Genomic DNA, 72,089 nt, shown 5'->3' on the forward strand with positions numbered 1-72,089 from the left:
AATATGATAAATAGTTTTTTAACTGTAAATATGGTGTTGTAACTGTACTTGTTTTCACATATAAATGTTTGAAATATAGTTTTTATTTGTTAATTTTATTTATTATTTCCAATTAAACTATGAATTCTATTGTTTTACGCCTTTTTGTCATCGTATTGAATAGATTTCTGTAGAATTATCGTTGGATTATTTCCAAATCAGTATAATAGAACGAAGATCGTGTTGCAGTGAATTGAATGAGAGAGTTTTGTTGTTTCGAAAAAGTCATGAATTTAATTAGGGTTTTGATTTGTTTCGGCATATTAAAGAATCGGGTAATATGTTTTGAATATTCACGAAATTGCCACCGTGTTTTTATTGCTTAAATGATACATAGTAAACCTTCTATTTCGTGAGAATTACAGCGTATATCATTTTGTGTTTTGACAAGAATTTACATTAATTAATTGGTTCTTAGGTTCTTAATCTTTTTTTATTCTTATTTGAACATATATATATATATATATATATATATATATATATATATATATATATATATATATATATATATATATATATATTCAGGGCGAGGGCGAGACGGGTTGGGACGGGCATCCCCACTCCCTAACCCGAACCCGAAAAATACCCGAAACTCCGATAAGTTCGCCCCAACAAGCCCTGAAATTTTCAGGAATCGGGTTTTCCTGTCAGCATCGGGTTTTTTTGCCATTGCTACACTAAAACGCTGTCTATCCGCCGTCTCGGGCTCCGAGTGGTTCATTGATGTAATAGTATGGCCCGAACCCATGGATAAGCTTGGCCGGGTCTTAAAGATACATGAGTTGTGAGTTGTGACCCGACTCCATTGCTTTCTAACGGAGTCATATACAAACACTACTGTTATGTCGTTACAGGTCACGTGGACATTCCCGCGTTTGTATATACGTAAGCGAAGCCCTTTCCAATTCAAAATTTTCATTTGACGCTTCGATTTGAATTTCAACAACAAAATGGGGAAACGATTGCGCGGAGCCAAATCGATTTGCTGCTGTGCGTCTCCTCGTTTCACTTCGTCATTCATCTCTTCATTTTCATGGTATAATTTCATCTTGACTGCATAGCTCTGTGTGTAATTTTGAGCTAATGTACGCCTAATTTTGGTCTATTCGAAGAGTTTTTTTATGTGTACAAAGTTTGTATATGTATATTTGAAGTTCATGTGTTTGGTTGTTGATTTACAGTGGTTCCGGATGTTCATTTCCAGTTAATTTTTAGTCCTAGTTAAGCTAATTCAGTAGATTTTCAAGTTGTAGTTGAAATTTTGGATCGAAGTTTGTTTGATTATTCGATGAGCGTGAATCCATGTCAATGTACTCTGATTTGATTGCTTGTTCGTGAGTTTATGATTTACGTAAGTGTGTTTTCATCGTAGTAGGTACATTTGAAACAATTGTTTTAGCATCTGTTGATTTACGAATTTGATGTGAACTTATTACACGTTTATCTCTGTTTGTGCGTGTGTTCCATTGATAAATTGAAGGAACTTCATCTGTGTTATGTTGCTTTTGATCTCAATGCAATGGAACTAGGCATGAAGAGGACATATGGACAGAAATTGCCAAGTATTTGGACGGGAAGTCTTTGGTGATGTTGGCAGCAACCAGCAAATGGTTCCTCCGTGTTGTAATGGATGAGAGTGTTTGGAAATTTGCTTGTCTGCGTGATCTTCAGGTCCCTGATTGCTCTGAAACAGCATTTAAATGGATCAATCTTTATGCTTCAGCTTTTGGTAAACATAGAGCCTCCTACTAATAGCTTTACATTGTCTATCCAGTAGATTTACTAGTGCATTATGATTGAGAATTGAACGTACTGCATATCTCATATCAATGATTGATTATGCAGGTGGAAGCCATTCTTATGATTTTCGTCAGAAGGAGAAGCATATTGGTAACCTATGCGTTTAATTACAACTTTAATTTGCTGCATGAACTTGGTTAATCTTAAAAAACTTGGTTAATCAAAGATTTAAATGGCAAATTCGTTTAATCTGTTCGGCATGGATTTATGCTATGGTACAAAGTATCTCCCGGTTGGTCACCATGTTTGGTTTCTGAGAATACATGATTAGAAACTGTAACTTGTAAGCCATAAGAGGATTAGAACTTAATAATGCATTAGGTTCTTCCTGTAGGTTGTTACCAGTGTTTTGATAAACTATAGGAAAGTAAAAACCATGGTCTATTGGAAAGTATGTAGAAAGAAGAATAGGAAAAAGTAAGGAATTCCCTAAATAGTAAATAGTATATGTGGATATGAAAGAAGGGTGCATATATATGAATGACACTTTGAACTTGCATATCAGACTGGATGAGAATAGGTGCATTTTGCATCAACTCATCAGATGCATTCCTGATGGAGAATCTCATCTGCCCTTCAAAGCTTCCAAAAGAAGATACCATGCAAAATATGTTGAACTCTTATGGGTCCTGTGTATTGCACAACATCAAAACTGGAATATGGATAGCGGGTAATATCTTGAAAACTATTCAAAGCATGATCCTTATTCACACCAACTCAATTATGTCCTTTTTTTTTTTTTTTTTTTTTTTTCCAGATTTACAGCTTGTTCGGTGCCCTGTCTGTGACCTGAATACATGTGATGGTGAGAAAACAGTTGCATTACATGCTTGAAGTTAAAAAATCAACCAAAGCTAGGTCTTACATTATATATGGGATAGAGATGTATTGTATTTTGTTGCTTGCAGGAACAATGCAGGTACTGGATGTGAGACACGTGGAGCTGTTCCTGACTGAAGGGTACCAGACAGGAAGCTGGGAGTACAAGTTGATAGGATCTCATGATATCAGAAAACATTCAGACAGTGCTTCTGGTGGCATTTTTGACATCAAGTATCTCAAGAGTCCATCTACAGCTGGTATATATAAACAGTGTTTCTTACCAAAACTAATTCAATATACTTACCACAAACAGAGAGCCTACAAATTAGTCTTTTTTTTTTTTTTTTTTTCTGAGCAGAGCTGTTCAATCTCAAGTCATGGGTGGGTAGTCCCAATGATTGGCAGCCGAAAGCCATGGTAACTTACCATGCAGTTGCTATCAACACCAATTTACAAGAAAATGAAGGTAAAATAAGCATCTTTTTTTTTTTTTTTTTTTTTTTTTTTTTTTTTAAATCAATATTCAGTCTGATTGCCAATTTCCTATCATATTTTTGTTTTTATATATGTTGCCCCAAAAGTTACATACACCAACAACCTAAATTAAACTAGCTATTTTGTATTGGGAAGCAGGCCTTCACATCAAATACCATGTAATGACATCTGGAGACACTGGTGAAATTGTCTCCATCCGTATCTCACAGCAACTGCTGTAAATACCAATTTCAAAGAAACCCACTTCTTATCCTTAGCTCTCATATAAAGGTCAGTATAGGCCATAAGTAATAAACACACACACCATCAGAAAAAAAATGTTTTGAAAAATGTATGATGCTCACTACTCGTATTTGCTATTAGGATTACCACGTAAGCCTCTTGAGAGGACACCAATTAGTTTCTAGAGGAAGGATTTTTAGTATATGAGGATTTGTAAATTGTTATGCAAATAACTCTAGACATTTTATATTTCTTATTTGACATTTAAGGAAAGTATACTGAATTAACATAGTATGGTTTGTGATACTGTTTGTGATGGTGAAAGTGACGAGGGGAGAAGCTAATATAATGTTTAACACATCTTGAGAAAATTTATAATATTCCATATTTAATCATAGCTTAGAAGAGGATGCTAGCTTTATATTTTGTAGCAGACAAAAAATTCAACATATATAAACCTTATATGGCTAGGCTATAATTCACTTCCTTAATTGGGATTTACACAAAAAAAAAATAATAATAAAATAAATTTGAAAATATTGAAATTTAGGAAAACTCATATACCTGAGCTTCAAATAATGGGTTCTGGGCCAAACTATCACAAAGTTGTCCTGACCTTTCCATGGGCCGTTGGAGGTCAAGGAATCAAAAGTTATGTTCTTATTCTTCCGTATGCAAACAAGCATTTTTTTCGTCATATAATGCACTAGTGGAATCACATGCATTTGCTTTTTCATGGTTCAAACACAAGCCAAGTCTATGTATTTCAGTATTTGGCATCAATTTTGTTTTCGTTTCTACTTTTCATGGTTACTAGTGTCAATTTTGACTCACTTATAGGTAAATGAATTGATTTTGATTTTTTAACTGGCCAAATAGATAAGACTAAAAGTACAGTTGAAATGAGTCAAAAGCCTGCCCAAAATATGTTCAACTCACAAAACCTCCTAAATTGTTTTGTTTGAAAAGTTCAAGTGTTATTGTGTTCAGATTCATAAACCTCCTAAATCGTTAACTTTATTAAGTAATAACATAGTTTTGTGGTCATATTAATGAATAGATTCGTTTTAATATCTTAAAAAATGGGTAAAAAAATACTGACAAATCCAATATCTTTTGACTGGTAGTAAAATATTCCATGCTATCTAAACTTATTTTGATATGTTAGTCAACAACTGTCAACCTGTAAAAACATGTTACTTTTTTACCTCTAGACATGGCAATGTTTATACCATACCTTGGCATGTAGGAGATGATGGTGGAGGCCAAATTCAAAACTAAACAAACACAGTCTCAAACCAAAGTCCTTGTAAATTCCATCCAAACTATTTACAATTATTTTTTGTTATAATTTATAAAGACAATCACGAATTGAATGATTATTGACTTTATGTTGTAATGAACGATTCAACAAAATCGATCACCTTTTTAAATGAAAAAAGAAAGAAAGATATATTTATATAATTATTTTTGTCAATGGGTTTAAATCTATGTTTTTGGACAAATTGTAGGTAATATCAATCTATATAATAATAACAACAACAACAACAACAATAATAATAATAATAATAATAATAATAATAATAATAATAATAATATATGTATATGTTTTATCGATAGTATCATTATGTAGGATTGAACTTATAAAATATGCTTTATTTCTCACAATAATTTTAATTTATTTTGAATGTCATAGTAGTCACACGGATAGCTTGAAATTTCTAGTGCAACTCCATTAAAAGGGAATTCTATGAGCGATAGATAGATAGCGATAAATTTAAACATCTTATTATTTTGAGTTATATGTCACTAATAATTATGACTGCTAACTTTAATTTAATTAAAACGTTATTAGGCTTGTAAAGAGAAACTATAATAGGCGATGGAGATTCACTTTTAGCATTAAAGGAGTATGAACTTGATAAATCAAAACATGTCATGCAGATCTTAAATTATTGGTTACTATATATAGTTATTTTTACTTTAAGATCCGGTTTGGCCTTGTAAGGTAAAATATGTGAACCCAGGCCATCATGGGTATGGAAGATTTTGGTACTTTAGGCGCTTCAATCTGTTTGATGTTTCTTGAGAATTGTGTGTGAGATGTTCAACTTGGTGAAAAAAAAAATCTTTCAATTTCAACATCAACTTATTACACACACTTGTTTATTAAACTTTAAAGTAGGTCTCCAAACTATGAGATTATGTTATACACAACATGAGGGATTGTTATTAAGAACTTTTAAATTGTGGTGTTCTTCTAGCTACTTCCAAAGATATAAAGGCCTAAAAGGAGTGGCCATTGACCATTGACTTTTGTTAGTTAATTCTAAACAAATGTAGGTTAGCTGTTTATAGGCTCAAAACGCTACAAACATTTGACATAGAAAAGTCAAATATGCTGACATAGTAGTAGTACAAGGGTAATAGCCTTGTATCTTTTGCAGGAAAAGAAAAAGAACATCGATGGAGGATCTGAATTACATCTTCTCCCATCTCCTATTCCTGATCCTAATCCTAGTTCATAGTCATCCCTCATCAGCATCATCATCATCATCATCATACAACTGCCCAACTTCCTTCTGTGGCGCTGGCGCAACTCCATACTCTGTTCACTTTCCCTTTCGTATGATCGACCAACAAGCAGACGTGTGTGGCTATCCGGGATTCGATCTTGAATGTAACAGCCAAAACAGGGTGACATTAAACCTTCCGAATTCAGGAGAGTTTTTGGTACGAAACATCGATTATGGATCTCAAATTGTGCAAGTTTATGATCCATCAGGCTGTTCTGCCTCCAGGCTTTTGAGTTTGGACCTGTCGGGTTCACCATTTTCAGTCTCCCCAATCCGAAACTACACTCTTTTGAGCTGCCCGGTTGAGCTCACAACCTCCCGTTTCCCTACTGTCAGTTGCCTCAGCAATTCTACATATTCTACTGTAGCCACTTCTTCTGTTAGTTTTGCTATGTTAATGGCTAACCGCAGCTCTTGCCAGATCATTGGTTCTTTATGGAGTCCGGTGTCGAGGTATCAAGGTCAAGAAGGGCTCACATCGAACCTAAATATGGATATATTTTTGACATGGGATTCGCCTAATTGTCAAGATTGTGTAACTCAGGGCGGGGCTTGTGGTTACACAAATACCACTATGGAAGAAGTTGCATGCTTCGATATTACCAAAAAGGGTAAGTAGATTTTTTTTTTTTTTTTGTTACTTAATGGATTAAGCACTTAATCATTTTTACCCAAAAAAAAAAAACACAGCTTAGTACATTAAGACGCTGGCTTCTTTTCTGGAATGTAATGTTAAATTTTATTTACAATTTATTTCGAAATAATGAATCACATTTGCAATTTCAGGAAGTAAAAAAGCAATGGTGGCATTAATAATGGTCTCCATGGGCCTAGCTCTACCAGCGATAGGAATCTCCATTGTGATGATATACTACATCTGCATTGACTACAGAAGTGTAACCACGTGGATTTCAAGAAACAATGCAACAGCAGCTACCGCCATGGTGACGCCAGAAACCACCACCGCCATTAGCAGTTTGGTGGCGGGTCTGGAGCAGTCGACAATAGAGTCGTACACAAAAGTGGTTTTAGGGGAAAGCATGCGTCTTCCAGGATATGGAGATGAAGATGCAACATGCTCGATATGCTTATCTGAATATGATGTTAAAGACATGGTTAGATGTATACCAGAGTGTAGACATTGCTTCCATGCTGACTGTATTGATGAGTGGCTAAGGATGAAAGGGAATTGCCCTGTTTGCAGGAATTCACCTTCTCCCCCTCCCTCACTTATTATAACAACTTAACATAATCAATATCTCAACTGAAACCAACATCACAAGTTAAAAAAGAATTGTAGGATGGATTAAATTTAGGAAATTAAAATATAACCAATATTTTGGTACATGTTTTTTTTAGCTAATTTGACATCATTATAAATTAAAATCCTTGGATACTTGTTTGTTTCTAATCTGTCATCATCAAATACTCTGACTTGTGATAATATCAAAGCCTTAGTCCTGTTAAAGGATATATATACATACATAACATATCTTTGCTTCCAACTCAAATTAATGCAGCTTTTCCTGTTACAGATCAAAACTTTGAGGCACAAAACAAGTATTATCATGTACCTATGATATCAACACTAAAACCAAACTCATCCACAAGTAGGGGAATTTATAGATTTATTTTTTTCTGAGCATATCACTTGTATATTAAGAAGCTTTAATACATCATTTCATAAACATAACAAACAGGATCAGGAAACATTCCAATATTAAGAAGCTATAAAAACAAGTACAAGTAGAAATTAAAAAAGAGCATCTTCTCGAATCACTTTTTAGCAAGCAGCTTCTTTGGTAACCTCTCAATTGGTGTGGTTTTCAGAAGGAAAAGTCTGGCTGCACGTTCTTGCAAGGTGCCCCCACACTTTAATCCCCTTTCTTGAAGCTCAGATTTAAGCCTTTCCATACCAACAACCTAAAAGTCAAGAAAATTTTTGATGAAAACAAATTGGAAAAAAAAAAAAAACACAAATGCAATATAAAACAGATTGAAGCATACCTCCATTTCTACTGCTGAGTTGAAATCCTCAAAATTTATTGGCTTCTCCAAGACAGGAGGAGACTTGACTCCTAATTTAGAATCAGAAATTTTCTCTTCTGCATCATTTTGCACATTTGAAGCACTTGGAGGTTCACACTCTTTTTCTTCCAAGTCACCAAACTCAGCTTTGGTGGATTTCTCAGATTCAACTCCCAATACTGTTGTTTCATTTACAATGCTCTCTTCATGTATCATTGATGCATCAACCCCTTCATGATGAGGAAGTTCATCATTGGAATCTTTAATGGATCCCACTTGTCCTTCTGCAACACTCTCCTTTTCTTCCTCTGATGATGAACAACCAACTGATGCTTCTCCTTCAAGTTTCCCACCAGTAACAGATGCTAAACTTCCATCTGCTTCCTTATTGGAATCTGATTGGTTCTCATTGTTTGTAACCACGGATTTCTCATTCTCATCATCACTATCTTCCTCATCCATCTCATCACTGTCACTCTCACTGTCATCCACTTTTCGCTTTCCCATCCTACAAAATGCAAATGCATGTTATCGAGGGCTTAAAATGGTGTGTTTAATAATAACAAGAAGAAGCAATCAACTCTTACCAGATCTTAAGTTTCTTAGATTTCGAACCACTGCCATCCTCCACGTCTATCCCAGCAACCGTTCTCTTCGATTTTCGAAATCCACCAGCAAGTGATTCCCTAACCGACTTATCAACATCCTCCATACATTTGGCTGAATCCTTTCGATACTTCTCCACATACTTCTCCGCCCCATCGCCACCGCCGGCTTTTTTCACCGTCTTAACTTTCTTTTTAATGAATTCCTCCGCCACCTTCTCAAGCTTCCGCTCTTTCTCTTCAGCCAACCATTCCTCCATCTTCTTCTCCGCGTTCACGTGCCTTAGCCTCCGACCACTCATATCCCGACACGCATCGAAGTTATTCGTCTTCTTCTGACCAGCTTTCGTCGCCGCTCCACGAAGTAACGACCCAAACCCACCCTTACCTCCACGGAGACGAAGCAGGAGGTGCACCGTTGATGGTGCAGAATTCCCGTGGTACAATACGCCATCGTCGAAAAGTGTTTTGCCGTTGGATAAGAGGAGTTGATAATGTACCGGGATCGATGTAAGATTTTGGATTTGTACTTTGATTGATGAAACTGGGATTCTTGGGGTTTCGAAATTTAGGGTTCTTGATTTACCATCCAAGAGTTTTGCAATTACCTGATAGATTTTGGATTGACATTGCTCCATCAGAATCAATCACTCCAATTCCAACCGGAAAACGATCTGGTAGATGTGAATTCCAACTGAAAACGCTTTGATCGAATATGAGTAAAAGGGCCTGTAAATGATAACTATTGCGATATCTATAATCTATATTGAGCCCTAATTTGGTTTAACCGGGTCTTTACCGTTGACCCGGATAAATTCTTGTTGTTATTTGGCCCCTTCTTATTAAAGTGTAACCAATTTTGATCTACCAACTTAAATAATTTCCATTAAAAAAAATAACAAAAGTAGTCATTTTCTTAACTATTTAACAAAAATTAAAGATTCATTATCAGTTTTCGTAAAAGTAATTGTTAGTTTTAAAATTAGTTATAAAGTAAAAGCTAAAACCTTTCAAAAGAAGATTTGAAGTTGGAGTTAAAGTTTTATGTTTAATATTAAAGCTAAAAGTTTTTGCTCACAAATAAAGTTTTTTTTTTCAACTTTTCACTTTAAAGGTTAAAACAAAATTATGTTTGGGGTACTGAGTGATAGCTGAAACATTGTGAAAGTTAGTTATTAGTTTATATGTTAGCTTATAAAAAGATAATGTTTGGTAGAAACTAGTTGATAAGCTACTTAAAGTATATAAAACGATATTTAGAAGAACATTTTTTTATAATTACTTAAGGATATATTTAGTAATTTAAAAAAAGTCCTAAAAAACTCATCTAAGTATATTTTTAAAAAAGTAGTCTGTAAGTTACTTTTTGGTTTGTAAGTTACTTTTTGGTTTGTCAAACATGAAAAGTAAAAAAACATAAAAAAATCAAATAAAAAAACTTTAAAAACAAGTTAGCTTATCAGCTAATTGTGATGTCAAACACAACCTAAAACTCTTAAAACCTCTGACGCACTTAGGCTATGCACCATAATTACCCACAATAGCAGAAAGTCAAATCTTAAATAAAAACAAATTTAACACTAAATCATACACATTCCCTTAGTGATTCTTTAAACAAATGAATTTCAACTTCTAGAAACAAAAAATGTCATAAAATGTGTATATACCTTTAGAATCTTAACTATCTCTCAACACGCGACACAACCTTTTATATAGAAATAGTGAACTAGGGACACTACTAAACGCTAATAAACACTTTAAATTCTAAGTCTATGCTCCTAGTAACCTAATAAATAAAAAATATGATCCAATATAAACCAGCATTATAATATCCATACAAACACTAGCTCAACGATGATGCTCCAAGTTAAATGATTTGTTAAGCTAAAGGAAATGGTTTATGCATGCGTCATAATTTGTCTCCACAAGAGAGATGAACCTTGATATGCATGGATCGCCTAAGTTAGAGGAAACCTAAATGTGATAATGAAGGCAAACATTTGTCACAACAAGAAACGAGACCTATGGTGACGACAAATATCATCAATATGGGTTCAAAAGTCATCCCTATAAGTGCCTAAGACAATAAGTCATCGCATCGTCATCGCCCTTGTCACCACAACTTTGTCGTAATAGATCTCTTTTTTCATTGACATAGGTACACTTTTAGCGACGACAAATTGTCGATGTAGGTTCGTAGCTATATGTTTCTAAGAAAATTATTTAAAAAAAAAAAACTATACAACAACAAGTCATCCCTGTAGGTGGCCCTATATCGATGACTTTTTGTTCTGCTATTGAAATATCTATATGCCTAAGAGTCATTATAGATTGATATGTGCTAATGACACATGATCCTATGGGGTCAAACCTTATTGCAAATTATCACTAATTGATTATTTATTAAAGTAATTTGATTATTAATGAATATTATCAACACTTGTACTTAATTAGAAAATTATTAGTTTATGAAAATAATATTTTAACAACTAATTGAGAATTATTGTTTATATAAAATAAAATAAAAAAGAACAAAGAAAAACTAGTTATATTCACATGGTATAAATATATATGTTATATACAATTTATTTGGACACTTTGTATAATCATCTAGTTGGCATGCAACTAGCTAGTTAGTAAGGTAGAATGTAACACACTCATGCTCCATACCTCCTTATGGAGTCGTGGATTCTCTTTCCATGTGAGGAGAATGTGTGTTGCTTTTGTTCTTACATGTCATGCTTGTAAGAAGAGACCACACCTTACTTTATTACTATCTTTGACTTTATTACATATGTGTATGTATATAAAGAGAGCATAAGCTAGTTTAGGGTTGATCTTTGCATCTTTTTCTTCTCTTCTTTGGCTGCCAAAACCGAGAGAATTCTAATGATCATACCCTCTCCTCTTTTGCAATGTGTAGTGTAGAGTTTGAGTGCTTATTAGATATTTGGTTTGTTTTGGAACAACATTTGTTTTGGAACAATGTATGTTTTGAGTTTAGTTTGTCTAAATACACGTCTCAGTTAATTTATTAGATAATTGGTTATTTACGTAATCGTTTTTCATAACGATTACATTCATATTTTGAAATGATGAAATTTTGTTTTTGAGAACTAGATCTCTTAATTGAGTTATAAAGTAAATATCAATGTTTTCTAAATAATAAGTTCTATATGAAAACACTTTTGACTCAAAGATGTTTCGAATCAAACTTATCTATGACATTGTTATCTTTTATTATACAAATAAATACACATATTTTAACTTCAAGGTATCGATTTTTGAAGGCAAATAATGTAATTTATTTGATATATATGAATCTTATTTATATATAAAAAATTAATAATTATTAAGAAACTATACATAGTGATATATGACTTCCCTTCTAATGAACTTTTATATTTAATGCAAGATACATAATCAAATTTATTAACAATTATAGTTGTTGTAATTATATTGTATATGGTAAAAGATAAATATGAAATCGTTTGAAGTTTTTAAGAATGAAGTTGAGAAACAAATCGATAATACCATATGGTTTACTTTCTAATCGGTAGAAATCATTTTCCTTTATCTTTTTGGGATTATGACTTAATCACTATCATTGGTATTTTTAATACTAACTCCAAATAAGAAGTAGATAAAACACTTTAAAAAATTTAGTATGAAAATGTTTCATCCTTATCTTAATTAATGTTTTGAGGATTAGAAGCTTATGCTAGACTAAAACTTCTAAACCTAGAATCTATTGAATACATATTTGTAGAATATTCTAAAAGGTTGTTTAGATTATATATACAAACCCACCAAGAATAAGTTCTCTTCTTTCTCTTAAAGTTGAGTTATCAGAAAACAAGATTCTAATAACAAAGCAAGTGGGAGCCACATGGAACTTTAACTTGCTCAAGAACCATAGCCCGACGTTGTAACAGTTGGTACTAGTTTCAACAAGGAATTGTTAACATGAATAATAGTTATTCATAAACACAAATTGTTCGCATATATATATGGTAGAAATCATTTATAACATGAGAAATATGGATCTCTCATTGATGAGGTCCTCTTGATGGTTTCTGGTAAATCCATCAACTACCAAAATGTTATATCAGACATTGAACCTGATTAATGACTTAAAGTAATGAGCACTAAGATGTTATCCATATCTAATAATCAAGCATGGGCTTGATTGATCTTCCTCCCTATAACAAGGCTGGAATGAGTAAGTAATTCTTTTAGAAAGAATACAAACAAGGAGATCAATACACATTTAGCAAAACTAGTTGTAAAAGGCTTTAATCATACTCATGTTAATGACTACGATTAAATATTTTCCTAAGTAGCTATTATTAGATCTACAAGGATATTATTTACCATAACTACATATTATGATTATGAGATATGACAAATGGATTTCAAGAAAAATCATTTTTCTTAATAGACACCTACTTAGAGATGTCTATATAGCTTAGCATGAAGGTTTTCTTAATTTTAAGTTATCCTAACAAACTGTGTAAGTTTCAGATCCATTTATGGATATAAATTAAACATCTCAAGGTTGGAATTATCATTTTAATATAAAAATACACAATATGTTTTTACATCAAAATAAAGATAACATTTATGTTTACTAAGAACTAGTGAGTGAAGGGTTTTTGTTGCATAAAATAGATAGTTTTTCACAAAAACCGGCAACGGAAGCTTTAAAATTTCTTATAAATTTCGAGTGTGAAAACAAAACAAACCATCAAGGATCCTTTTAAAGAGGTTGGAATGATGTTACAACAACCATAGGGTGTTTATAAATAACAACCTTTGATGCCTTTGGACCTTCTTGGATTTGGCCTTTGGGGTGTTGAAGTGGACGACAAGAACAAGAAGCTTGATCTTCTCTACAAGTAATCCACCAACAAGAATATGGTACCAAAATTGATAGATTTCTTCTTGTACAAATTTGTTCTTTAAGCCTTAAGTTCTCAATCAATTAAGCGCTAAAGGAAGACACAAATAACACCAAAATCAAGTAATGTCTTCAAAAGAAGAGAGAGCTCCAAGCTCTTAAGTGATTACGGTTTTTGAGAGAAAAGGGAGGAAGTTCAAGACTATAAAACTTAAAATTTTCCATGTATTAGACCCTGTTTATATATCCCATGCAAGCATGGCCTCTTGAATATAATATTCTAAAATATAGGCTGCAAAGGAGAGGCATGGAGAACATGATGATGGGGGTTGACAAGTACTTCTTACAATATTGTTTTCATAGAACAATTATTTTTCTATAATTAAATACAGGAATTGAATTTATTTATTAATAACAAATTACTTAATAAATATTCAATAAGTACCAACTTGATTAAGGTGTGACCCTATAGGATCATATGTCATTAGAAATGTCATTCAATAATTATTCTTAAGCATATAGGTCCAACAATCTCCTACTTGCGCACGATTCATTAAAGACTGACATAGATAGGAGTTGGCGTCTGGAAACAGGCTACTTCCCCTAACAATATATGAAGGGGTTCCATCAATCAACTTCCAATTTTAGGAGCTCACTAACTATAATTGAGGTATAAGGTAAGTGTATCAATATTCTCTTTGTTACAAACATCATGTTAGATATGAGACATGGAACGTGATCATCCTCATTTTCCATCTAACTTATAAGTAAGGCGCCTTAGATGTCTAACTCTCAACACATAAGAGGAACGAATCCCATCTTGACTACATGCATACTCTCATATAGTTTATGCTCTTGCCAACGAAGGCTTTTCTAACTGAACAGTTGCGAACAACGTTTAACCATGCCAAAGTATAACAATATCCATATTTGAGTTCTTCAATATGCATCTCAAGTCAAAAGACATAAATATATTTACCTTTGATCAAGATTCACTTATGATATCGATCCATGAAGTGACTCTTGATGCGGGTCATTTCTAGTAGTTATTCTCAAACAAGTAGATATGAATTTAGATACAACACTTTGCTATTTCACCTCTTGAAATCAACCAAGCTGATTCATATTAGTCTTAATTCACAATTGCTCCCGCAACAATGACTGACTATGGACAATTTTGAATAATTACATTATTCAAGGATTAAATAACATGATAATATAGAATACAATAATATTCAACACAAAAGAGATATCTCATACATCAAAGGAGATTACATATCATTGCTATATAGTTCTGAATATCCAGATATCAGTAAATTACATATTTAAATGCAATCACTAGCTAATCGTAGACCGATTCCTTTTGCATGACTCTCAAACTTGCTTTGAGGTAGAGCCTTTGTGAATGGATCTGCTAGATTATCATCTGTATGAATCTTATCAATGCGTACATTCCCCAATTCTAATTTCTAACGAATGAAATTGAATTTCCGTTGAATGTGTCTAGTCTTGTTGGAAACCATCGGGTCTCTTCTGATAGCGATGGCACCAGTGTTGTCACAAAGCATCTCAATGGAATTTTTTATGCTTAGAACAACATCTAGATCACCGATGAATTTCTTCGTCCAATCAACTTCTTGATTTGCTTCACACGCAGCTATGTAGTCTGATTTTGTTGTAGAAAGTGCAACCACTTCTTGCTTTGAACTTTTCCAGGAAATGGCTCCTCCATTAAGCGTGAACACACATCCCGACTGTAATCGTGAGATATCTCGATTAGTGTTGAAACTAGCTTTAGTGTAACATTTTACAGTAAGATCTTCTTTAACTCCTCCATAGACCAGAAACATATCTTTAGTCCTTCTTAAGTACTTAAGTATGTTCTTAACATCCACCCAATGTTTTTCGCCAGGATTAGCTTGATACCTACTAGTTATACTAATAGCATAAGCTACATCCGGCCTTGTACATGTCATAGCATATATAATTAAACCTAATGTTAAAGCATACAATATGCATCTCATTCTTTTGATCTCATCTTCAGTACTAGGGTTGTCAGCCTTAGAAAGAATGGTACCAGGCAGTATGGGTACAATTCCTTGTTTCGAGTTATCCATTGAAAAATGTTTTAAGATTTTGTCAATGTATTTACTCTAACTCAAACGAATGATTCTTTGGGATCTATCTCTATAGATCCTAATACCGAGTATGTATGCCGCATCCCCTGGATCTTTCATTTGAAAGAACTTACTAAGGTAGGCCTTAGTCTCCTTCAATGTTGGGATATCTATCCCGATCAGTAATATGTCATCAACATATAGAATTAGAAAAACAATATGCCTACCACTTGCTTTGATGTATACACATGGTTCATCGGGACTTTCTGAGAAACCAAACTTTTTGATGTTTTCTTCAAAACGATGATACCAGGCCCTAAATGCTTGTTTCAATCCATAAATGGACTTCTTCAATTTACACACCTTCTTTAGGTTATCCGGTTTGACAAAACCTTCAAGTTGTTCCATATAAACATCTTCCTCAAGATATTTGTTAAGGAAAGTAGTTTTAATATCCATTTTCCATATTTCATAGTCATAATATGCAACTATTAATCTTAGCAACTGGCAAGAAAGTGTCTTCATAGTCAACACCTTGAATTTCAGTATATCTTTTCGTGACAATTCGTTCTTTGAAAGTTTATACATTTCCGTCCATGTCGATCTTCTTCTTGAAGATCCACTTGTTTCAAACAGCCCTGATGTCAGGAGGTAAGTCAACCACGTCCCATACTTGATTGCCATTCATTGACTGGATTTTAGTTCTCATGGCTTCAAGCCATTTTTCAGACTATAGGTTTGTAGTAGCAACCTTGTTATTTATGGGCTCACATTGATCCATCAAGAAGACTTCCTCTTCAGGAATGACAAATATAAATATGTCAGGTTCATGACGAGTTATACCGGAGCATCGTACAGTTGGGGTTGTTTCCAGCATCTGAACGATAATTTCAAGTTCAACAATGTTTTGTTGATTATCATTCTCAACTAAAGATTGCGTCTCTCGAATTTCTTCGAGGGCAGTGGGGCTCCTACTTACTTTATGCGAGATAAAGTCAGTTTAAAGAAACATTGCTTTACGTGCTATGAACACCCAATTTTCTTCTTTCTGGAAGAAGTAATAACCCATGGTTTCTTTTGGGTATCCCACAAAGATACACTTTTGAGATCTAGGGCCAAGCTTGTCAAAAGTTTTTCTTTTAACATATGCTTCACAACCCCATATCTTTAAGTAAGATATTGATGGAACGTTACCTTTCCATGACATAAATCGTAGGCAGTTTTACTAACCTTTTTAGTTGGGACCATGTTTACAATTCGAGTTGTGGTTTCAAGGGCATAACCCCGAAATGAATGAGGATGGGAAGTATGAATCATCATCGATCGCACCATATCAAGTAGAGTATGATTTCCCCTTTCCGAGACACCATTATTCTGAGGTATTCCCGGTGGAGTGATTTGTGACACTATGCCACAATTCTTCATATGTTCTTCAAATTCATAGCTTAGATATTCACCACCACTATCTGATCGTATGGTTTTAATTTTTTTACCAAGTTGATTATGTACTTCTTTTTGGAAAACCTTGAAGACATTGAATGCTTCATATTTGTGTTTCATGAGATACACATATCCAAATCTAATGTAATCAACAGTAAATGTAATGAAGTATCTTTCACTGCTTTTGGTCATTATTCTAAAAGGTCCACATACATCAGTATGTATGCGTCCTAATAGATTCGAAGCTCTTTCACTAACACCGGTAAAAGGAACTTTGGTCATTTTGCCACATAGACATGATTCACATACATCAAAAGACTCTGAGCCTGTTGACTCTAAGATCCCATCCTTTTGGAGCTTAGCAATGCGAGTTTTGCTTATGTGCTCAAGTCGACAATGCCATAAATAAGTTTTATTTGAGTCTAACATTTTTTTCTTATTTAATTTAAACATTGAATTATCCCTTTTACATGAACCATTTAAATTGATTTCATATATTCCATGATTGGGACTAGTCTCAAAATAGAACACATTATCTTTAAACACATAAATGTTTTCAGAATCAAAGTCAAACTTATAACGAAAACCTTGTTCATACAAGCGAGAAGTAGAGATAATATTCCTAGTTATACTTGGTACACAACAACAATTGTTCAAAATAAGATTAAGGCCATTTGGAAGTAAAAGATGATATTTCCCTATGGCTTTGACAACTACTCGAGTGCCATTGCCAACATGAAGTTCCAAATCGCCATCTCTTAGTTCTCTAACATTCTTTAGTCCCTGCAAATCATTGCAGTTGTTAGTACCACCTCTAGTATCAAATACCTAAGAATTAGTAGGGAATGCATGTTATTCAATCACATATATACCTGAGGTGACAACCTAGTTAACCTTGATCTTCTTAAGTTCCTCTAAGTATTTTGGATGGTTGTGCTTCCAGTGTCCCTTTTCATTGCAATGAAAGTAATCAGAGTCAGCAACAGGATTGGGTTTATGTGACAACCGTCAAATTCTAGTCAATTCAAAGTCAAATAAAGTCAACAAGTCAAACCGGTCAGCTCAACTAACCCTTGTGTACTTGGACTTACGTTTAGTATTTACTAAACAACTCGCTATTTTGATAAGAAAACATAAATCGAAAAGTACGTACAACTAGATCTCTTTAACCTAAAAACTGTAGTACGTGGCGAGCCAAACCGATAAAACAATGATGCATACTCATCGGGAGTGTGTAAGATCCTTAAACAAGGCTTAACAGGGTTTACGAACCATGTATTGCGATGCCGGACACTCACAATTGTCACACATGGATCCTCTCTCAATCGTTTTCACTATATCTCTCTCTATGTCAAATCTCTCCCAAATCTCTCCAAGTATGCGAAATCTCTCTCAAATATCTCTCTGTATGAGAAATCTCTCCAAGAATGTCAAATCACTCCCAAATCTCTCCAAGTATGTGAAACCTCTCTCAAATACCTCTTTGTATGAGAAATCTCTCCAAGAATGTCAAATCTCTCCCAAATCTCTCCAAGTATGAGAAATCTCTCCCAAATCTCCCTCAAATAGTTCCCGTAACTTTTTAGAATCATTCGGGTCATACCGGCCCTTAACCGGGTCAAAAACGGCTTAAAAACGGGGTAAAAACGAGAAAAATAGACATTAGGAACCGAAACCTCTCGAGAAGAGAGAAGCTTCTTAGGACCCGAAGGTCCTCTTAGGGACTGAGAGCAAAGTGGAACCGAACCGAACCCTCCTGAGCAGAACCGAACCCTCCTGAGCCGAACCGAACCCGAAGGTACTGTTCACCACTAACCGAAACCGAACCCTGCTCAAGAGGAACCGAACCGAACCCTCCTGAGCCGAACCGAACCCGAAGGTACTGTTCACCACTAACCGAAACCGAACCCTGCTCAAGAGGAACCGAACCGAACCTCGCCCTGGAAGAACCGAAACCGAAGGTACTGTTCACCACTGTTCATTCGGCACCTTTCGGTCGGACGCGTCGCCTCTTATCTCCGGACCGAACCCCCTCTCTCGGCTTCGCCTCTCGCTTCCTCGCCCCTTTCGCTTCCCTCTGTTCGTTTCGTTTCCGGCTACAGCCCCCAGCAAGGACCGAACCTCGGCCTAGGGACAGAGAGGTCTCGCTGGGAATGCCTTTCTTCCCGGTTTTTGCGTAGTTTTGCATTTAAGGCCCGCTTTTAATTATTTTAACACGGGATTGTCACCCAAAATCATATTTTAACATAATAAACTCTAAATATTAATAATTTAAACATATTTTGATGAAAATCATTATTTAAATAATAAAGATCAAATGGGTGAATTATTAAAGGTGGAGTGTTGACTTTGCCTTAACTTATGACACAAGCAACCACCCCACACCCACTCTATGACCAGCTATACCTCCCCACCTTACCTATGTCACTTCAATGTTCCCTTACACTCAAATTTCACTCACTCCCACGTTTTTGAGCTGGAACAGACAACCACACTCCTCATTTTCTCTCATTTCTCTCATTCCACTAAGTAACAAACACCACTTTTCTCTCAAACTTTTCTACACAAATTTTCGAGATTCAAGGTTGATTTCAAGTGTTCTTCCACACTTAGTAAGTAAAAATTCATCCTCCCTATTATTATTTCACTTCATTCTACTCAAATCTTTGATTGATTACACAAACTCCATAACTATAATGTTAGATTCTCGAAAACCTTCAAGGCATCTCCAAGTGTTCTTGAATTAAACACTTCCATTCTTCAACAATCATCTACTGAAATCACTTAAGGTGAGTTCATACCCCTACATTTACATGTTTTCTCAAGTTTTCAGGGGGGGAATACAAGTTAAAACACCAAGAACATAACTAAAATTTTCTAACAGCCTTCATCAGAAAAGTTCAACTCCATTCACGGACTGTTTTGGACAACTTAAACATTTTATTTTTCAAAACTGTACAAGGTGCAACTAGATCGAGTTTTTAGCTTTAAAATGACTACTTGCACATCTCCATACGATTTTTCTACAATTTATGGTGATTTTTACAAAACTGCCTATCATTTCAAACAACAATCCGGACCAGTCTGTGATTTTGGACTTATTCACCCAAGTTTGAGGTCATTAAAAATCGTGATAAAAATTATGAGTAAACTAGACACATTTTTCGAACTCTCAGAATTTACGGATCTAGTTTTCGACTTCGTATGATTTTTCTATGATTTTTCTAAAACAGTGCTGAAAGACTAAGAATTAATTAACAGCTTCTATCTATCAAAACACTTTGTAACATGTTGAGCAAAGTGTTAAAACTTTGATAACTTCATACATTACATGTATTTCTTGTTATGATATATTTATATAATAGGAAATTACTTGCTGAATTTATAAGAACCCTCCATCATAATCATTAGTACAAGACAAAACAAGTTAAACATAGCTATATTGTACTATACATTTGACTTCCATAGAATGGGATTCTTAAACACCACAAGGAAATATACTAAACTATAATAGGTATAGTTAGGGTACATGTACATTTCAAACATTTTAATAAACTATAATAGGTATAGTTGATGATCATTTACATAACGTACTTATACAAAAAGGGGTACAAATACAAAGTGCCGGGTTTATATACAAAAAGGGGTACAAATACAAAGTGTCGGGTCTCTATACAAAAAGGGGTACAAATACAAAGTGCCGGGTCTCTATACAAAAAGGGGTGCAAATACAAAGTGTCGGGTCTCTATACAAAAGGGGGTACAAATACAAAGTGTCGGGTCTCTATACAAAAAGGGGTACAAATACAAAGTGTCGGGTCTCTATAAAGAAAAGGGGTACCGATACAAAGTACCAGGTTCACTTAAGTTAGTTATTATGATATTAAAACTATATTGCATCTAGAACTGTTTGACTTCAACTATAATCGCTGAGCGTACATGTTTGAGTCCTATAAGAATTTTGTCTTGATTGGCCTAGAATTAGTGATGCCTGCCTCATCTCCTGTTCCTTGTTTGGTTGTGGACCTAGGGCAGACCCACTATATTCAACGTTTTATCTAATTTAAACCTTATATAACTTATATACGCTGGACGATTATAGAGGAACTCTACGGGTCATTCTAGGGTTCATTAATGCATCATATAGGAATATTTCTATTCACACTTAACTAAGAAAATATTGGATTTTCTGGAAATCAAACTACATCGATTTTACAAGGAAAACAGTTTCTACTTCAAACAAAACTCTTATGAACTCACCAACTTAATTGTTGACACTCTTTAAAACTACTTGTATTCTCAGGAAATCAGTGAAACAGGAAAACTTCATCGCTTTGATGATGGGACGTTAAACCGTCAACAATTTATTTTTGTCATCATAATGTAATTGCTTTTGAAACATGTAAACATATACTTTGGTGTAACTTTTGCAATTATATTTATGGTGGTTGTATTTACTTTGAGCACTATTATACACGTTGTTGTGATACTATACATGAAGTCCTCCACCCCCAGACGTTTCCGCCATCCTTGGTTTGGGGGTGTGACAGATTGGTATCAGAGCATTGTTTATAGTGAGCTAAGTATATCGAACCACATAAGATATACAAACTATAAATGCATTGGGACTAAGGTCTCTGATTTTAAGATTTCAAAACCACTATACCTTTAGGAATAAATAGCTTTTGTTAAAAGTATACATGCATGCATACATACTAAGGTCAGCATCATTTTAGGACAAAACAAAAGTAATGATTGTTGGATATCACAGGTAAGCCTGGGGATGTATGGTCAGTCTTGGGAGTGGCATAGCCTGATCAACTATGCTGGTCCGAGGAGTGATTAGCATATGCCCAAGAATGGTTGTGATGTGGCAACAAGTCTAAAAACTTACCAACACTACCACAATGAAATACCATAGGGGTATTTTGGCATTATTATAATTACATATGTGAGAACTAAATAGATCTTTATCAATAGGTCAATAGTTGCTTAGTGGATACATTAAAATTTTATGTATCCAGGACGTCATAGACTTAGAATCTGTGGATCTTTGCTCTACTTCCTGTTCTCGTTGGATTGGGGATTTAGAGTTAGGGTCGTTTATTCGAAGGTCTATCCTGTCCCGAATACATATAATTAGTATGCACTAAACAATTTGTTGAAGTACCTGATAAAGATCATCATTTAATTAGCTAATTAGTACGTTTGCTTAGTTATTTCTTATATCCCCATTTCTCGCGAAGATATCATGGCTGTATTCCATCCACACGACGACCCGTACTACCCTAACCACGACAATACCAAATGGCTCAGAGAGGAGCCAGAGAATGATTACCCAACCCCTGTAGATGGTCACCAAGCTGAAGGCTATGCTGATGGTTCTGACTCCGACCCTGAAATGGAGAACTTAACCCCGATGACTCTTGTTCCGAATCCCAACCCTCGACCGGCTTTTCAAGGCCCGACGCCTCCTTGGGTAGAGTGCTTGGAAACCTGGAGCGAAGAACAAGACCAACATATGTCGTTTAATAGAGAACAAAGTTTCTACAACATAAACGAAGGAAGCTCAGCAGATAGAATTTTTCCAATCCTGGTCCATAGAGTTGCCCGAAACGAGATTCAGGATAGAACAACTCTCCATAGTATCGCAGAGGTTGATGCAAATACAAGAATACATACGATCCGCACCAATCGCCTTGAGCACACTCGTGATAAATCTAAGAGAGACCACAAAACCTACTAACTCGTGAAGTTCATTCATATGGACTTCCATTATGAATTATATATAAGGAATTCTTAAATCGAAGAATAATGCAGGAAAAATCTAATTCTATAACAACTGACTTGTCTTTACTAGTAGAAACTTACCATCTGATCATTTTTCTTTTTGCAAACTCGTGACAGAACGATGCCACCAAGGAAAAGACCCAGACCTTCGGGCAGCACAGCGCCACCACCTCCGACGCCACCTCCCCAGTTTGATCCCGAAATGTTCCAAGCTGCAGTAACAGCAGCCGTGGTAGCTGCAATGTCACAAATTGGCACAAATAGCACTGGTGGTGCTGGATCTGGAGCCACAAACCCTAACCACGGGGATAGTGCAGGACGTACAAGGGAATGCACTTACAAGGACTTCACAAATGGCAAACCCGATTCTTTCGATGGAAGTGGGGGTGTCCTCGCACTAATTCAATGGTTCGAGAGGACCGAAGCAATCTTTGAGATTTGTGCTTGCCCCGAAGCGAGCAAAGTCAAGTACGCGACATTCACCTTCATCGGAAGAGCTCTCACTTGGTGGAACGGCAAAGTTAAATCACTTACGCTTGCAGTGGCTAACTCGTTAAGTTGGGAGGACTTAAAGAAGATGATGCTGAAGGAATATTGCCCAAGAGGTGAAGTGCAAAAGCTGGAGCAAGAACTATGGAATCTCAGAATGGAAGGCTCCGACCTTACAACTTACACCAACCGATTTTGTGATCTAGCACTCCTTTGTCCCGCTATGGTCACCCCGGAAGACAAAAAGTTGGAGCGTTACCTCTGGGGATTGTCCCCCGAAATTCAAGATAGCGTGCTGGCCTCAAGACCAACTACCTTCGACAGCGCCAAGGAGTTAGCACAACAACTCATTGACCATCATGCCAACCATGACACTATGACAACCACCCTTACCCAAGCAAGAGGAGGGAACAACGAAAGAAAGTTTTGGGACAACAAGAAGGACCAATCAGCCCAAGGCCTCGCTAAGAAGCAACAGATCCTTGCTGTTCATGCTGCCCCAACCCTCACCACGCCAACTCCCACGAAACCATACGCTGGAACACTTCCAAAATGCAACAAGTGTAACTTCCATCACACTGGGGCTTGCCAAAAGATGCATTGCAAAAACTGCGACAGAGAGGGGCACACTGCTCGTTTCTGTAAGGCACCAGCACGACCCATCAACCAGGTACCTGGCTCTGGAGTAAGCCCAACCTGTTACGAGTGTGGAGAAACGGGACACTTTAAAAGGGAATGCCCAAGGACAAGAGATGCCGGTGGTGGTGGGAGGGTGCTTGCAATCACCGAGGGAGAAACCATTCCGGAACTGCCCGCAAATATCAGTACGTGTTTCTAACATCGACATTTAAATCCCAAATTTCTTTATATGCTAAATCTAGCATCGATTAAAGCATGCATAGTAGTAATCATGTGACATCGGGCGAGTTATTCCTCACCATAATCAAATTCTTGTACTACGAAAAGTTATCCCCATCTCCCCCCTAAATCCATGGATCCCCATTCGAAGTGCAAATTTCGGGACGAAATTCCCTTTAACGGGGGGATGATTTGACAACCGTCAAATTCTGGTCAATTCAAAGTCAAATAAAGTCAACAAGTCAAACCGGTTAGCTCAACTAACCCTTGTGTACTTGGACTTACGTTCAGTATTTACTAAACAACTCGCTATTCTGATAAGAAAACATAAATCGAAAAGTACGTACAACTAGATCTCTTTAACCTAAAAACTATAGTACGTGGCAAGCCAAACTGATAAAACAATGATGCATAGTCATCGGGAGTGTGTAAGATCCTTAAACAAGGCTTAACAGGGTTTACGAACCATGTATTGCGATGCCGGACACTCACAATTGTCACACATGGATCCTCTCTCAATCGTTTTCACTCTATCTCTCTCTCTATGTCAAATCTCTCCCAAATCTCTCCAAGTATGCGAAATCTCTCTCAAATATCTCTCTGTATGAGAAATCTCTCCAAGAATGTCAAATCACTCCCAAATCTCTCCAAGTATGTGAAACCTCTCTCAAATACCTCTTTGTATGAGAAATCTCTCCAAGAATGTCAAATCTCTCCCAAATCTCTCCCAAATCTCCCTCAAATAGTTCCCGTAACTTTTTAGAATCATTCGGGTCATACCGGCCCTTAACCGGGTCAAAAACGGCTTAAAAACGGGGTAAAAACGAGAAAAATAGACATTAGGAACCGAAACCTCTCGAGAAGAGAGAAGCTTCTTAGGACCCGAAGGTCCTCTTAGGGACTGAGAGCAAAGTGGAACCGAACCGAACCCTCCTGAGCAGAACCGAACCCTCCTGAGCCGAACCGAACCCGAAGGTACTGTTCACCACTAACCGAAACCGAACCCTGCTCAAGAGGAACCGAACCGAACCCTCCTGAGCCGAACCGAACCCGAAGGTACTGTTCACCACTAACCGAAACCGAACCCTGCTCAAGAGGAACCGAACCGAACCTCGCCCTGGAAGAACCGAAACCGAAGGTACTGTTCACCACTGTTCATTCGGCACCTTTCGGTCGGACGCGTCGCCTCTTATCTCCGGACCGAACCCCCTCTCTCGGCTTCGCCTCTCGCTTCCTCGCCCCTTTCGCTTCCCTCTGTTCGTTTCGTTTCCGGCTACAGCCCCCAGCAAGGACCGAACCTCGGCCTAGGGACAGAGAGGTCTCGCTGGGAATGCCTTTCTTCCCGGTTTTTGCGTAGTTTTGCATTTAAGGCCCGCTTTTAATTATTTTAACACGGGATTGTCACCCAAAATCATATTTTAACATAATAAACTCTAAATATTAATAATTTAAACATATTTTGATGAAAATCATTATTTAAATAATAAAGATCAAATGGGTGAATTATTAAAGGTGGAGTGTTGACTTTGCCTTAACTTATGACACAAGCAACCACCCCACACCCACTCTATGACCAGCTATACCTCCCCACCTTACCTATGTCACTTCAATGTTCCCTTACACTCAAATTTCACTCACTCCCACGTTTTTGAGCTGGAACAAACAACCACACTCCTCATTTTCTCTCATTTCTCTCATTCCACTAAGTAACAAACACCACTTTTCTCTCAAACTTTTCTACACAAATTTTCGAGATTCAAGGTTGATTTCAAGTGTTCTTCCACACTTAGTAAGTAAAAATTCATCCTCCCTATTATTATTTCACTTCATTCTACTCAAATCTTTGATTGATTACACAAACTCCATAACTATAATGTTAGATTCTCGAAAACCTTCAAGGCATCTCCAAGTGTTCTTGAATTAAACACTTCCATTCTTCAACAATCATCTACTGAAATCACTTAAGGTGAGTTCATACCCCTACATTTACATGTTTTCTCAAGTTTTCAGGGGGGGAATACAAGTTAAAACACCAAGAACATAACTAAAATTTTCTAACAGCCTTCATCAGAAAAGTTCAACTCCATTCACGGACTGTTTTGGACAACTTAAACATTTTATTTTTCAAAACTGTACAAGGTGCAACTAGATCGAGTTTTTAGCTTTAAAATGACTACTTGCACATCTCCATACGATTTTTCTACAATTTATGGTGATTTTTACAAAACTGCCTATCATTTCAAACAACAATCCGGACCAGTCTGTGATTTTGGACTTATTCACCCAAGTTGGAGGTCATTAAAAATCGTGATAACAATTATGAGTAAACTAGACACATTTTGCGAACTCTCAGAATTTACGGATCTAGTTTTCGACTTCGTATGATTTTTCTATGATTTTTCTAAAACAGTGCTGAAAGACTAAGAATTAATTAACAGCTTCTATCTATCAAAACACTTTGTAACATGTTGAGCAAAGTGTTAAAACTTTGATAACTTCATACATTACATGTATTTCTTGTTATGATATATTTATATAATAGGAAATTACTTGCTGAATTTATAAGAATCCTCCATCATAATCATTAGTACAAGACAAAACAAGTTAAACATAGCTATATTGTACTATACATTTGACTTCCATAGAATGGGATTCTTAAACACCACAAGGAAATATACTAAACTATAATAGGTATAGTTAGGGTACATGTACATTTAAAACATTTTAATAAACTATAATAGGTATAGTTGATGATCATTTACATAACGTACTTATACAAAAAGGGGTACAAATACAAAGTGCCGGGTTTATATACAAAAAGGGGTACAAATACAAAGTGTCGGGTCTCTATACAAAAAGGGGTACAAATACAAAGTGCTGGGTCTCTATACAAAAAGGGGTGCAAATACAAAGTGCCGGGTCTCTATACAAAAGGGGGTACAAATACAAAGTGTCGGGTCTCTATACAAAAAGGGGTACAAATACAAAGTGCCGGGTCTCTATAAAGAAAAGGGGTACCGATACAAAGTAGCAGGTTCACTTAAGTTAGTTATTATGATATTAAAACTATATTGCATCTAGAACTGTTTGACTTCAACTATAATCGCTGAGCGTACATGTTTGAGTCCTATAAGAATTTTGTCTTGATTGGCCTAGAATTAGTGATGCCTGCCTCATCTCCTGTTCCTTGTTTGGTTGTGGACCTAGGGCAGACCCACTATATTCAACGTTTTATCTAATTTAAACCTTATATAACTTATATACGCTGGACGATTATAGAGGAACTCTACGGGTCATTCTAGGGTTCATTAATGCATCATATAGGAATATTTCTATTCACACTTAACTAAGAAAATATTGGATTTTCTGGAAATCAAACTACATCGATTTTACAAGGAAAACGGTTTCTACTTCAAACAAAACTCTTATGAACTCACCAACTTAATTGTTGACACTCTTTAAAACTACTTGTATTCTCAGGAAATCAGTGAAACAGGAAAACTTCATCGCTTTGATGATGGGACGTTAAACCGTCAACAATTTATTTTTGTCATCATAATGTAATTGCTTTTGAAACATGTAAACATATACTTTGGTGTAACTTTTGCAATTATATTTATGGTGGTTGTATTTACTTTGAGCACTATTATACACGTTGTTGTGATACTGTACATGAAGTCCTCCACCCCCAGACGTTTCCGCCATCCTTGGTTTGGGGGTGTGACAGTTTAGGAATTGGGTTAGTAGAAGGAGGCTTCACTTTACCCTTTCATTTGCCCTTGCCTTTCTTGGCAGCTTTGCCTTTCCCCTTACCGGTATTATTACATATTTTCTTCTTGGAGATTTGACCTTCACGAATCATAAACACTTGACTGTTCCCAGATTTCTTGATGTTATCCTCATCATTTTTTAGCATGTTATAAAGCTCATTGATGCTCCTCTCCCTGTCATTCATTATGAAGCTCATCACAAATTGGTTGAATGATTTAGGCAATGAGGCTAGGATCACATAGGTCGCTATCTTATCCCCAAATGAGAATCCGAGGCGGGTAAGTTGCTCAACGTAAGCTTTCATTTTGAGTACATGTGCACTCACAAAAGATCCCTCGGCCATCTTGTAACCAATGAAAGCATTCAAGGTCTCAAACCTCTCTTGCTTAGCCTGAACTTGAAACACGACTCTCATTTGTTCAATCATTTCAAATGCTTCATGAAACTCAAAAGTTTTTTGTAGTTCATGAGTCATAGTTGCAAGCATGGTGCAAGCCACTTCGGTTGAATCATTAACATGTTTCGACCGAGCATCTTTCATTGCTTTGGCAACATGGGCCGGGAGCTCTTCCGAGATTGGTTCAATAAGATTGAGGACATTTCTTAGTTGTCTAAACGAATCAAGAAAGTTGGGTCCACTTAGTTTTTCTTCGTCAAGGATGGATCAGATGGTGAGTGATGAGGTGGTTACAGTTAGGGCAGTCATCTACAAAATAATAAGATTCATTTTAATATATATGATATAACTTCTTTTCAAAAATAATTACCCTTCAAATTAAATTTTGAAAAGATACGATCTACATCACCCGAAATAACTGAGGTAGTGACCCACAACACAAATGATTTTGTTGATCGGTAGGTTACGATAACCAATTACAACTCTTATGTAATTCTTAGATTTATGGGATCCAAAAACATTAATTTGTTTTTAATGGCATGTTCATCCCATCTATACCTCAAAACCCTTATGCTTAGGTGACCTTTATCACATAAGAAATTGATCAAATCATCAATTTAAAAAACATGTGAGTTATATTTCACAAATGGCCAAGTAACCTTTATCCGATAAGCAAATACAAAACACCTTGACTATTTTTGATAACCCAAGTCAATAAGGTGACCCTAAAATCCACAAGAATTTCACAAAAATCTCAAGTGATTTTTAAATGTATTGCATAGATTTGAAGTTTTGTAAATAAGGGTTTTTATCAATGTTTTATTATTCTAGCATTTTTAAAACATTTTGTATCATGACTATTTCATGCATAAGATATTCCATAGTACATTTAAAGCGTTCCAAAAATCATAAACTTGAATTTATTTTATATATAATTTTACCGGTTAAAATTTATATTTGATTTTAATTCGACGTTATACGGATTGGAACCGATTTCAAACTTTGTTGATAAAACAACCTTTTATTATTAAGTTATGTGTCACACCCTCAAACTAGAACGACGGAAACGTTCGGGGGCGGATGACTTCAAGTGGTAACGTAACAAATGAATACATAGTAAAGAAAGCAATACAACCATCATATATATAATTGAAAGTTTACATTGTTTAAAAGAATACATGTTCAAAACCAATTACAATATGATGCCAAAAATATGAATTTAAACTGGCGCCGCAGCGTTCCTTCTTCAAAAAGTTGTTTGGTAGCTGCAATTACTGAGTCCCTGTGACATACAAGTAGTTTTGAAAGAGTAGATCAACATTTAAGCTGGTGAGTTTCATAAGTATTTAAATGATAGTATTTGTATGAACTAAAATGAAATGGTTTGTTTTTGTTTATTAGTTTCTATAAAATCTCATATTTCTTACTGATATAAATGTAGCCTTAAATCAAAACCAATGCTTGTTAGAAAGTTAATGTTTTCCCATCTGTGAGTAGTTGATGTGTGTAAAACCAACTAGTTTTAATCCTACTAACTTAGACACAAAATAAACACACGAAAGGCAGTGTACCTATCGATTAGTAATATAATTCAAGCAAGTAGGGTATCGAACACAGGGAACGGTAAACAATTAAAATAAATGCTAATATTATCTAAATAAAACAAATAACAAAAGGGGGGGGGGGGTCTCTAGTTTTACAAGACTAGAAACTTAATTAGAATAACCAACACACAAATTAACTAACTAGCAACTAAAACAATTAATTACCAACTAAATTTAATAGTAAAGAGGACTTCTGTTTAGGTACGACTCATTTGTTCCCATGGATGATTTTAATGTATCAGATTAATTCTTCATTGGCTACCGATTAAGATAATTAGGTTCATGTTCGCTATTCCTAATTCTTAGAAAACAAATTAACTCAAGCAATGACCAGTTGTCTAAATTAATGAGTTTCCTAGATTATTGATTCGGGTTAAGTAAGACTTGTAGTGGTTAACTAAATTAGCCCTTCAATTAACCTCTTGTCGATGTTCATCCAACAAGCTTACACATTAACTTACCTATCTTCTAGTTAATTGTAGTTTCACGTTCGTTATTCCTAGACATACAACTATGTGGTCACAATAAATCATATGAAATTAATAACTAAGAGATGTTCATACAACTTAATTACTGATTTATTAATATAAGAATAGTTATTGTCAACACATAAGGTTCTTTAACAAGCTTAACAAAACGTAATTACCAATCAAAATTAATCCTACTCAAATAATCAATCCATGTTCACAAAATTATCTACCCTAACAGAAGAATAAGTTTTTAGCTCATGATTGCAGTAAACATAAACTCAAAAACGAAATCAAAGTATGTAAACATGATTCAAATCAAAAAGTTACTAAGAATAAACCAAAATTGTCTTGATTCTCTTCACAGTTGAATGTAGGGTTGATTCTTCAGTTCCTCGCGACCTAGCAACACTTCCAATCGTTTCTCAGCCTCCTAGGGTTTCTCTCCATGCTATGATATTGATCTGAAAGTCCCTTTATATAGATTTTCACAAAACAGAGGCTACTCGGTGAGTCCAGTGACCTACTCGGCGAGTCCGTCACTTAAATCCCGTGTACGGCAAGTCAGCGCGTCCAGAATCGTGAAAGTTCGATACAACTCGCCGAGTAATCGACCCTACTCACTGAGTACGTTTTGAATCAGCATTTTCTCAAAACACGAAAGTCGTCCGAAATTGTGTCTACTTTTCAGAACATTTTGAATCTCGTCAATCGGAGTTACGGTTCATGAGATATGGCCAAAACACTGACGAGGGGTCAAGCTATCCAGCAACATCCTTCTTTATTCAAAATCCAAGATCCAAGCTTCCAATAGCTAGTTCCACTTCATTTTCCTTTCGAGCATGTCTTTGTTGATGAAAATGAAATATTTAATCTAATTAAGCACCTTTGTTCATTAAATGAGACAAAATCAACATAAAGTATTAAGATCATGCATGAATTTTATAACTAAATATGCCCATATCAAAATACCCCACACTTGATTTTTGCTTGCCCCCAAGCAAAACTGAATTTTAACACATTAGAATCATATAAAACAATCCCAATCGAACCCAACCATTATTCCAAGACCTCAATGCATGAATTTGTGTCTAAAATGTTTCCTAAAGAACCCCCCATACTCCAAATACTCACAATCCTCATAAACATTCACCCATTTTTTCCGAACAATGCTCATTTTATGCATCCCTCCGAATCCATCCTCAGAAAACCTCTTAACCTCAAGGTATTTTTGGTTGAGCAACCCAAGCATACATAATCTAGACAATTACAATTTATGATACCACATTGGAGCTCGTTGGAATTCTTCACTTCTTTGACATTTGATCTTTAATTTCTTTGAATTCACCACCTTGTTGTTTGATTTTTAGTATCTTCAACTTTTTAATTTCTTAAGAATTTTTGATCTTCTAATTTCATACTTAACTTTGATGCTCCAAAAATTCTTCAAACTTTTTCTTGTAATTCTTTCTTTTTTTATTACATGTACCTCACTTTTTTTTTTCACTCAAATCCCTACATGCTTAAGCAGGGGCGCTCAACTTCAACCTTTATTGGTTAACGATAATAATTTTCCTGGATACATTTCTGGTACACGATGCTAAACATATTGCATCCTTCAAACTAAGCGAGGTCGTGTTTTTGTCCCATGATTTCATGTAACGCCCGGGTTTTCAGGGCTAAGCATTTTTGTCAATGTAATAGTCTAGGTCAACTATTGTAACTCTTTTTGAAGTAATAAATATGAAATATTTGAGTATTATGTGAATTATGTGTGTTTATGTGTTTATTATTTAATTATAAATGTATAATTAATAAAGAATAAAAATGAGCGTCAAAATTAAAGTGTGAGATAATCCTGATATATCTACATAAAGTTGTAGAATATGTCTCAAGGTTTCCGTGCATATAAAGAATGCCGAAATCCGAGCTATAACGAAGAAGTTATGGCCCGCCGAAGTTTTACGACAAAACCGGCACGATACCGGGAGACGTAAATAGTGAATTTACGATAGAAGACTTTTTAGCCTTAGCAATCTAAACAAAAGTCATAGAATATGTTAAACTAAGAACATCGATAAAAAGAACGCCCAAATCTGACTTCGTATGAAGAAGTTATGATTTTTCTAAGATTCGGCTTAGCAGTGCACGGCCTGAAACTCGAATTTTAGTTCGAGCGGTTTTTGGCTTACGCAACGTAAATGAGAGTTGAAGATCTCATTAATAGGAAATCAACGGTAAAAAGACAGACAAAAACAGAGTCCGTATGCAGAAGTTATTAATTTTACGCAGACGTTTAACAGTATAATCTCCTTGTACTGTTAAATTTAAGATCGGTCGAGAATTAGCTGACGGTGTCAAAATGAAAGTTGTAGATCTTATTATTACCTACGCGTGGATATAAAGAACGTCAAAAACGGAGGTCGTATGTGAAAGTTACGGATTTTAGAAGTCGGAAGTGTGCTGTGCGAAAATGGGTGATGTGGCACAATCTTGGCCATTGCTTTCTCCCCAAGGCTTGCCACCAGATGGTGACATGTGGCACCAAGTTCAGCCACATTTCACCCTATAAATACCACCTCTCCCACCCTCATTTTCTTCACACCTTTCCCATTCTTTCTTCTCTTTACTCTCTCTCTCTCTCTAGAACCTCTCTCTAGCCCCGAAATCCCCCGAAAAGCCTAGGGAACCTCCCTAGCACGAGGCGGAAGCCCCGGAGTGCTTGAAGGCTCCGAGAAGAATAGATTTTCGGCTCGGGAACGCTGCTCCAAGCAAAGCCCGGTTTTCTATAAAACCCGCTGTAAGTGAGCTACGCCTACGCTATTTTTAATATAACTTTTATTTAATTATAGTAACGTTATTAGGAACTTATAATAAATACTTGGGCTATTATTATGGGTTATATAAGTATTTTTTTGACGCTTATATAATAATAATAATAATAATAGCTAGACTATTAATTAGTCTCGACGAATAATAAACTAAACTCTAGTGGTAATAATACTAGGTTTCGTCGAAGAAAAAAAATTCTTTTTAAGAAGCGAAGCGCTGTCTGAGTTCGGAATCACCACCTTTTCCGGTGAGTGCATAGTTACCTTCAACTTACACATAGATATGAAGTATTTTATATAAATTACGTGCTATGTGTGCATATTATCTGAATACTTGCTACCTATGCTAGATGAACGTTGTTATACATGTTTTCAATGATTTAAACTGTATATGTATTTTATATCTACGAAAATATTGGGGTAAAACATGGGTAGATGTAATAGGTGATGTGTGATAAAATGATGAGAGGCCTCGATGTTGTTGTTGTTGATCCAGTCATCTAGCGGAGTATAGATGACGACCACGGACTCTTCTAGACAGTCCAGTGGAACACTAGCAGGTTCGCAACCTGTAGGTGTTGTGAACGATGTGTTCACCGGTGTACTCCATCCCCCACATGGTTGCCTATTAGGACATTTATTGCTGAGGAATCCCCTTAGCAGTAGTGTTCGTCCTGATGATGATCCTTAGGCTAGGTCCCTTATGATAGGTGTTTAGGGACGTAAAGTGAGGATAACGGGAACGGGTAATCGGGTTATTGTTGATTGATGAAATTAATAAACTTATTTATTGTGGGTTGAAAACCCTATGTGCTCACCAGGCTCCCAAGCCTGACCCACTCAGTTTTATGTATTACAGGTAGTGGCGCTTGAGCATATATATGATGTTTGGACGAGGGATTACGGATATAGGCCTGTAGATATGAAATAATGTAGTAAGGCTTGTATTGTACTGTTTATGCTTTTGATCTGTACGAACATGACATCCCGAGTCTTTTAATGAAATACATTTCTATGGAAATGCTTTTGATAAATCTTTATCATGTTATTGTTTTGGGACAAATTCCGCAACACTTTTATTTAAAATGTTACTCTGATTTTTAAACAAAGCATAAACAAACCGGTCTTTTCTGGCCGTGATTTTGGGGATGTCACAGTTGGTATCAGAGCATTAGTTTAAGCGAACTAGGAATTTGTAGGATTTCTAGACTTAAACTTAGAATGCTAAGCGATGATTGTGAGGTGTGAGCACTAGCTTATTTTAGGAATTGTGCCTAAAATGCTTTTATGTGCTAAATGCTTTATGCATGATATGCTGTTATTTTGTTCGGATCTATGGTCTGTTGCCGACCGGATCTGGAAACCTTATGTGTTTAGGATTCTAAACGTACGACTACGATATTAGAACTAGCATGTAAACGTTTCGGAGTGATAAGGACGATTTAAAACGTCTCTCCTAAATAAAGATCTAAATCCACCTTATTCGGTATATAGATCAAGATGGTAAGGACCCGTAGCGGAAACGTAAACGCAAATGGGAACGGACACCAACCCCCCGTGATCGAGCAAATACCAGTTGTGGAAGCCGCTGCCGGACCAATAACGATGGCCGGAGTGCAAGCGATGATCCAGGCAATGTTGGATCGTCAAATGGAGGAAACCAGGCGTTTGCTCCAGCAAAATCGAGAGGAAGCGACTATTCAGCTCGAACAGCCCGAGTTGAACGAAGGGCAGACTGAAGAAGGAAACTACAGTGGGACTATTGGTCAAGCCAACCCACCGATAGTTAGGCAAAACCACCAGGATGGAGGAAATGATGGACGTGGATGCAAATACAAGGATTTCATGGTATCCAAGCCACCGAGTCTATCCGGAAGCCCGACGCCGGTGGAAGTCATGAACTGGATCTCTGAGATGGAGACAATGTTTGAGAGTTGCGAGTGTAGCAATAGGCAGAAGACTGCTCTTGCAGTTCCTCTATTGAAATCTGGAGTACTAAGCTGGTGGAAGCTATTAGCTGATTCAATGCCCAAAGGTGAAGCAAGCAAAATGTCGTGGGAGGATTTTCTGGTACAGTTGAAGATGCAATACTGCTCTGAGCAGGATCTTCTGGAGATCAGCAACGAATTCCAGAATCTGAAGAAGGGAAGAATGAGCGTTACTGAATACGCTGCAAGCTTTACTGAGAAAATGAAGCTTGTTCCTCACCTCGTCCCAACTGAACTCTCCAAGGTTAACAAATTTGCCCTCGGATTACCAGCGGACTTCGGTCCAATGGTCAAGCAAACTACCACTCTAAAAGCTGCCATCTGGGCTGCTAAGAATGTGGAGACCCAGATACGAGAAAAGGGTCTGGAGAGAGCGGAAGTGGGAGAGAAACAGAAATTTAACGGATCCTCGAGGTCCGGTAAGAAAGGTAGATTCTCGAAGTCTAGTTCGAGAGGAGGAGGATCAGAAGCAAAGTGGTGTGACAAGTGCAAGAAGAAGCACTCTGGGAAGTGTGATGGAGGGGTCACTTGTTACAAATGCGGAAAGCCTGGGCACTATGCCAACGAATGCACCCTTAACCAGAAAGCCTGTTATGGGTGTAATGAAGAAGGCCACATTTTGAAGGACTGCCCGAAGAAGAAGGAGGCAGGAAGACCCAACATACCACCAAAGCCGAAGGCGAGAGCCTTCCAGATGACGCTCGAGGCTGCAAAGGAGGCAGCAGACGTCGCTTCAGGTACCTTTCTTGTAAATGGTTTGCCTGCAAATATACTGTTTGATTCCGGAGCCAACTACTCCTTTGTGTCGCATAAATTTAGTGCGAAATTAGCATTACCTGTAGAAAAACTTGATAACGCCCTAATTGTAGAAGTTGCTAGTGGCAAATTCGTACCTGTTGGTAATCGTATTAGGAACATCGTCATTGACCTAAACGGAAACGAATTCCAGGAGGAACTATTACCCATAGAGTTAAACGGTTTCGACATCGTTTTGGGTATGGATTGGCTTAGCGCCAACGATGCCGAGATATTATGCCGAAAGAAGATAGTTAGGATAAACCCACCCGGAAAGGAATCATTTATGGTGTACGGGGACAAACGCAGAGTGAGTTCTGGAATCATATCCTTGATGAAAGCTAGGAAATGTTTGTCCAAGGGATGTGCATCGTACTTGGCATTCGTAATCGATGCTAAGAAAGAAAAGAAAGAGGTGCAGAATATACCGGTTGTGTGCGATTATCCGGAAGTCTTTCCCGAAGATCTTCCTGGATTACCACCTGATAGGCAAGTAGAATTTCGTATAGACTTATTACCAGGAACAACACCGATAGAAAAGGCACCTTACCGATTAGCACCGACGGAGATGAAGGAGCTCATGACGCAACTTCAGGAGCTGTTGGATAGTGGTTTCATTCGACCTAGTTCATCACCCTGGGGAGCTCCGGTGTTATTCGTGAAGAAGAAGGACGGAAGCATGAGGATGTGCATAGACTACCGAGAGTTGAATAAGGCAACGGTGAAGAACAAGTATCCATTGCCGAGGATTGATGATCTATTCGATCAGCTGCAAGGTTCGAGCTACTTCTCAAAGATCGATCTTAGGTCAGGATATCATCAGCTGAAAGTGAGAGAGCAGGATATTGAGAAGACTGCATTTAGAACAAGATATGGACACTACGAGTTCTTGGTTATGTCGTTCGGACTAACCAATGCTCCCGCAGCATTCATGGATTTGATGAATAGGGTTTGTAAACCATTCCTCGATAAATCTGTGATAGTGTTCATCGACGACATTCTCATTTACTCGAAAAGCCAGGAGGAGCATGGCAAACATCTACGAGAAGTGTTGGAGGTGTTAAAGAAGGAGAAGCTTTTTGCAAAGTTCTCCAAATGCGACTTTTGGATACGGGAAGTCCAATTCTTGGGTCATGTTGTTAACCAAGAAGGAATAATGGTTGACCCCGCCAAGATCGAAGCTGTAATGAAGTGGGAACGTCCGAAGAATCCCACGGAGATTCGAAGCTTTCTAGGATTAGCTGGATATTACCGACGATTTATCCAAGGCTTTTCTTTGATAGCTGCTCCATTAACAGCTTTGACCCATAAAGGAGCTACGTATACATGGAGTGAGAAACACGATGAGGCGTTCGAGAAGCTAAAGAAGAAGTTATGTGAAGCGCCGATACTTTCTCTACCCGATGGAGTCGAAGATTTCGCAGTTTATAGTGATGCATCTGGAGTCGGGTTAGGTTGTGTTCTGACCCAAAGAGAAAAGGTGATAGCATACGCATCTCGACAATTGAAAGAGCACGAAAAGAACTACCCCACTCATGATCTGGAGTTGGCAGCGGTAGTATTCGCCTTAAAGATATGGAGGCATTACCTCTACGGCACGAAGTGCAAGCTCTTCACTGATCATAAGAGTCTCCAGTATCTCTTTAATCAGAAGGAGTTGAACATGAGGCAACGATGCTGGCTAGAACTTCTCAAGGACTACGACTGTGAGATACTTTACCACCCAGGTAAAGCAAATATTGTTGCTGATGCTCTCAGTCGGAAAGTCAATCTTGAAAGAAGAAGGCCAAGAGCGTTAAGAATTGAAGTCGTCTCGACGATTGTGGAAAGTATCAGGAAAGCTCAAGAAGAAGCCTTAGAAAAGAATGACCGAAAGGAAGAACGTTTGGGAAAAACGTTAGTGTTCGGTACGAACAGTCGAGGACTGAAGGTATTCCAAGATCGAATTTGGGTACCTAAGACGGGAGGAATAAGAGATCTTCTAATGGAAGAAGCACACAAGACCATGTACTCGATTCATCCCGGTAGCACTAAAATGTATAGGGACCTAAAACCCTACTACTGGTGGCCGACGATGAAGCTCGATGTTGCGAAGTATGTCGCTGAGTGCGTAACATGTGCGAGGGTTAAGGCACAACATCAAAAACCGTATGGGAGTTTAGAACCCTTACCTGTACCCATGGGTAAATGGGAAGACATCACCATGGATTTTGTGACTAAACTGCCCAGAACGAAGAATGGTCACGACATGATTTGGGTAGTCGTGGATCGTTTCACCAAGAGTGCACACTTCATAGCAGCCAACGAGAAGTGGTCTATGGATAAGCTCGCAAATGCTTACGTGAAGGAAATTGTAAGACTTCACGGTGTCCCTCTTACTATTGTGTCAGATCGTGATAGTCGTTTCACATCGAGGTTTTGGAGGAGTCTACAAGAGGAGTTGGGTACAAAGTTGTGTTTGAGTACTGCTTACCATCCGCAAACTGATGGTCAGAGTGAAAGAACGATTCAGACGTTGGAAGATATGCTGAGAGCATGTACCCTCGAATTCCAAGGGAATTGGGACGAGCACTTACCTCTGGTAGAATTTTCCTACAACAATAGTTTTCACTCGAGCATCAAGATGGCTCCTTATCAAGCCTTGTATGGGCAGAAGTGTCGTACGCCGTCTTGTTGGCTTGAAGCCGGAGAGAAGCAGTTTATGGGCCCCGAGATAGTCCATGAGACTGCTGAGAAATTGAAGGTGATTAGGGAAAGAATGTTAGCAGCTCAGGATCGTCAGAAGAGCTATGCCGACAAGAAAAGACGACCGATAACCTTCGAAGTTGGGGATTCCGTTTTACTTAAAGTCTCACCGTGGAAGGGACTTATACGATTTGGGAAACGAGGAAAGTTGAGTCCAAGGTTTATTGGACCATTCAAAGTTCTTCAGAGGATTGGGAACCAAGCTTACAAGCTGGAATTGCCCGAAGAACTCAATGGTATTCATAACACCTTCCATGTGTGTTATTTGAGGAAATTCATGGGAGATGTTCCCGACATAATTCCAATCTCGGAATTAAGGATGGATGAGAATAAAAGGCTGATCGACGAGCCTGAGGCAATTATTGACCGTAAGACTAAGAAGTTACGACGCAAGATGGTCGACTTGGTGCTAGTCCGATGGAAACATTCGAATGGGCCGAATCTCACTTGGGAAACAGAGGATGACATGATGAGTCGCTATCCACATCTGTTTGCTGATGCATGATTCCGGGACGGAATCATCCTAAGGGGGTGAGAATTGTAACGCCCGGGTTTTCAGGGCTAAGCATTTTTGTCAATGTAATAGTCTAGGTCAACTATTGTAACTCTTTTTGAAGTAATAAATATGAAATATTTGAGTATTATGTGAATTATGTGTGTTTATGTGTTTATTATTTAATTATAAATGTATAATTAATAAAGAATAAAAATGAGCGTCAAAATTAAAGTGTGAGATAATCCCGATATATCTACATAAAGTTGTAGAATATGTCTCAAGGTTTCCGTGCATATAAAGAATGCCGAAATCCGAGCTATAACGAAGAAGTTATGGCCCGCCGAAGTTTTACGACAAAACCGGCACGATACCGGGAGACGTAAATAGTGAATTTACGATAGAAGACTTTTTAGCCTTAGCAATCTAAACAAAAGTCATAGAATATGTTAAACTAAGAACATCGATAAAAAGAACGCCCAAATCTGACTTCGTATGAAGAAGTTATGATTTTTCTAAGATTCGGCTTAGCAGTGCACGGCCTGAAACTCGAATTTTAGTTCGAGCGGTTTTTGGCTTACGCAACGTAAATGAGAGTTGAAGATCTCATTAATATGAAATCAACGGTAAAAAGACAGACAAAAACAGAGTCCGTATGCAGAAGTTATTAATTTTACGCAGACGTTTAACAGTATAATCTCCTTGTACTGTTAAATTTAAGATCGGTCGAGAATTAGCTGACGGTGTCAAAATGAAAGTTGTAGATCTTATTATTACCTACGCGTGGATATAAAGAACGTCAAAAACGGAGGTCGTATGTGAAAGTTACGGATTTTAGAAGTCGGAAGTGTGCTGTGCGAAAATGGGTGATGTGGCACAATCTTGGCCATTGCTTTCTCCCCAAGGCTTGCCACCAGATGGTGACATGTGGCACCAAGTTCAGCCACATTTCACCCTATAAATACCACCTCTCCCACCCTCATTTTCTTCACACCTTTCCCATTCTTTCTTCTCTTTACTCTCTCTCTCTCTCTAGAACCTCTCTCTAGCCCCGAAATCCCCCGAAAAGCCTAGGGAACCTCCCTAGCACGAGGCGGAAGCCCCGGAGTGCTTGAAGGCTCCGAGAAGAATAGCTTTTCGGCTCGGGAACGCTGCTCCAAGCAAAGCCCGGTTTTCTATAAAACCCGCTGTAAGTGAGCTACGCCTACGCTATTTTTAATATAACTTTTATTTAATTATAGTAACGTTATTAGGAACTTATAATAAATACTTGGGCTATTATTATGGGTTATATAAGTATTTTTTTGACGCTTATATAATAATAATAATAATAGCTAGACTATTAATTAGTCTCGACGAATAATAAACTAAACTCTAGTGGTAATAATACTAGGTTTCGTCGAAGAAAAAAAATTCTTTTTAAGAAGCGAAGCGCTGTCTGAGTTCGGAATCACCACCTTTTCCGGTGAGTGCATAGTTACCTTCAACTTACACATAGATATGAAGTATTTTATATAAATTACGTGCTATGTGTGCATATTATCTGAATACTTGCTACCTATGCTAGATGAACGTTGTTATACATGTTTTCAATGATTTAAACTGTATATGTATTTTATATCTACGAAAATATTGGGGTAAAACATGGGTAGATGTAATAGGTGATGTGTGATAAAATGATGAGAGGCCTCGATGTTGTTGTTGTTGATCCAGTCATCTAGCGGAGTATAGATGACGACCACGGACTCTTCTAGACAGTCCAGTGGAACACTAGCAGGTTCGCAACCTGTAGGTGTTGTGAACGATGTGTTCACCGGTGTACTCCATCCCCCACATGGTTGCCTATTAGGACATTTATTGCTGAGGAATCCCCTTAGCAGTAGTGTTCGTCCTGATGATGATCCTTAGGCTAGGTCCCTTATGATAGGTGTTTAGGGACGTAAAGTGAGGATAACGGGAACGGGTAATCGGGTTATTGTTGATTGATGAAATTAATAAACTTATTTATTGTGGGTTGAAAACCCTATGTGCTCACCAGGCTCCCAAGCCTGACCCACTCAGTTTTATGTATTACAGGTAGTGGCGCTTGAGCATATATATGATGTTTGGACGAGGGATTACGGATATAGGCCTGTAGATATGAAATAATGTAGTAAGGCTTGTATTGTACTGTTTATGCTTTTGATCTGTACGAACATGACATCCCGAGTCTTTTAATGAAATACATTTCTATGGAAATGCTTTTGATAAATCTTTATCATGTTATTGTTTTGGGACAAATTCCGCAACACTTTTATTTAAAATGTTACTCTGATTTTTAAACAAAGCATAAACAAACCGGTCTTTTCTGGCCGTGATTTTGGGGATGTCACAGTTGGTATCAGAGCATTAGTTTAAGCGAACTAGGAATTTGTAGGATTTCTAGACTTAAACTTAGAATGCTAAGCGATGATTGTGAGGTGTGAGCACTAGCTTATTTTAGGAATTGTGCCTAAAATGCTTTTATGTGCTAAATGCTTTATGCATGATATGCTGTTATTTTGTTCGGATCTATGGTCTGTTGCCGACCGGATCTGGAAACCTTATGTGTTTAGGATTCTAAACGTACGACTACGATATTAGAACTAGCATGTAAACGTTTCGGAGTGATAAGGACGATTTAAAACGTCTCTCCTAAATAAAGATCTAAATCCACCTTATTCGGTATATAGATCAAGATGGTAAGGACCCGTAGCGGAAACGTAAACGCAAATGGGAACGGACACCAACCCCCCGTGATCGAGCAAATACCAGTTGTGGAAGCCGCTGCCGGACCAATAACGATGGCCGGAGTGCAAGCGATGATCCAGGCAATGTTGGATCGTCAAATGGAGGAAACCAGGCGTTTGCTCCAGCAAAATCGAGAGGAAGCGACTATTCAGCTCGAACAGCCCGAGTTGAACGAAGGGCAGACTGAAGAAGGAAACTACAGTGGGACTATTGGTCAAGCCAACCCACCGATAGTTAGGCAAAACCACCAGGATGGAGGAAATGATGGACGTGGATGCAAATACAAGGATTTCATGGTATCCAAGCCACCGAGTCTATCCGGAAGCCCGACGCCGGTGGAAGTCATGAACTGGATCTCTGAGATGGAGACAATGTTTGAGAGTTGCGAGTGTAGCAATAGGCAGAAGACTGCTCTTGCAGTTCCTCTATTGAAATCTGGAGTACTAAGCTGGTGGAAGCTATTAGCTGATTCAATGCCCAAAGGTGAAGCAAGCAAAATGTCGTGGGAGGATTTTCTGGTACAGTTGAAGATGCAATACTGCTCTGAGCAGGATCTTCTGGAGATCAGCAACGAATTCCAGAATCTGAAGAAGGGAAGAATGAGCGTTACTGAATACGCTGCAAGCTTTACTAAGAAAATGAAGCTTGTTCCTCACCTCGTCCCAACTGAACTCTCCAAGGTTAACAAATTTGCCCTCGGATTACCAGCGGACTTCGGTCCAATGGTCAAGCAAACTACCACTCTAAAAGCTGCCATCTGGGCTGCTAAGAATGTGGAGACCCAGATACGAGAAAAGGGTCTGGAGAGAGCGGAAGTGGGAGAGAAACAGAAATTTAACGGATCCTCGAGGTCCGGTAAGAAAGGTAGATTCTCGAAGTCTAGTTCGAGAGGAGGAGGATCAGAAGCAAAGTGGTGTGACAAGTGCAAGAAGAAGCACTCTGGGAAGTGTGATGGAGGGGTCACTTGTTACAAATGCGGAAAGCCTGGGCACTATGCCAACGAATGCACCCTTAACCAGAAAGCCTGTTATGGGTGTAATGAAGAAGGCCACATTTTGAAGGACTGCCCGAAGAAGAAGGAGGCAGGAAGACCCAACATACCACCAAAGCCGAAGGCGAGAGCCTTCCAGATGACGCTCGAGGCTGCAAAGGAGGCAGCAGACGTCGCTTCAGGTACCTTTCTTGTAAATGGTTTGCCTGCAAATATACTGTTTGATTCCGGAGCCAACTACTCCTTTGTGTCGCATAAATTTAGTGCGAAATTAGCATTACCTGTAGAAAAACTTGATAACGCCCTAATTGTAGAAGTTGCTAGTGGCAAATTCGTACCTGTTGGTAATCGTATTAGGAACATCGTCATTGACCTAAACGGAAACGAATTCCAGGAGGAACTATTACCCATAGAGTTAAACGGTTTCGACATCGTTTTGGGTATGGATTGGCTTAGCGCCAACGATGCCGAGATATTATGCCGAAAGAAGATAGTTAGGATAAACCCACCCGGAAAGGAATCATTTATGGTGTACGGGGACAAACGCAGAGTGAGTTCTGGAATCATATCCTTGATGAAAGCTAGGAAATGTTTGTCCAAGGGATGTGCATCGTACTTGGCATTCGTAATCGATGCTAAGAAAGAAAAGAAAGAGGTGCAGAATATACCGGTTGTGTGCGATTATCCGGAAGTCTTTCCCGAAGATCTTCCTGGATTACCACCTGATAGGCAAGTAGAATTTCGTATAGACTTATTACCAGGAACAACACCGATAGAAAAGGCACCTTACCGATTAGCACCGACGGAGATGAAGGAGCTCATGACGCAACTTCAGGAGCTGTTGGATAGTGGTTTCATTCGACCTAGTTCATCACCCTGGGGAGCTCCGGTGTTATTCGTGAAGAAGAAGGACGGAAGCATGAGGATGTGCATAGACTACCGAGAGTTGAATAAGGCAACGGTGAAGAACAAGTATCCATTGCCGAGGATTGATGATCTATTCGATCAGCTGCAAGGTTCGAGCTACTTCTCAAAGATCGATCTTAGGTCAGGATATCATCAGCTGAAAGTGAGAGAGCAGGATATTGAGAAGACTGCATTTAGAACAAGATATGGACACTACGAGTTCTTGGTTATGTCGTTCGGACTAACCAATGCTCCCGCAGCATTCATGGATTTGATGAATAGGGTTTGTAAACCATTCCTCGATAAATCTGTGATAGTGTTCATCGACGACATTCTCATTTACTCGAAAAGCCAGGAGGAGCATGGCAAACATCTACGAGAAGTGTTGGAGGTGTTAAAGAAGGAGAAGCTTTTTGCAAAGTTCTCCAAATGCGACTTTTGGATACGGGAAGTCCAATTCTTGGGTCATGTTGTTAACCAAGAAGGAATAATGGTTGACCCCGCCAAGATCGAAGCTGTAATGAAGTGGGAACGTCCGAAGAATCCCACGGAGATTCGAAGCTTTCTAGGATTAGCTGGATATTACCGACGATTTATCCAAGGCTTTTCTTTGATAGCTGCTCCATTAACAGCTTTGACCCATAAAGGAGCTACGTATACATGGAGTGAGAAACACGATGAGGCGTTCGAGAAGCTAAAGAAGAAGTTATGTGAAGCGCCGATACTTTCTCTACCCGATGGAGTCGAAGATTTCGCAGTTTATAGTGATGCATCTGGAGTCGGGTTAGGTTGTGTTCTGACCCAAAGAGAAAAGGTGATAGCATACGCATCTCGACAATTGAAAGAGCACGAAAAGAACTACCCCACTCATGATCTGGAGTTGGCAGCGGTAGTATTCGCCTTAAAGATATGGAGGCATTACCTCTACGGCACGAAGTGCAAGCTCTTCACTGATCATAAGAGTCTCCAGTATCTCTTTAATCAGAAGGAGTTGAACATGAGGCAACGATGCTGGCTAGAACTTCTCAAGGACTACGACTGTGAGATACTTTACCACCCAGGTAAAGCAAATATTGTTGCTGATGCTCTCAGTCGGAAAGTCAATCTTGAAAGAAGAAGGCCAAGAGCGTTAAGAATTGAAGTCGTCTCGACGATTGTGGAAAGTATCAGGAAAGCTCAAGAAGAAGCCTTAGAAAAGAATGACCGAAAGGAAGAACGTTTGGGAAAAACGTTAGTGTTCGGTACGAACAGTCGAGGACTGAAGGTATTCCAAGATCGAATTTGGGTACCTAAGACGGGAGGAATAAGAGATCTTCTAATGGAAGAAGCACACAAGACCATGTACTCGATTCATCCCGGTAGCACTAAAATGTATAGGGACCTAAAACCCTACTACTGGTGGCCGACGATGAAGCTCGATGTTGCGAAGTATGTCGCTGAGTGCGTAACATGTGCGAGGGTTAAGGCACAACATCAAAAACCGTATGGGAGTTTAGAACCCTTACCTGTACCCATGGGTAAATGGGAAGACATCACCATGGATTTTGTGACTAAACTGCCCAGAACGAAGAATGGTCACGACATGATTTGGGTAGTCGTGGATCGTTTCACCAAGAGTGCACACTTCATAGCAGCCAACGAGAAGTGGTCTATGGATAAGCTCGCAAATGCTTACGTGAAGGAAATTGTAAGACTTCACGGTGTCCCTCTTACTATTGTGTCAGATCGTGATAGTCGTTTCACATCGAGGTTTTGGAGGAGTCTACAAGAGGAGTTGGGTACAAAGTTGTGTTTGAGTACTGCTTACCATCCGCAAACTGATGGTCAGAGTGAAAGAACGATTCAGACGTTGGAAGATATGCTGAGAGCATGTACCCTCGAATTCCAAGGGAATTGGGACGAGCACTTACCTCTGGTAGAATTTTCCTACAACAATAGTTTTCACTCGAGCATCAAGATGGCTCCTTATCAAGCCTTGTATGGGCAGAAGTGTCGTACGCCGTCTTGTTGGCTTGAAGCCGGAGAGAAGCAGTTTATGGGCCCCGAGATAGTCCATGAGACTGCTGAGAAATTGAAGGTGATTAGGGAAAGAATGTTAGCAGCTCAGGATCTTCAGAAGAGCTATGCCGACAAGAAAAGACGACCGATAACCTTCGAAGTTGGGGATTCCGTTTTACTTAAAGTCTCACCGTGGAAGGGACTTATACGATTTGGGAAACGAGGAAAGTTGAGTCCAAGGTTTATTGGACCATTCAAAGTTCTTCAGAGGATTGGGAACCAAGCTTACAAGCTGGAATTGCCCGAAGAACTCAATGGTATTCATAACACCTTCCATGTGTGTTATTTGAGGAAATTCATGGGAGATGTTCCCGACATAATTCCAATCTCGGAATTAAGGATGGATGAGAATAAAAGGCTGATCGAAGAGCCTGAGGCAATTATTGACCGTAAGACTAAGAAGTTACGACGCAAGATGGTCGACTTGGTGCTAGTCCGATGGAAACATTCGAATGGGCCGAATCTCACTTGGGAAACAGAGGATGACATGATGAGTCGCTATCCACATCTGTTTGCTGATGCATGATTCCGGGACGGAATCATCCTAAGGGGGTGAGAATTGTAACGCCCGGGTTTTCAGGGCTAAGCATTTTTGTCAATGTAATAGTCTAGGTCAACTATTGTAACTCTTTTTGAAGTAATAAATATGAAATATTTGAGTATTATGTGAATTATGTGTGTTTATGTGTTTATTATTTAATTATAAATGTATAATTAATAAAGAATAAAAATGAGCGTCAAAATTAAAGTGTGAGATAATCCCGATATCTCTACATAAAGTTGTAGAATATGTCTCAAGGTTTCCGTGCATATAAAGAATGCCGAAATCCGAGCTATAACGAAGAAGTTATGGCCCGCCGAAGTTTTACGACAAAACCGGCACGATACCGGGAGACGTAAATAGTGAATTTACGATAGAAGACTTTTTAGCCTTAGCAATCTAAACAAAAGTCATAGAATATGTTAAACTAAGAACATCGATAAAAAGAACGCCCAAATCTGACTTCGTATGAAGAAGTTATGATTTTTCTAAGATTCGGCTTAGCAGTGCACGGCCTGAAACTCGAATTTTAGTTCGAGCGGTTTTTGGCTTACGCAACGTAAATGAGAGTTGAAGATCTCATTAATAGGAAATCAACGGTAAAAAGACAGACAAAAACAGAGTCCGTATGCAGAAGTTATTAATTTTACGCAGACGTTTAACAGTATAATCTCCTTGTACTGTTAAATTTAAGATCGGTCGAGAATTAGCTGACGGTGTCAAAATGAAAGTTGTAGATCTTATTATTACCTACGCGTGGATATAAAGAACGTCAAAAACGGAGGTCGTATGTGAAAGTTACGGATTTTAGAAGTCGGAAGTGTGCTGTGCGAAAATGGGTGATGTGGCACAATCTTGGCCATTGCTTTCTCCCCAAGGCTTGCCACCAGATGGTGACATGTGGCACCAAGTTCAGCCACATTTCACCCTATAAATACCACCTCTCCCACCCTCATTTTCTTCACACCTTTCCCATTCTTTCTTCTCTTTACTCTCTCTCTCTAGAACCTCTCTCTAGCCCCGAAATCCCCCGAAAAGCCTAGGGAACCTCCCTAGCACGAGGCGGAAGCCCCGGAGTGCTTGAAGGCTCCGAGAAGAATAGCTTTTCGGCTCGGGAACGCTGCTCCAAGCAAAGCCCGGTTTTCTATAAACCCACTGTAAGTGAGCTACGCCTACGCTATTTTTAATATAACTTTTATTTAATTATAGTAACGTTATTAGGAACTTATAATAAATACTTGGGCTATTATTATGGGTTATATAAGTATTTTTTTGACGCTTATATAATAATAATAATAATAATAGCTAGACTATTAATTAGTCTCGACGAATAATAAACTAAACTCTAGTGGTAATAATACTAGGTTTCGTCGAAGGAAAAAAATTATTTTTAAGAAGCGAAGCGCTGTCTGAGTTCGGAATCACCACCTTTTCCGGTGAGTGCATAGTTACCTTCAACTTACACATAGATATGAAGTATTTTATATAAATTACGTGCTATGTGTGCATATTATCTGAATACTTGCTACCTATGCTAGATGAACGTTGTTATACATGTTTTCAATGATTTAAACTGTATATGTATTTTATATCTACGAAAATATTGGGGTAAAACATGGGTAGATGTAATAGGTGATGTGTGATAAAATGATGAGAGGCCTCGATGTTGTTGTTGTTGATCCAGTCATCTAGCGGAGTATAGATGACGACCACGGACTCTTCTAGACAGTCCAGTGGAACACTAGCAGGTTCGCAACCTGTAGGTGTTGTGAACGATGTGTTCACCGGTGTACTCCATCCCCCACATGGTTGCCTATTAGGACATTTATTGCTGAGGAATCCCCTTAGCAGTAGTGTTCGTCCTGATGATGATCCTTAGGCTAGGTCCCTTATGATAGGTGTTTAGGGACGTAAAGTGAGGATAACGGGAACGGGTAATCGGGTTATTGTTGATTGATGAAATTAATAAACTTATTTATTGTGGGTTGAAAACCCTATGTGCTCACCAGGCTCCCAAGCCTGACCCACTCAGTTTTATGTATTACAGGTAGTGGCGCTTGAGCATATATATGATGTTTGGACGAGGGATTACGGATATAGGCCTGTAGATATGAAATAATGTAGTAAGGCTTGTATTGTACTGTTTATGCTTTTGATCTGTATGAACATGACATCCCGAGTCTTTTAATGAAATACATTTCTATGGAAATGCTTTTGATAAATCTTTATCATGTTATTGTTTTGGGACAAATTCCGCAACACTTTTATTTAAAATGTTACTCTGATTTTTAAACAAAGCATAAACAAACCGGTCTTTTCTGGCCGTGATTTTGGGGATGTCACATTTCACTGGAATAAGGAAGCCACAAATGCACTAGAACGTATATAGGCTCGACTAAACATTTGGGTCTTCATGCAATCATCAACACAATTCTAACATGAAATCCTAATTACTTTTTACCAAGATTTTCTAAATTAAGTCCTAAGTAACATTTTTGGTATGCAAAACTTTAAAAATTAACTAGTGTAACCAACCAACCCCTACCCCAAACTTAATTTATGCAACGTCCCCATTGCATATCATGCATGATAAAGAATAATAAATATAAGGAGAGAATTGGAACAAACTCCCCTGGGATAGTAGTGGCGAGGTTGATATCTATTCTTTTCAGCTCCATCTTGAATTGACTTTAGACATGGGAACAGCTCATCCATGTCTTGGGTGTCAAAATATCATGTGGTACAGTCTTTACAAAAGCTTCGAACATAAGGGAAAAACTCTTAGAAGTGCTCGGAAAATGATCTTCAAAGAATACAACCAATGCCCATATCAAATGTCATCAAATCTTCAGCTCAAAAGTAAGAAGAATGAGCGACTCGTCGAGTAACTATGTAGACTCGCCGAGTTGAAGCGTAAATGGCAGAAGAATCGTGAATTTTCACATGGACTCGGCGAGTAGACCGTTGTGTGACAAAACTTTTATTCTGCCCAAGTCCGTTTCTGATGTATGGGGGTTATATAAACTAATAATTTCCCTCATTTTTATTTAGGTAATAAACACTCTATAACCCTTCTATCAATTGGACTCATAGCTTGACTCAAAACTTCGTTTCCTCTATCGCCTAGACTCGATTTCTCACTTCGTCAGCCTTGACTCTTGACCCTCACATGCATCCTTACACTCAAACTGAAAAGATCAAAAACAAAAACCAAGTAATAAAAAAAACATTAAAATAAAAAAAATCCTAAATTATCCTTTAACACTAGAAGTTTAGAAAGAAAAAGAAAAGAAAACTCTAATGACGGGTTGCCTCCCGCAAGCGCTTCTTTTTGTGCGAGTCTTTAGCTGGACTCCCAACTTAATAAACTTCTAATAAATTCAAAGTTAGTGGGAGTATAGTAAGCTTCCTTGTTCTATATGTCGATGACATATTACTCATAGGAAACGACGTCCCGACTCTGCAGGAGGTTAAGTCCTGGCTCGGGAAGTGCTTCGCTATGAAGGATCTCGGAGAGGCTTCCTATATATTGGGAATAAGGATAGTAAGAGAAAGAAGTAAGAGACTAATAGGACTTAGTCAGAACACTTACTTAGAGAAGGTACTAAAACGTTTTAGTATGGAAAACTCGAAAAAGGGAGAATTACCAATACAAAGCAATGCCAAGTTGAGTAAGACTCAAAGTCCAAGTACCGAAGCCGAGATAGCTGAAATGAGCCGAGTTCCATACGCTTCTGCAGTTGGCTCAATCATGTACGCTATGACTTGTACTCGCCCTGATGTAGCCTTTGCTTTGAGCATGGTTAGTAGATATCAAGGGAATCCTGGCAGAGCCCATTGGGTTGCGGTGAAGAATATCCTTAAGTACCTTCGGAGGACGAAGGAATGGTTCTTAGTCCTTGGAGGAAGTGATGACTTGAAGGTGCGAGGGTATAGTGACGTCAGTTTTCAGACCGACAGAGACAACTACCGTTCGCAGTCGGGCTGGGTCTTTACCCTGAATAGAGGAGCAGTAACTTGGAAGAGTTCCAAGCAGGAAACCATAGCTAATTCAACGTGCGAATCAGAGTACATCGCAGTGAGCGAAGCGTCGAAGGAGGCAATATGGCTAAAGAACTTCATCGGTGATCTTGGATTTGTACCTTCCATAAAGGAGCCCATGGAGATTTTCTGTGATAATGAAGGAGCGGTTGCCTTGACCAAGGAACCGAGGGATCATGGTAGATCAAAACATATTGACAGAAAATATCACTTTATTAGACATCGTGTAGAAGAAGGACAACTCGTAGTTAGGAGGATATCATCAGAAGATAACCCAGCATATCCGCTTACGAAGGGACTGAGTAGGGTTAAGCACTTGCAGCATGCTAGGAGCATTGGGCTGAAAGATGATGTTAGCATAGATTAGATAGTATTAGAAACGTATAATAGATAAATGTAATTAACATTTGATGATTAAATAAATGAGTTTTATTTATAAGTAATGTTACTGTCTTATGTTAATTGTTTAACTATTGTTTCACTTTGCATGTTTTGACTTCCAAAATAATTGAGTTTATTAAGAATAATCGAATTGTTCAAATAGTCCACAATCGTTCATATGTCGGAAGTAGATATGAATGAAGATTGTCATGAATAGGTATGTAGAGTGTCTAAATGGTGTTAGACATAGCAAAAGATTGCTGCAACGTTCATGAGTGCTTATGAACTAGGTTTGAGCATTGGAACAAACCCGCGCTTGCTGGAATCACCTTATGGAATGTGATAGTAAATGGGTGATCGCAAGACGATAATATCATATAGTCTTAAAACCTAGATATATGGTTTGTTATTGGTTAATTGATTGTACATTGATAATGCGAAAAAGCATTGGTAACTCGATGTTATGAAACGCATTGTTGTGTATGGTTAGTTAATGAATAAGTAAATGCATATAAGTCGAAGTTTATCTGTAACTTTTATCCTAAGAAGGAAAAAGTGATATCTCGGCCGCTCAATGATTTGATTTGACTTATGTGTCGGGCCCGGTCATAACTGAATTGATGTGTTCGATTAAGTTCTATGTCAAATAAATCGGAAATTAAGAAACCAAATGCTAGACTAACTATTCCATAGTATTGTCAACATGATATCTAACAGAGGACCGTATGATCCCTTATCTAAAGGACAAGATTGATTAGATCAGAGTTTGACAACGTCTTTGAGAGCTACGATTGCAAATCGGAATGTACCTGCGCATATAGTTAGTAGACTTATCCAAGTGGGAGACTGTTGGAATAGTGTCTAAGGCTGCAACTATATTAGGCAAGTATTTGACCCGATTGTGCATGGTCCTTTTGGGTTTGCCTTCACCATAGCAACTTGATAGGATGATTTATTGAGAGAGAGTAAATATTATTAGTATATTATGAGAATAATATAAAGAATAATATATTGTTATTTGATTAATATAAGTCATAGAATTAATTGGAGTTAATTTGGTGACTTAAAAAGATTAATTAAATAAGAGGGTATAAACTGTCAATTGTTTGATAGTTACACTTTAGATTGTAAATCCTTATTGATAAAGGATTGGATGATTTCTAAGGCTAGGATAAGCCAAAATCATCCATGGGGTTATCAAGGAAAGGATATGGATTAACTTAAAATCTACGTTATCCAATTAGGGTTTAAGTTGTAACCCTTAAGGAGTCTACAAGTATAAATATACCCTATGGGATAGAGAATTCGACACATCATCTAAAGTAAAGATACTCTGGCCGAATTCCTCCCCTTTCCCCTCTCTCAAATAATCCTCTTTGCTAGTTGGTGTTTGTAAGCCATTAGAGGAGTGATAATTGTGACTCTAGAAGCTCCAAGACAACAAGATCAACAAGGAATTCAAAGGTATGATTCTAGATCTATTTCAATATTGTTATTACACCTAAATAGTCATTATAAGTCTTGGATTCAAAGCATGTTTGATTAGAAAGCCTAGATCCAATCATTAGGGTTTTGCATGCGCACATAGGAAAGTTCTTATGGATAAAACCCATCATTATATTGAGTCTATTAACGCTTATATAATAATAATAATAGTCAATCTAATTAAATTGTAGCGGTTATCGTTAGACTAAACCCTAGTGGTATTGGTACTAGGTTTTATCGAAGGAAAATCGTTTTGAGAGTATCGAAGCGCTGTCCGCGTGCTGAGTCACCACCTTTCAGGTGAGTGCATAGTTACTTTCAGCTTACACATATATATGAAGTATTTTATATAAATTATGTGCTATGTGTGCATATTACCCGAATACTTGCTATCTATGCTGGATAAACATTTTTATACATGTTTTCAATGATTTAAACTGTATATGTATTTTATATCTACGAAAATGTTGGGGTAAAACATGGGTAGATGTATTAGTTGTTGTGTGAAAATATAAATAATGAGAGGTCTCGTTATAGATGTTATTGATGATCCAGTCATCTAGCGGAGTATAGATGACGACCACGAACTATTCTAGACAGTCCAGTGGAACACTAGCAGGCTCGCAACATGTAGGTTTTTATTTGAATTGTGTGTTTATTTGAACTGTGTGCTCACCAGATGTACTCCATCCCCCACATGGTTGCCTTAAGGACATTTATTGCTGAGGAATCCCCTTAGCAGTAGTGTCCATCCCGATGATAGTCCTTAGACTAGGTCCCTTGTGTTAGATGTTTTAGGGACGTAAAGTAAGGATAACGGGAACGGGTAATCGGGTTTGTTTGGTTTGATAAAGTTAATAAACTTATTTATTGTGGGTTGAAAACCTATGTGCTCACCAGGCTCCCAAGCCTGACCCACTCAGTTTCTTATATTACAGGTAGTGGTGCATGAGCATAGATGTGATGTTTTGGACGAGGGATTACGGATATAGGCCTGTAGATATGAAATAATGTAGTAAGGCTTATACTGTATTGTTTATACTTATGTACTGTATCGAACATGACATCCCGAGTCTTTTAATGAAATACATTTCTAAGGAAATGCTTTTGATAAATGTTTATCATAATATTGTTTTGGGACAAATTCCGCAACTCTTTTATTAAAAGATTACTCTGATTTTGAAATAAAATATAAACAAAACCGGTCTTTTCTGGCCGTGATTTTGGGGATGTCACACCATGCAACCCATGTCTCTGTTATACGTCTTCATCAACACTTAATACTTTATTTTTGAAGCTTTGATTTGTGGGTAATCAGTTTTTGTCAGTAGAGAAAGAACTAATTGCCTTGTTATCCGTCGATAACCGGGATGTAAGAGAATTAAAGAACAAAAATACAAAACGTAACAACATAAAGTTATTGGTAAAGAGAAAATAAACCATTCTCCTTCCAAATTGATCACTTGATTCATCAATATTGAACCAAAATATGAGTGCCGCAAGTAACCATAAAAACAAGATAGGGAAGATGAAATCATAATCATAAGATCTACTTATGACAAGATACAACTAAATTGAACATTAAATCAACATGACATATGTGAATTTGAATCACAATATTTCTTATGAGAAGGCACAATTACATGCACAAGAGGAAAGAATAAGCATAAGAAACTTCACTTAAACATGTTATAGAACACATTACATTTTTTCCCAAAAATGATGACATCTTCCGAGGACAGATCAAGATTGTCCATGATTTTTATCTGAGTTGGTGATGAAAAGTCAACGTGTATATCAAATATATTAATTTTAATTTGACAATAAAACTAATTTGTGTATTAGTAATTTAGTGTATAATTTGTATTGTAAATCATTTTTAATTGATCTTTTTATTTTTAGATGTAATATATTCAATATTGGTATCTATTTTAAGGTATTTGTATTATTTGCTCAATGGTATAACTATATAAGACTAATACATAAACTATAGTCATATATTTTATAATATATTATCTATGTATAATAAATGAAAAAAAAAAAATGAATTAATCAACAATGAAAGATATAAATAAAAAAAGAGATGAAAGATGAAGGGTGATAATTGTATCGCGGAGGGGTTTTATATATATATATATATATATATATATATATATATATATATATATATATATATATATATATATATATATATATATATATATATATATATATATATATATATATATATATATATATATATTCAGAATAAACAGTAGATAAAACATGGAAATAATAGGCCCACGTGAAACAAGCCTATATATACAACATTTTTTAAAAGCAGTCTATTTATACAAAGATTTTTGAAAACAAACCTACTTTTACAAAAATCTCATAGATATATTAGGGGTCCACAAAAAGGTACGAATTAATTATAAAAGTCCGGCAGCTACGTATATTTTTGGATCGATATTTTATGGACATACTTCTATTATTCTTACTAATCATTATTCCACACGCGACAGGTATTTCAATTCATGACATTTTAAATAATCACATGATTGACTCGTATATTCATGCATCTTTACATTTGGATTTCGTCATGAAACTAATAACCGATAAAAGTTTAGTTACTTGTACTATTCCATCGGTTTGTGAAAAGACTAAACCACCCATGGAAAAATGCATGTAAGACTCCCTTAACAAAAAAGAAATATTTAGTTTCTTATACAAATTAATACATTCGTCTTTACATGAAAAAGACAATACTACCCTTGGCTTGGAAAAACACAAATCATCCTCGGGATACCTCTATATATAGTTTTGAAACTCAAAAGTTTATATATGATATAGGAAAAAAAAACATGAAAGTGGCAGCAGTTAGAATAGCATGGACTTTGGTGATTATATTGGTGTTTGGGGTTGGGGGACCAAATACACAGGTTGAAGGACAACTTACTCTTCCTTGCATGAGGATTAATCTTCGCATGATAACTTGTTATCTGCACGTGATAACTTGTCACCCTAATTGCAGAAAAGCGCCTTGCAACGATCAATGCACACCTCCCCCGGTATCGTGTTGTGTACAACTCGTGAGGATAGGTAAAGGTATACAAACCGACGCCGATGCAAAAAATCTTTGTGACTGCATACAAGAAACTGTGGTCGACAGACAAGGCACACCGTTTACTGGCATCGGTCTCTCCGTTCTTCCTAAGGAATGCATGCTTTCCATGAAACTTCCTCCCGTCAAAGCCGATACCAACTGTAAAAAGTATATTAAACATACCTAAGTCATATTTTTTCTCATCGACTTATTGTCGTTTAATTGTATATTAGTTTGTGTATTGATCATAATATTGGTTTTCTTATGCAGGTGGAAGAAAAAGATGATAGTTCGTGTCTAGCTAGCTCTCCATATATATATATATATATATATATATATATATATATATATATATATATATATATATATATATATATATATATATATATATATATATATATATATATATATATATATATATATATATGTTTTTTATGTATAATCTGGAAAGTTTGTCCATTTATATCGGATTAAGGTTCAAAACGTCCTATGATAATATGTACAATTCCAATTGAAATGAAGGGTTTTTAATTTCAATAAAAATAAAAACTTTGTATGAAATAAACATGCAATAAATTGGAATGAAAATAATCAATTGATAAGGAATTCAGCTTAAACACTTGGCATCACTAACTCGAATGACATAGGTTGTTTTATTCACAGTTTAAGTCGGTACTAGGCATTAACAAGTTCTAATACTAAAATACTTGCCAAACATTTAGTTAAAACAAGTTTTTTAACTAAACATAATCTAACTAATCAAATTCAAACAAGTTTTTGAATTAGAACTGAAATATTGCACGAAGAAAAACAGGTTTCCCGACAACGTTTTCGTTTTCTTATAAATTCTGAAAGTTCTCAGCGTGTAATACATGTTATGATGTAAATGTAAAGGTACAAAACATCATTGGTTACTTGGTAAAATTCCCAAAACAATTACGTATTCCAGAAATTCTATTAATAATTACTCAAAAATAACCTAAGCTAAGTGGCCGATTCAAGTTAAGTGTGTAAATGAGATTGATTAAAAATAATCAAATTAACATGCATTACTAAGAAACCAACAAGCATATCCGATAGATCACATGAACCAAATATAAAAACGACTTAAAGTCATAAACTAGGGTTTTAGCCACACAATACGACTAAAATTGAAACACAAAAGTTTATAAATCGAAGTAAAAAGCACTTACAATACGTAATTAAAAATCAAAATAACAAAATATATGTGTAAATACTTGCTCCAAGATGTTTATCTTTGTTCTCCTTTCTCTATAATTAGTTATCTCTTCAAAAAGTGTCCCCCAAGTCATATGATTTGGCATCAGAAAAAGTGTAACCGAAAACCTATTTTTGCAGGAGCACGACCGGGAATGATTTTTAGTGTAAATGGGCTCGGGTGGATAAAATTTTCCTCAGCGTGAGCCTGACCAAAAAATTATTCAAATTGGCTTGAACCCGACAAAGCCATTTTGGTCATGAAATTCCGGGTTTTGCTCAAATGTAGGAAATTTGGTCTTCTTTTTGTGCCAAATCTTCGTTCGTCGATCCTGCTTGCTCCACATCACATGCTTGCTCCTCCATTAAGCTCCTATGCTGCTCCAAACATGTAAACCAATTCAAAAGTCCACCAATAAATTTGAACCTACCTCATAAAATGAAAGACAAAAAATGCTTATATAAAATGCATGAAACGGGGATAAGTAGCCTCCTACGCCCCTGAATGGGCATGTTTCCGTAGCCCCGACCCCGAATCCCCTTGTTTTCTCTCCCTGATCTTGTTCGCGAATTTTATGACCACCCTTGCTCTCGCCCTCAATTGCCTTGATTCCTCGGTTCTCTCGCCCTCAATTGCCTTGATTCCTCGGTTAGCCCGAAATTCCCCGTTTAAACTTATTTACCTTATTTTGTCTAACCTTGCATATTACACTAAATATTCAAATACAAAACATATCGTATACAATGGTTACTCTAACTTTAATATTTATTATTATAAATAAAATAATTAAATATAGGATAATTATTTTGGGCCCCAATAGACTATGCTATGTGATTTGTAGATTCTTTTTGACTTGGAAACAACTACTAATTGTCATATTCATGAATTTTACGCTTCTAATGTAACTTTACTGCGTGTGACCACAATAAGTGATCTTCTCGCATAACATGACCACATACTGATTAAGATCAAAACAAGTACGGAGTCGTCCACCATTTCACACGTATAACGAAATAGTACCAGAGGGTGTTACCAACATAATGGAAATTACTAGCAACAAAGTTAGTTGCAAAACTCAATATTATCCCCCCCCCCCCCCCTTTGTCTGAGACCATCAACCTTGTCGCGTTCCAACTTACTCTCTTATAATGATCCTCCCGACCAAATCTGAAGCACTTAGATGTAAGCACATGAAGGATACTCACATTCACCTTTCCATCTAGTTAAAACGATTGCAACTTCCTTATACTCTAAAGCGAGAACCAATAGGTTTGATCCTATTCGTCGACGGTGGTGCCTGAACTTGCACTTGTTCTTTCATCCTTCGATGGACCTTCAATCTCGACTCTTAAATCACAAAATCTAATTTTAATGGGCACACCCATTCTTACCCGACCCATCCCATGAAATGGTGTATATCTTAGCTATAGTAACAAGCTGAGTGATCATAACCCGATAAAGTTTCGTTGCAAAAAAGGTCCATAATGAAATGAACCTTTTCCTCTACGAGACTGACACTAATACGGAGGGCATCTTCCATCTCTATTATCCTTCTTCTAAGAACAACCTAATCCTTCCTTCTTTGAAAATGGGTGTCATCAGCCGTAATGAAGGTTGAAATCCTTCTATCGGATACCTTCTTCTTAAATCTCAAGACTAAAGTCAGTTACTACATCATACAAGGTTCTCGGAACCAATACACTTACTTACGCAAATCTATATTACCCAAACTCGATCTTTCATGGACCCAAACCATAACCACTCTCCTAGACATCACCATACCATAGGTAATGGCAGAAACATGCAAAACGAATTCATAATGCTATCCACACTATCTACCTAACTACCATTGCCTTAGTAACTTTGTGACTCCTCCTGATCCAAGTATGTATCATGTGCTTCTGGTAGTACATGCATATACTACCTTTTACGCGAATTCATACTCGATCCCAGAAATGCCCCAAAGTTCCCAAGTCCCTACATATGTTAACCACAAAGCAATATAACATATATGTATGTGTCTAAACGAGAAGATACATAAAATATTCCTAGACTCCACTAGGATTTTCGTGGCTCTACCAGGTGTCCTAACCCATAACTATGTGTTTTACCAAACACATACTAAATTTCGCGGCCTCTCCTTCTAGGATTCCTCCCATGCATATGCCTGAACTAGCATATTCTAACACTTTTCCTATGTCACTAGAAATCCCACTTCACCCTACTATCTTTCGAGTAAGTAACTTATACTAATGTCAATTAACAATCTGACGAATACAATTACATGCTGCTAAAATTAAACAATCTTTCGACTGAACGATTTTACACTACAATGGCTAGACTCATAAGAGAGTTGTGCAATAGAGCTAAATCAAGCATTCTAAACGATTTAATTCTAGAAGCATGAAACCTAACGTATATTTCCACTAACTAATTAATATCAATATAGGCTCCAAGCAGTACATAATAAGCAATTCCTAGGATACAAGGCATGTCAAATATCAGACAGTTCTAACCTGCAATTCCTGAAAAGATCCCTAGCCTATATACAAGCATGTATTTCTAACAGTTTACATATCAAAAGATATAAAAAGTATGGATATTTTGGGAATCACTTTCCTTTCTGAGCATTGACTAGCTGTAATTACCACATCCTTTCCTTTTTGTACAAACTTCTTTTCTAAAAGGGTGTAAAATCTTTCCTTTCTAAAATGGTATGCATAAAACTCTTTTCTAAAAGTTTTGTAAATTCTTTCTTTTGTATATTAACTTTTTCAAAAATGTTGGTAAAAAATTACACATCCTTAGTTTGAGTTTGGAATCACACGAGTGTTCATACAGATCCCTCAAACCAGGGTGTTGATACCAACTTGTAATGCCCCGATTTTTCAACATAAAATTTTCATTTTTAAAGTAGAGCATACCAATAATACTTGTACCTAACGGTAACATAAAATACCTTGTTATTCAATCGTTGTCAAAACATAGCTTAACTATTCAAATCATAGTATAAATAGAACATGCATAAAACTAAAACATGATGTTGATGCGCGTGTACAGTCAAGACTTGCCCTTCGCCTGATCTGAACAAGTACATGATATCATTTGTAATCAACTAGGTAAGCATGAAGCTTAATAAGTTCCCGAAGGTACCATATATCACAATACTTATACATGCATACAAACAAATGTTAAAACCTTTCTCCATTCTACCACAATGGTTATGACCTTTTGTCGTTCTATCATAACGCATGCATCTGGACTCATGACTTGTCTCCGTTCTGTCTTCAAAACGAGTCTATAGGCTCTTGGCCTATTGTCGTTTCGCCGTCAAGTCCTCAAACATACATATGAATGAATCATACATAGACTATAGTAGTCTGTAAATATAACTCTACTCTAGTAGTTCTTATATCTTATCATACATGGATATATATTGTAACACATAATATAGTGAGATAAACCTTCTAGATAATTACTCAGAGGACTATCACCTATCCAACTGGTGAACAGGCACGCCAAACATGTATTAAACTATAATATTATAACTAATCAATATCTATGAAAACATGATAACAAAGGATAGATCTTTTACTAATTCCTATAACACTGAATGACTATCAAATAAGGATTAGCCAATTAGGAGGCATGATCATTTTTGCATATAGTTTTTCTGAAATCCAACAACCACGCCAACATGTCTATCCTATTCACTGCACCCACAAGTAGGTCAATCAATATAATAACTGGGATTAGTGATTAATCTAATATACATGTTCATAATAATAATGACAGGTATTCTTTATATCAGTTATACTTAAGCAAAAGTGTAACTTACCCAATCGACGTACTCCGAATATCTGCAAGCAGAACTTCGACACTTAGTTTTTATCTTTTTGAAACCTTTAACATTTCGTTACTTATACTATTGAAACTCTTTCATGAGAATTCGAATCAAGATGGACCGAAATTCTCGAGGGTAAGAGAGATATTTTCGAGAGAGAATGGTGCAAGAAATGAGGAGGGTTAGCCTCCTATTTACAAGAGTCTTCAATAGGTGGCTCGCGTTGCCTTCACGTATCGACATTCCATAGGTTTCATGTCATTATCAGTTGTATTAGCATGTTGAGTCTCCAGCTACCACATGGCGTATTCCTATGGTTGTATCATCACCCCTCGTAGGTAAATTCTTACATTCTTCGATAAATCGTAACTTTCACGAACGAGCTCCATTTTCGTTGTTCTTTATATCCATGGTGTAACGTCCCAGTTTTTAGAGTAAAATTTTCATTTTTACACTATAATGAATACTCCTTTTCATAGAGACATTATGCTTTGGGTGCTAGTCCTTCCAAGAGCATCAAGGAATGCAAGATCTACAAGGATTCAAGAAACAATTTTGATTTTGCTTAAATGTTAGCAATACTATCTCTCTTTGTACCATTATTTAGTAGTTTTAAAAAAAAGGTTGATATAAGTGGTAAAACCCCAATCATAGGTTACATGTACAGTTAGGGTTATTTTAATTATTCCATTGTCAAATATTAGGGTATAGATTCACAGAAAACCTAACAGTAACAATATGTAAGTTTTTAAACAATAATATAACGAAATATGTGAAAATTGGTGCAAAAGGGCATTTTGGTCTAAATTTTGGTAATTTATGAAATTATTATATATTTGGTAAATAAATCTTGTGTATCTTGTTTAAAAGTGATAAGAGTGCATGCTAGAAATTGTATTAGAAATATATAAATTAGTGGGATAGTTATGCTTATATGAAGAAATATGAAATCTAAAAATATAGTTATCGTAGCGCGAATTTTCGATGATAAATTGTGTAACATCCCAGTCCAGGTATACCTTGTGAACCTTGATCTTTTGAGTTGTTATCTATTTTGGTCCTTATTGCATCAAGAGTGAAAAACAAGTACGTGAGGCATACCTGAGGTGTACGCTTAGCGTACTCATCAGCGTACCTGTAACACGGAGACCACCTAGTACGCTATAGCGTACTAGGTCCAGAATGCAAACCCTAATTTAGGGTGAATCCCCTATTTAAGGGATATGAAGGCCTTATTCCTGGCCACCATCCCCAGAGAGAAAACCCTAAGAGTGCCCTAACCCTTTTATAGAGCTTTTGTGTGTGTGTGTTTGAGCCTTGAGAGTTTTTGTGTGGTTTTGAAGAGAAGAGGAGGTCTTGAAGAAGAGGGAGTTGGAGTCCAAGCTTCTAGATCCGAGAAAATCTGCGTAGGGAGCTTTCTGTTGAGGTATAAAGCTTCAGAATTTGCCTCTCTTTTGTTATGAGCATCTTATTTGAGTATTTTAGGGTTTTGTCCCAAAAAGGTGGAGACTTGATGAGGTCTTGTACTCCAGAGACTAGGACCAACCCCTTTTGAGCATATGAGTAGTGTATTGTCATAAAAATCCAATCTTGGATGTTGAAATCACTCCATGCATGAGTTATGAGCTCCCTTGTGGCAAAAGAATGTATATTTAGGGCTAGTGACCTTTTTACCCATGCAAAGGCTTAAAGTTAATGACTTTATGGGTTAAGAGCTATTAGAGAGTCTGGATCTATGAGATGAGCCAAGGTATTAACCGTTTAAGACCAAAAGAGTGAGAATAAGGAAACTGGAGAGTACGTTGGGCGTAAAATCCAGTACGCACGGCGTAGGGGTGCGCATCCCCGAAGCCTGCATGGCAGCCGAGTACGTGCAGCGTAGGGATCGAGTACGCGCATCATACTCCCTTCCTTTGACTTTTGTTGCTTTTAGGGTTTGGTCAAGTTGTGGGCTATTAAGCCTATGGGGGGGGGGGGTAAATGGTCTTTTACCCTTCTGTGAGTGTAGAAGGGTAAGTCTAGCTTCTTGAGGACCAATATTAATTAGGGATAATTATTATGTGATAGGCGGAGGCTAGACCAGTGGGTAGAGTTTGGGATTTCCGAGTACGAGGTTTTCTCTTGTTAGCTTACGAGGTGAGTCTTCTCACTATACTTACCTGAAGTGGTAATTTATGTGTGACTAGAGGGTCTTATGTGTATGTGCTGTGTATTGAGATATCTTGTTATTTATTCTATGATATGCTTGTTGGGTATTGCATTGAGTTACTGAGTTGTGGGACCAGAGGATCCCACTGAGACACATTGATCGGAGGGTCCTACAGAGTTATAGCCTATAGTGGCAATTATGTTGTATGTGGTATTTTGGGGAACCCACTAAGATTTATGCTTACCGTGCTATGTGTTATGTGTTTCAGGTAGTTCCGAGGATCGCGATAAGGCACCGACATGATTGTACACGCTGGCGAGAGATTGTTTTTATGATTTTGGGAATTATGTTTTATTTGTTGGCATTTGAGATATATGTAATTTTGGGAATTATGACATGAATTATATCATGTTTTTAAAATGAGAAAAATTGTTTGAAAATTTACACATCGTTACAAATTGTAACACTAGTCAAAATAGGTCAATAGATAATCACATGTGATTATGCCAATCATGTAATGTGATTATGTTAACCTAGTAATGTGGTAATAATGTTATGTAGTTCATGATAAATTATAATACAAATATGAACTTTCTTTATGATACAACTCAAAGTATACGTCCACACGATTCCAAAAATATATAGAACGTCTGAATCTAACTTCGCATGAAGAAGTTATGATAACAGAACACTATAAATCTCTATAATAAGAGAAATTTAAAATAGACTTAGAATTAGCTATTTAAGTCTAAAATAGAGTTGTAGTACTCGTAAATACCTATGCGTGCATATAAAGAACGTCAAAAATAGAGTTTGTATGCAAAAGTTATGACCTTCCGAAGATTTAGCTTTTAAAAACCCTAAACTAGCTAATTCACGACGTGAGTTTTATCACACTCACGAAGTGAGGAATCATTCTGTCATAATTCGGAATCTAGAAGCTGCGAGAGGATATGATCCAAATTCATGACGTGAGCTTTATGACACTCACGACGTGAGGAATCATGGCCACCTTCCGAAGCTAGGGACGTAAATGGCAAGTCTACAGAGTGAATCAGAGTGAATCAGGCAGGCTCACGATGTGAGCCTTATGACACTCACGACGTGAGTGTCATAAAATCTTACTATAAATAGCAAAATCGAACGCATCCATTCTTACACCTGATCTCCTTTCTCCTTTCTCATTTGTTGATGCATCCCGAGCCCCGATGATCTCGCACGGTGACCATTTTGCTTAGATATCATAAAATCACGCTACTAGGGTGAGTTTCACGGCCCCACTTTCTAATATTTCGGTGGAAAACGCATGCTAGTCATTGTATATATGTTATTATTATGTCAATATGATAGTATATTAGTATCAACATAGATAGTTATAATAATCGGGATATTGTTATTTTGTATCTGAAAATATGCAACTAATCATAACATTGTTAACATGTTATTGTTATAGTAGTATATTAATGTATATCTTGAGTTATACTTAGGATTCTATATATATTTTGTGTGCGATATAGTTTCGAAGTTATATTCGAAAGTTTTATATGTTAAGTTATATAGTATATTGAAATTAATAATTTTATGTCAAGATAAAACTAGATATGTTATAGTTTGTTATTATTAGTTTTATGTCAAGATAAAACTAGATATGCTATATGTTGTTATTATTAGTTTTATGTTAAGATAAAATTGGATATGTTGTTATTGTTAGTGTTATGTCAAGATAAAACTAGAAACGTTATATGTTGTTATTATTGGTTTTAGGTCAAGATAAAACCTGGTTTTTACTTCAAGATATAGCTATTATACTGCCTAAATATTATGAAGTTAGGAGTAATGTTTAAAAGCATAGTCTAGTAACTTAAGGTTTTAGACATGAAAAATGCTTTTGTTGTTAGCGCTATAGGAAGCCGTCAAAGTCTACATGAGTAATTGTATTCATCAACTAAGATTGGGGATCTTAGCGGAAATCCTCTGAACTGTAACCGTTAATCCCGTGTGAATAATTAGTATACGGGCTGACCACCCCACTTGTGACTGTTAGCTACAGTCAACCAAAAACAAGTGATGAACTATCCTTTTATTTATTATTGTTCCGACGTCGATGAAGCATACGATGTTGTTTCTCATGTTAAATCATGAGTGTGTTTGTTCTCATGGTAAATCATGAGTGTATTGTTCTATCAGAGGTATTATGTCATAGCAGCGATTACAGGTTCATGGTAGCACATTGTTAGAAACATTATACCTTGTCGTATACAAGTATTAATGTTAAGTATAAGTTTTCTCATACTTATATCTTAAGATTAAGAAATGTTTAGGTATAACACATAATTGATAAGTATACAATTATACCTAATGTTGGAGAGTCAAAATGATACTTTCAAAACTATACTTTTGAATGTGTAAAAATGTATTATTTTATGGAGTCAAAACTTGTGGACGCACCAACTTTATGTTGACGTATTTTAAAATGCATGTGTTTTCAGGAACTTGAAAAGCGGGTATGTATTCGAACAGGAGAAGTTTTACTAGTATCTTTCTGTTCTTTAAGAAGTATGTCATAGTCAGATATTATGTAATAAATACTAAGAAAAATAATAATGTAACTTTCAATCGTCAATAAAGGTATGTATTTTCTTTAAGTATTGTTCAATGTATGTTATATAACTGTGATACAAAAAATGACGTTACACTACCTGGTGTTTCCGCCGACGGCCGGGGTGTGATACAAATTGATGAAAAACTTGATGTAAGTAGGGGACAACGTCCTTTGGTCGCAACGTTATAGTAAAGTAGGCAGAGACATGTATTTGGAAAGTATGATGCTTCAACTAGAGAGAGAAATTGTGACGTAAAGCTAAGGAATTGTGATGCATAATTGGTTGCGATGCGATCATAGGATAACATCGACGCGAATACACTTGTATCAAGTTAAGTTTTAATCTATGAAACAGATTGTCCAAGCCCCATTTTCAAAAACTTAAAATCAAAAAATCTCTCTGGCGATTTTGAATAAAGAGATGTCGACTTAGGCTTTTGGGATAAGGAATTTCAAGAGTTTATTTCCAAGTTATCAAAATGTCTTGTTTTTCTCTTTGGTGGAGTTGTAGAGCTTCTATGGTGATTTTGAGAATAGGGTCAAGAATTTGAATTTCTCGCTAAATAAGTGAATTGTGATGTTACAGAAACTGTTGAGAAGCAAAATATGATCTTGGTAACATAATTCTATTGTTTAAATTAATTGATTAGACGATTAGGGTTTCAATCCCCAATTTTTGAAGATCATGGAATTAAGGAAATAGCTTAAGATCCTAATGAATTATTCTATAGAAAATTCTATTAGTACAATTTAACCTATTTGATGACAAAAATATTTTTTTATAGTTTTGATGCAAAAAAATATAATTAAGCTCTTATTGGGATAAGAAGTATGCTAAAGAGATTAATGTGATATTGAATAGGTTTTGGTAAAAACAAGGAGAATGTACAACATAAGGAAGATCTAAAGTAGAAAGGAAGTTAGTTATGACTAACTTAAAATGTGAGTTATATATACTCATTTTATAGGAATAAATTTTTGGTGCTTAATGAACTATGCATCAAACTCAATTAATTATTGGTTATGTAATTGTTTGAAAAGATGTTATCTCATTAGTGAGAAAGTATGTCGTTGAAAAAGGGTTTACCTTTCGAAGAGATGATCAATAGTAAGGGTTACATCCTTAAGATATTAATTAAGATACTTATGGCTTTGTTAGACATGTACTTTCTAATTAGGATTTGGATCAGAATGTGAAATGCTTTCTAAACTTAAGGAATACATCAGGAAGGGTTACTTTAAATTGTTATATACATCTCACTAGACTAGATTGTATGATATGTGTTTTGTTAATGTTGTGTATTCCAATACCATGCATAAAAAACTATATAGCAACAACAAGTCATCCCTATAAGTAGCCCTATATCGATGACATTTTGTGCCTATAGGTATCTATAATGATGGTTTTTCGTCCCCATAAGTACCCCTTTAGAACAATTTTTTTAATAATTTTCTAGATTGTGTCGCCATCACTAGGAAATCTTCTTGGCATGGTTTGTGATGAGAGCCTACATTGTACCGCACAATTATATATTTGTTTACAGTTGATATGTGCCTTCAATTCTACCCAAAAATACAACTATTTATGTGAAACTGAGTTTAATAACAAAAATACAAAATTATTCACTAAAAAAACCTACAACTATAAACAACCAATCCATTTTTTCTTATATTTGATGGGGTTTGGTCATAAGACATCCTATGTGCTCATACAAACCCTAATGCTTGGTTCTAGGTTTCTCTATTGTACATGCAAGTTATCCAAGACTATAAACCCTAATTCTAGCATTCAAATAATCATATTAATATGAGAATAGGTTTAAGATGTTACCTTGATTGTTATGTAGCAATAACAATCCCAAATCTCCTTGTATTGACTTTGGAAGGCTTAGAGTCACAAGTGTCACTCCTCTAATGATTCACAAACACCATAAGCAAGAGGATGAAGAGGAGAGAGGATGGAGGATACCAAAACTCGTGTGAAACCCTAGCAAGAAACTTAGCCACGTTTTTTGGGTCATAAGGGTTCTATATATAGTGAGGCAATTAGGGTTATCTAACAAGGAAACCTTAATTTGGATGCTTAAGCCCTAAGCAACCCATGAAGTCCTTTCCTTAAGGCCTTGGACGATTTCATATGGGCTTCCCCCATAGAATTCGTCCACCTTATAATATAAAGCAATCCATGGCCCAAATTGCAATTATCTTATAATTACAATTCCAGTCCTTTAAGTTTAATTAATATCTTTTAGTCACAAAACTAATTACCAATTAATTATTGACTAATATTAATTAAATAATATGATTTCTCCTTTAATATATTATTCCCATAATATATTAATAAATCATATTTAATCCTTTCTCTCCATAATTCATCCTATCAAGTTGCTTTGGTGAAGGTAACCCAAAAGGACCATGCACCATCGGGTCAAGTACATACCAAAATAGTTATGGACTTAGACACTAATCCAACAGTCTCCCACTTGGATAAGTCTAATAACTATTCTGCGTATGACTTCAGATCCTGATCTGCAATCGTAGCTTTCCAAAGCCGTTGTCAACTCTAATCATATCAGATACGTGTGTCCTTAGATAAGGGATCATATATTCCTCCATTCTAGATATCATATGAGATATGACTTCTAATCATTCTCTTTGTACTATTTCTCGATTCCCTATTTATGACGACTGACTAATTGAAAAAATCAAATTAGCCCTAGCTCGGCCGAGCATTTACGTTTGTCATCACTAAACCATCGAGGGGCCTAAAGATACCGCTTTTATCCTACTTGGGATAAAAGGAACGGATAAACTTTGATACAATGCTTGCTTGCACTTACTCACCGAATCACACACAACAATATGTTTTATAACACCAAGTTACTAGTGCGTTTACATATTATCAATGTGCAACCGATTAGTAAGATACAACTCACACATCTCGGTTTCAAGAATATAAGATGTTATCGTCTCACCAATCACTCGTGATAATATTCATGGAGTGATACAAGTGAGCGTGGGTTTAATCCAATGCTCAAATCTTATTCATAAGCACTCATGAACGTTGCAGCAAACATTTACTTATGTCTAATACCCTTTTAGACAATCCACACACCAATTCACGACAGTCTTCATTCATACCTACTTCCAACATATGAATGACTGTGGCCCGTTCGAATAATTTGACTGTTCTAAACCAATTAAATTATTCAGGAAGTCAAAACATGCAAACTGAAACACAAGAACAATACTAATCCCATATGGCCTCAAACCTTTGAGTATAAATAAAACTCCTTTTATTTATCACCATATCGATTACTCATTATTTGTCGTTTCGGGTAATCAACTTCTTACTTGAATTACAACACTTGTCCCATGCTCTTAGCATGCACGCAATGTTTACCTACGATTCAGACTTTGTGAAATAGATCAAACGAACACATTTCCAATCATACTCATTTCACAACTCCAAATCCTTTTCATAAGTGAAAGAATATCAAATTCTTGCCACTTATAGAGTATGTTAGATTCTAACATTTTATGCAATGATCCTTTCGTAATATCACTACACCAAAGTCACAAAGATTATTACCAATGAAATTACTAAGTCTTTTATCGGAGATTGTTACAAGATAATTCCTTAGATATGATGTCTCTCACTCAAAGTACATTCCTTTGAACATCCTTTTCCATAAAAGTTTCTAATCTAGACATAGATTTTCAATATTCAATTCCTAATATGGACACGCTTCCATATTTTCCATATAACAACTCATTCTTAATAGAATCTTATCTATTCGTAATGATTTCGATATGTGTGACATCCCCAAAATCACGGCCAGAAAAGACCGGTTTGTTTATGCTTTGTTTAAAAATCAGAGTAACATTTTAAATAAAAGTGTTGCGGAATTTGTCCCAAAACAATAATATGATAAAGATTTATCAAAAACATTTCCATAGAAATATATTTCATTAAAAGACTCGGGATGTCATGTTCGTACAGATCAAAAGCATAAACAGTACAATACAAGCCTTACTACATTATTTCATATCTACAGGCCTATATCTGTAATCCCTCGTCCAAACATAATATATATGCTCAAGCGCCACTACTTGTAATACATAAAACTGAGTGGGTCAGGCTTGGGAGCCTGGTGAGCACATAGGGTTTTCAACCCACAATAAATAGTTTATTAATTTCATCAATCAACAATAACCCGATTACCCGTTCCCGTTATCCTCACTTTACGTCCCTAAACACCTATCATAAGGGACCTAGCCTAAGGATCATCATCGGGACGGACACTGCTACTAAGGGGATTCCTCAGCAATAAATGTCCTAATAGGCAACCATGTGGGGGATGGAGTACATCTGGTGAGCACACATTTCAAATAAACACACAGTTCAAATAAACACCTACAGGTTGCGAGCCTGCTAGTGTTCCACTGGACTGTCTAGAATAGTCCGTGGTCGTCATCTATACTCCGCTAGATGACTGGATCATCAATAACATCTATAACGAGGCCTCTCATTATTTTATTTTGTCACACAGCAACTATTACATCTACCCATGTTTTACCCAACACATTTTGTAGATATAAAATACATATACAGTTTAAATCTTTGAAAACATGTATAAAACGTTCATCCAGCATAGATAGCAAGTATTCAGATAATATGCACAAATAGCACGTAATTTATATTAAATACTTCATATCTATGTGTAAGTTGAAAGTAAATATGCACTCACCTGAAAAGGTGGTGATTCCGAACTCAGACAGCGCTTCGCTTCTTAAAAATAATTTTTTTTCTTCGACGAAACCTAGTATCATTACCACTAGAGTTTAGTTTATTATTCGTCGAGACTAATTAATAGTCTAGCTATTATTATTATTATTATATAAGCGTCAAAAAATACTTATATAACCCATAATAATAGCCCAAGTATTTATTATAAGTTCCTAATAACGTTACTATAATTAAATAAAAGCTATATTAAAAATAGCGTAGGCGTAGCTCACTTACAGCGGGTTTTATAGAAAACTGGGCTTTGCTTGGAGCAGCGTTCCCGAGCCGAAAAGCTCTTCTTCTCAGAGCCTTCGAGCACTCCGGGGCTTCCGCCTCGTGCTAGGGAGGTTCCCTAGGCTTTTCGGGGGATTTCGGGGCTAGAGAGAGGTTCTAGAGAGAGAGAGAGAGAGTAAAGAGAAGAAAGAATGGGAAAGGTGTGAAGAAAATGAGGGTGGGAGAGGTGGTATTTATAGGGTGAAATGTGGCTGAACTTGGTGCCACATGTCACCATCTGGTGGCAAGCCTTGGGGAGAAAGCAATGGCCAAGATTGTGCCACATCACCCATTTTCGCACAGCACACTTCCGACTTCTAAAATCCGTAACTTTCACATACGACCTCCGTTTTTGACGTTCTTTATATCCACGCGTAGGTAATAATAAGATCTACAACTTTCATTTTGACACCGTCAGCTAATTCTCGACCGATCTTAAATTTAACAGTACAAGGAGATTATACTGTTAAACGTCTGCGTAAAATTAATAACTTCTACATACGGACTCTGTTTTTGTCTGTCTTTTTACCGTTGATTTCCTATTAATGAGATCTTCAACTCTCATTTACGTTGCGTAAGCCAAAAACCGCTCGAACTAAAATTCGAGTTTCAGGCCGTGCACTGCTAAGCCGAATCTTAGAAAAATCATAACTTCTTCATACGAAGTCAGATTTGGGCGTTCTTTTTATCGATGTTCTTAGTTTAATATATTCTACGACTTTTGTTTAGATTGATAAGGCTAAAAAGTCTTCTATCGTAAATTCACTATTTACGTCTCCCGGTGCCGTGCCGGTTTTGCCGTAAAACTTCGGCTGGCCATAACTTCTTCGTTATAGCTCGGATTTCGGCATTCTTTATATGTACGGAAACCTTGAGATGTATTCTACAACTTTATGTAGAGATATCGGGATTATCTCACAGTTTAATTTTGACGCTCATTTTTATTCTTTATTAATTATACATTTATAATTAAATAATAAACACATAAACACACATAATTCACATAATACTCAAATATTTTATATTTATTACTTCAAAAAGAGTTACAATAGTTGACCTAGACTATTACATTGACAAAAATGCTTAGCCCTGAAAACCCGGGCGTTACAATATGGTCCATCCAATATGGAAACATTTCCATAATTTCCATATGACAACTTATTCTTAATAGAATCTTTTCTATTCATAATAATATCGATATGGTCCATTCAATACCATGCTTCCAACTACTCATAAGCAACCAATCCTCGTTGAACTTTGGATTGTCCTTTGATAGTTGTTTAATTATTTTAGTCAAAACCGATTCTAGTCCCTTTTCCCTCTAAATGCACCAGACATTTGTAAAATTTTTGAATGGTCAAACTTTAAAGCATTTGCAATCAATCATATACCCGAAGCGTATGACTAGATTATGCTTTACAACCTACTGCTAAGAGATGGTGTAACGACGTAAAATTTTCAAAACAAAATTTTCTCATTTTTAAAACAAAATATCTCAAATCATCATTCTCAAAACCACAAGTGTCTCAAATGTCAATAATAAAACATAAATTCCAGAATCATAAAACAATTCCTCGTCAGTGCGTACAATCACATCGGTGCCTTACCGTGATCCTCGGAACTACCTGAAACACATAACACATAACACGGTAAGCGCACAGCTTAGTGAGCTCCTCAAAATACC

General features: G+C 36.8%; 4 protein-coding genes across 4 annotated transcripts; 2 read left to right on the top strand and 2 right to left on the bottom strand.

The window, feature by feature from the left end:
* The first annotated feature begins 865 nt into the window (after window positions 1-865).
* Window positions 866-3,778, top strand: RMF (reduced male fertility). The gene is made up of 8 exons (XM_078965027.1): window positions 866-1,075; window positions 1,569-1,768; window positions 1,885-1,929; window positions 2,345-2,509; window positions 2,597-2,644; window positions 2,748-2,918; window positions 3,020-3,127; window positions 3,295-3,778. Exons 1-8 carry the CDS (start codon window positions 990-992, stop codon window positions 3,375-3,377), a joined length of 906 nt encoding a protein of 301 aa, XP_078821153.1. The 5' UTR covers window positions 866-989; the 3' UTR covers window positions 3,378-3,778.
* Window positions 3,779-5,807: 2,029 nt separating this feature from the next.
* Window positions 5,808-7,224, top strand: LOC145005840 (putative RING-H2 finger protein ATL21A). Its single transcript, XM_078964957.1, has 2 exons — window positions 5,808-6,565; window positions 6,741-7,224. Exons 1-2 carry the CDS (start codon window positions 5,845-5,847, stop codon window positions 7,199-7,201), a joined length of 1,182 nt encoding a protein of 393 aa, XP_078821083.1. The 5' UTR covers window positions 5,808-5,844; the 3' UTR covers window positions 7,202-7,224.
* A 330-nt stretch (window positions 7,225-7,554) lies between these two features.
* LOC145005319 (Ubiquitin-like superfamily protein) lies at window positions 7,555-9,341 on the bottom strand. Its single transcript, XM_078964399.1, has 3 exons — window positions 8,570-9,341; window positions 7,962-8,490; window positions 7,555-7,877 (listed from the first exon to the last, which is right to left on the bottom strand). The coding sequence occupies exons 1-3, from the start codon at window positions 9,223-9,225 to the stop codon at window positions 7,731-7,733; spliced, it is 1,332 nt and encodes a 443-aa protein (XP_078820525.1). The 5' UTR covers window positions 9,226-9,341; the 3' UTR covers window positions 7,555-7,730.
* Window positions 9,342-27,950: 18,609 nt separating this feature from the next.
* LOC145004920 (uncharacterized) lies at window positions 27,951-28,493 on the bottom strand. The gene has a single exon (XM_078963951.1). The coding sequence runs from the start codon at window positions 28,491-28,493 to the stop codon at window positions 27,951-27,953; it is 543 nt and encodes a 180-aa protein (XP_078820077.1).
* Between the last annotated feature and the right edge of the window lie 43,596 nt (window positions 28,494-72,089).

This window comes from Lactuca saligna, chromosome 7 (genome assembly GCF_052625555.1).
Source record: "Lactuca saligna cultivar CGN05327 chromosome 7, ASM5262555v1, whole genome shotgun sequence".
In the NCBI taxonomy this organism is placed as follows: domain Eukaryota; kingdom Viridiplantae; phylum Streptophyta; class Magnoliopsida; order Asterales; family Asteraceae; genus Lactuca; species Lactuca saligna.

What these genes read in the sequence shown, in the direction of transcription:
- RMF (XM_078965027.1), top strand. Translation starts at nt 990, where the DNA reads ATGGGGAAACGATTGCGCGGAGCCAAATCGATTTGCTGCTGTGCGTCT. An exon ending in TCAGAAGGAGAAGCATATTG is followed by an intron (nt 1,930 to 2,344) that starts GTAACCTATGCG and finishes CTTGCATATCAG; the next exon opens with ACTGGATGAGAATAGGTGCA. An exon ending in TGACCTGAATACATGTGATG is followed by an intron (nt 2,645 to 2,747) that starts GTGAGAAAACAG and finishes TGTTGCTTGCAG; the next exon opens with GAACAATGCAGGTACTGGAT.
- LOC145005840 (XM_078964957.1), top strand. Translation starts at nt 5,845, where the DNA reads ATGGAGGATCTGAATTACATCTTCTCCCATCTCCTATTCCTGATCCTA. An exon ending in CTTCGATATTACCAAAAAGG is followed by an intron (nt 6,566 to 6,740) that starts GTAAGTAGATTT and finishes TTGCAATTTCAG; the next exon opens with GAAGTAAAAAAGCAATGGTG.
- LOC145005319 (XM_078964399.1), bottom strand. Translation starts at nt 9,225, where the DNA reads ATGGAGCAATGTCAATCCAAAATCTATCAGGTAATTGCAAAACTCTTG. An exon ending in TCTAAGAAACTTAAGATCTG is followed by an intron (nt 8,491 to 8,569) that starts GTAAGAGTTGAT and finishes TGCATTTTGTAG; the next exon opens with GATGGGAAAGCGAAAAGTGG. An exon ending in ACTCAGCAGTAGAAATGGAG is followed by an intron (nt 7,878 to 7,961) that starts GTATGCTTCAAT and finishes CTTGACTTTTAG; the next exon opens with GTTGTTGGTATGGAAAGGCT.
- LOC145004920 (XM_078963951.1), bottom strand. Translation starts at nt 28,493, where the DNA reads ATGAAAGATGCTCGGTCGAAACATGTTAATGATTCAACCGAAGTGGCT.